The sequence below is a fragment of the Vitis vinifera genome, chromosome 5 (assembly GCF_030704535.1).
Source record: "Vitis vinifera cultivar Pinot Noir 40024 chromosome 5, ASM3070453v1".
Classification (NCBI taxonomy): domain Eukaryota; kingdom Viridiplantae; phylum Streptophyta; class Magnoliopsida; order Vitales; family Vitaceae; genus Vitis; species Vitis vinifera.
In genome coordinates, this window is record NC_081809.1 from 20,082,902 (window position 1) to 20,154,990 (window position 72,089).

The following is a 72,089-nucleotide window of genomic DNA, read 5'->3' on the forward strand; positions in this document are numbered from 1 at the left end:
ATTTGTTCATTATCTTGCTATTTATTCATTTATTTATTTATTTTAATTTATTTTCATTGTTATTAATCACTTTTATGTATTTGGTTATTATTTATTTATTTATTTATTTTTATTATTATTGATCACCTATTTTTTTATTTACTTATTTATTTACTATTACTTATTTATTTGTTCATTATCTTGCTATTTATTCATTTATTTATTATTATCATCTGATCATTCTTCGAGAAAAATCGTTATTCATTTATCCGATTTAATAATTTGAAGTTTTATAGGAAAATCGACCAATGGAGTTTGAGCACACATTGAAAAGGCGGAAAGAAAGGCCGGAATCAGGAGAGAGAGAAACGAGAAAGGAAATTGATCGGCTTGCTTTCTCTTTGAAAGTAAGTTCTTCACTATAAAACCTATGTTCTCTCTTGTTTTCTTTTTCTTTCTCGTCTACTATTACCATGATTTATATGATGATTGAGTGCGACTTTCAGAGGCCATATGTTTGCTGTTGATTTTGGACCATTATTGGATTTGTCATAGTTTGTGTTTCTTCTATTGTTTTTTGTTTATATTAGAGAATGATCCGACTCTGTTAGTTTCATTGTAATATCTAGAAGTTCTTATTCTTTCTCCCATATCCAAGCCCGTTGAAAGTGCATATATGATACATGGCTTGAATGATTGCCTATCTATGTGTTTCCCTTTTCCCTACCGTCTCTCTACCTTATTTTATCACTTCATGATATGTGCGTCGGGTTACATGAACTTATTGTTTGTGATGGTTGGCATCTGAACCATTCTCTTTTGACTAATCGATGTCACCGGAGAAGTCTCTGGAAGGCAATTATTGCTTTTGATATTACAAGTGATCTGGTGGTGTTTACGGGTTTTGTTGAGGGTGTTTAGGTTCAAAGCGAAACTGTTTATCCGAGATCCTGCATGAAAGAATCCACCCTATCTCAGTTATCTATAAGATAAACAAGTGTTCTTATTAGTAACAGGTGGAAGAATGAGCATACATAATTATCCTGTTTCATGGAATAAAAACGCTCCATTCAACCGTGATCTATAAGAATTCCCGAGAAGTCTCTTATGTATTAAAATGGATCCAAGAGGTTGGTCAGATAAAGAATGTCGAGATGAGGTGGACATTTAATATGAGATTGGGACGATACCGAACTGTAGGAAGTGATAGAGTGAAACAATTTGCGTCAATGCCAAGAATCCTTTTCCCTTGCCTGGAATTAAGTAACCATCGATGTAATGAGACCATATTGCAAACTATTAAGTCACAAACTATAGGATGAGACCCATTAAATCCGGTTTAGAGATGATGTACTAGAAGAGATGGAGTTCTTCGCCGTTACTAAACTACAGTTGTCATAGTAGGAAGGTAGCTTTTACAATTATGTTTGAAGTGGTTGTAATCAAAGAAAGTTTATGAGGTGCATTTTTTAATGTATTTGCTGTCGTGTTGATTGGTTTTATATCCCTAGGGTTGGAATCTACTTGCATGAAAGATAGTGGCATTTCCTTAGCATTAGATTCGTACACATATAGTTCGATCTGCACCTTGCAGGCTGCGGGTTAACAAGCTTGAGTCCAAGCGCTAGTCAAACACAAAACCATGATATAGGATCCAGATGATAGTTAATGGAAAGTACGGTGTCCTTGCTTATCGAGAGGGTTTGGAATCATGAACTTATTAAACACCTAGGCGTAGTCTTCATGGGGTGATTCACACAGGGAGCATGGAAGCAAAAAACATTTTGGGTAGAGCATCTATGTTGGAGATTGATTGACGAACCAAAACAATTCTGAATTCGTTGTGATGAAAGTGAAAAGAATGTGATTTGGATTTAGAAGATACTGGGATTTTCACATACTGACACTTATTAGCATAAACAAGAATTTGAGGGCTGAGATGGTCCCTCGATGATGTGGAGAAGTGCTTTAGAATCTGAACATGGTTCATGCCTTATTTGTCTTATTGTCCTCATCATTTCTGGAAAGACATTAACAACAAGCATGTGAGCTAACCCCTATTTTCAATGAACTCGAAGATCATTTGGGTTTGTGTTTGTTGTCACATGAGGTTGATAAATGAAAGACACATGATCTCTAAACTGATTGGCTCACTGCTTGGTTGCATGATATGAAGGGGGAATGTGTCATCTGTGAAAAATTTACCTTTACCATTTGCTCGAGTATACGTGCTGCCAATCTCCACAAAATGGATAGTCTCTATGGCTCTTCAAATGACACGTGCTCCCTATTTCCAGCTCCCTTTTGGCTGCATATACTTGACATTTTCTTAGTGGAACCATCATCCTCTTTGCTGTCTAGGATAGGGTGTACTTCATGGGACCCACTAAAATTTCTCTTCAATTCTTTGATAAATTCCAACTACTCATCATGAGTTTGGTGTTGATTTTGTAAATTTGAATTTGACACCTTGTGGGAGACTTTTTCCTAATGCAGCAACACAGTTATTTTGGGAGAATAATTCTAGTGGTGCAAACAAAAACTTGATGGAACCCTCTGCATAAGAAAATGTTTCAAAACCTTTTTTTCTTGTTGTCAGTTTTCACTCAACCACTGACCCTTTAGTTTTAAAATTCTTTTCAACAACTTTATAATATTTTTAAAAAATTTCCAAAACTTGTATGACTTTCCTCACTTCTTAAACTTGGATTTAAAGTTTCATTTGAGTTAGAAAACCATTTTGGAATAGAAGATATAAACGAGCCTTTAGGGGGGCTCTGTTTTCACCCAATTCTGGACATCTGAGATCTTTTTGCAAAAATAAAATACCAGAAGACTTTTTAAATTTGATTCAATATTTTTTCTCAATTCTAGGCTTCTTGAAATTGATATTAGACATATAAAATGTTCAAAAATATGCCTTTTTGAGGAAGATATGATTTTTCAAAGTCATACCTACTATGCATGACGGAATCTGGACATTTGATTAGTTGGAGCATTTTAAAAATATTTTTGAGTATTATTTGACCCTGAATTTTTCTTGTGATATAGACACCTTGAAAGATGTATGTGATTTTTTCTACGAGTTTATGTGATGTCTTATTATTTAAAAAAAAATCATTTATGCATGTCACTTTTTCTTGTCTAATATGGACTTTGTAGAACCTTTAGGTGTCTTTGTTGCAATCTGTCCTTTGAATGAGTGTTTGGCTTTCGGTATGTTGATCTAGATGTGTAAGAGTTGTTTTCTGAAATTTTTCATAATTAAATTCCACTCTAAACCATTTTTTTTAGAAATTGTTTTGTGGTGCTTCCTTTTCTAATTGCATGATGATGGTTTTATACTTGAAATTGTTATTATTTTTGGAGTCATTTGATTTATCTTAACTCAATTTTGGCTTTGGTACTGTATATTAGACATAATAAAGATTTTATCTAATATATACTTTTTCTAACCACTTTAGCCTTTTTTGAGGAATCTTATAAATTATGCATGATATCCAGGTACGCTCTCTATCACTTATTTTTCGGAATTCCATGAACATGCATGTTGTTATGAGTCTTATTTATGCTTGATGTAGTCCTTAGGTGCTTAGATGTATGCTTGATTTGCTTGGATAAAACATATGTTGTGTGCTATATTTCTATACTAACTTTGATGTTTTATGATAGCACTTAAGAAGTAGTTCAAGTACACACTTTGACTCTCCTTTATGATCATGATTTGACTTTCTAGCTTGACATGTTAATTCTAAAATCACCTTAGTCTACCTAGGTACCTTCAATCAATTAATTAATTGCCACATTACCCTCGACTTAGCTAGTAGAGACTTTTGTAGGGCTTAGAGGGTTGCTACCTTTTAGAGGTACCTTCCCAATAGGTAACCTAATCCCCGGACCTAGACTTGGGTTTTTCAAAGACTTGCATTTCCAAAATTATGGAGTCACTTTTTTAGAGTTTTCTTTCTTGTTTTATTTTCCCTTTCAAAATAAAAATAAAATAAGTGGTGACTCAAACCTTTTCAAAATTAATTTTTCATCAAATAAAAGCGAGTCTCGTTGATTGAGTGGGGACGCATGTGAAAAATGCGGGTTGACAACAACCTTCATCAAGGTTCATTGTAGAAGAAATCTATGATGAAAAAGATACAGACATTATTAATTCAAGCAATAGTGACAATTTACGATCACAAATAAAGCTCAAGATTGCCAAAGACTAAACTCAACTTCACTTCTTATAAGTACTCTTGTAACATTAGTTTGTTGGTATAATAATTTCATTAGTAAAGGTATAAATAAAGCTAACAAGACATTCTTGTTTTTGTTTATACATTCTTCTTATTTTATTGATATAAAACATTTTATAGGTACAAGTTATCTAGAAAGATGTTTATGCTTGGTTTCTTTTGAAGGAAAGTAGTTTCTAAAATGGATGTAGGTATGTGATCTATCTTCTGGTTATAGAATCTTCCATATCAGGGAGGCTTACATCTTGTACACATCTTTTTGTGCTCCAAATTGTGATTTCCAAGACATAGGGTGAAGATGAAATAATAAATTGCTCTTAGACGGATTTAGATTATAGAGATTACTTTCTATGAAAGTATGTAAACTAAGAGTTGTTTCTTTATAAGTTCCAAAAAATAAGTCACCTACCTTTATCTTATTATATATATTAATATTTTGTTGTTGCTTATGCTATATGTTCTTTTTAAAGTATGTAAAATACCTTTAGTGGATATAACTTGAAAAAGATTTGAGTATGGAATATGCATGATGTGCCCACTATTAAGTTATGCATCCAACTATTGTGTCCCACAAAGAGTTTAATTGTAAGTAATGTCATGACATTTTCCTATGTTTATATTGGATGATCTATGATTTTATTTTTAATATGAAATCAATATCCTCTTGGTTGTTGTTCATGTTCTTCTTCTTCTTTTGTTTTTTTTTTCCTTTTCATTGGAAAAGTTTGTTTTAAACTTTTATCTTTTTGTTTTGCAATAATCACTAATCTCGACATTTTCATAACCCTAATAATTGCTTTAAGACTTAGTGGGATGATGATCTCCTCTCTATTCTTATGTTGGATAATTTATTCACTAAAAAAAAAAAAACTATGAGTTATATACAACTGAACGTTTTATCACATCATCCCAACAATGCTTCTCGTAATACAAAACCAACTAGCCTTACAAGGATATCAATTTGAAATTTTGTTACTCGTTGAATTGATTATTATTAATGCAATGTGGTTTACCAGATTTTAAGGGTTTTGTATGCATTTTCCATCCCAATATAGTTACTAGATACAACATGCAAAGTATTACCTTTAGTTGTTACGGTATTGAGAAGAGTTGGCTCTAACACACCAATCAACTTCAAGTGTAGTACTGGGTTACCAGGGGTAATTATGGAGGAAACAATACTTACATATATTTTTTCATGTATGCAGAAAAATCATTCTAAAAACTCCTATAATTTTTCTAGATTGCATTGTTGCACTAGTATAGCTTTTATTTAATTTGACCCACTTTAGTTCTTACAATTGCAGTCATTTGGATATCAAGAATTTATTGTACCCTTGATTTGATTTACTTATGAGCAAGATGAAAACATCGGTAATTACGGATATATCAGTACTTCGATTTTACGGATATATCGGCGGATATTTTGAAAAAAAATATCGATAAACCTAAAATAGATTAAAATTTAAAAAAATATAAGAAAAATTTCATAAAAATGTAATTAGAAGTATAATGATATTTTTAAGGTGTTTTATTAAATAATTTGATATATGTATAATATGATTTATCATATTTGATAATAATATCGTATGCATCGATAAAAATATGAATTTTATAAGTGTACATTTATTATTAAATTACATCTAATATTATGATATTTGATTATAATATGTCTAATTTTAAAATATATATTATTATTAAAATTATGATCCATTTAATTCAATTGTATTAAACAATATAAAATAAATTATGATATATGTATAATTTTTTAATGTTTAATTAATTATTAATGATAATAAAAATATTATGAAGAAAATTATATAATTTTTATATTTTTGGTAATCAATTAAAAGAAAATTTTGCATTTAATTATGAAAGAATTATAATTAATTTGCTCTTTAAAATATTTTTTTAATATTTTCTTTATATAATGAGTTTAACTATATATATGTTTAGTGCATATTATATAAAAATGGACTTTTTTTCAGGCACGGTAGCGCATTGACTATAGCGCATTTGACCGTCGTTGACTCGCGTTGACTATGTGATATATCGGGAAAAATCGACGGTTTATCTCCAAAATCGTCGAGATATCGCCGATTTTTGGGGATTTCTCCCGAAATTTTGTCGGATCAATATATTGCCGATATATCGCCAACATATCGTGATATTTTCTTCCTTGCTTATGACTTGATAAGCATTGGGCTATGGCTCATCCATATTACAAGTAGGATTGGTCATTTTAGTGAATGTGATGAACCAAATCCACTACTTTAACTTGTTTTCATGTTGCTAATTAGATGCATGCAGACCTTCTCTTTTACTTATTGATTCATAAAATGTTGGATTTTATTATAGTTTTAGATGTTATAATAAGCATGGAGATATGAATCATCATTTTCTTTAACAAGCCATACAAAATTACAATAAGAATTTTTTTTTTTCAACAAAAAAAAAAAAAAAAAAAATTGTAGCAGAACCCACAACATGAGGCATAAAGCAACCAGTTCTTCCACTGTAAGAACATGCATGGAATTAATTTATTAGCCCCTTAAATGTTAATTTATTTTCTAAATATAAAATAATTTTTAAAAAAAACATATATGTAGTTAATGCTTAATGTGCATCACACGTAGGCACTTACTAGTATATATAAAAGAGTGAAGTGGCTGTGGACTTTTTTGTTTTGCTAAAATGCCTTGATTATCTCACTTATATACATCTTATTTTATTTAATTAATTTGGATAATGTTTCTCCCTTTTCAAGAACACCATCAAAATTGATTTAGATAATGTCTCTATAAAAAAAATCATAATTTAATTAAAATAATAATATTTCATAGCTAATCAATTTAATAAATTCTTCATGTAGTTATATATTTATTATTAATAATTTTATTAAGAAAAGAAGCTATGTGCATTATTAATAGGGAGAATTGTGTTTTGGGCCCAGCTAGGCCCAAAAATTAACAAATGGTCCATCTATGTAACAAAATTAAGCCTAACACCCAGTCAAAGTCTCAAAATTGATAAGAAGGCTATACAATTTATAATATGCCAAAAATGCCCTTTGGCTGGCTAATGAAAAAAAAAAAACAAAATCCACGTTGGATAGGCGTTTTCACATTCTTGAGTGTTTGCCTCGTTCCCGCCCAAAGAATGCCCTAATCCTCTCTTCATCTGGAGTTTGCCGACCATCCGATTAAAAACAAAATCGACGTTGGATTTCCAGTTCGTTTTCCCCAAAATTGAGAGGCGTTTTCACATTCCTGAGTGTTCCCTCGTTTCCGCCCAAAGAATGCCCTAATCCTATCTTCATCTGGAGTTTCCCGGCCATCCGATTTTAGGTGTAGAGGGTGGAGTTTTTCACCTCTGTCAATCCATTGTTGTCGACGATCACCACCGGATTTGGGTTCCGTGGCGAATTAGTTTAGAGTTGAGGTTAGTAGGTTCAACAATTTCAGTTTATGCTTCATTTCGGCTATCCCGACCATTTCATTTCAGCCCAAATACATTGCCCAAATTTATCTTGCGATTTCAGTGTGCCATTAATCCCCACCGTGGGTGTCGTCCCGTGCTGAGCATTGAGGAGGGAGCTTCTCTGACCATCAGGTAAAGTAGTATTTTTTTTTAAGCTTAAAGCTTAAACCCCGTAACTGGCTCTAAGACATGGCGTGGGTTATGGTGTTTTTAAGACATGGCTCACAGTTTGAAATAGTGAGGATCCGCATGGGCTAATTGCATATGCATGTCGTGGTATGAAAAAAGTTATTGTTTAGATAATTATGTTTGTGTTCGATTTACATGATTGATAGCCTTGACATGGAAAAATCACTTCTTTTTATTAAACTGTGATGTCACCATGATTCACTTGTTTGTCCATGAATATGAGAACCCTCGATTGCCATTCATGATAATTGTGATGGTGAAGACGACATAAAAATATATTTTGATTTTCCATGCATTTTACTTGGTTCACTTATTTTTGTTTGGTTTAGCATTGCATATTGAATTGAAAAGTTAGTTTGATAGGTGCAATTTTATTCTAATATATCATAAGTAAATGCAAATAGATTCTCTTTTGCAAACATATTTTTTGTCCTTTCGTTCAAATTATATCATTGAGCATTATATTTACTTCCTCGTGCGGCAGTCTAGTTGAGTTCGCTAGTTCGCCTGTTACCTATTTTCGAAAAAAACCCAAGTTCTTTGAACCCTCTAGTATGAGATATTGTGGGATACCTAGTATGTGTAGATAGATTATCATTTCGAACTTCATGAAATCTGTAGCTAACATGAATATAAATGCGAAATAAAGAAACAGATCAGTTCAAAGGCAGTTTAATGAGTCTTAATTCTATTTTTGAAATCCAATATTAAGGGTGTCAATACATAAGAAACCAATTAAGGGATTTCTCGTTGAAATCCAGAATGGTTTCCAACAATCATTGTAGTGGCCAAATACCTCTTTCCATGTTTACTATTCACAATTGCTAAATATCAAATGCAGCAAACTCAATATTATTTTCAGCATACAATTGAAGCAAATTGAAATTAAGTTAAATTTGAAGTTGTCTATTGAGTATGAGCCAAAACACTAATGACATTGGCATGATCTGTCCATTTATAAGTCTGAAAAGTAATTGTGATGTTCCTATTGGGATCTAGAGGGTCATAGCAATCTGCAAAAAACAGAGGAAGAGTCGACCAACCAGTGAAAAATAGAATAAGTGAAGTAACATTTGGAAAAGTATATGCATAAATGATGCGTGATAATCTGGACATGGCGACTAGTAATAGTCTGAACTTGAAAGCAAAAGGCCAAATGAGAGAAAATATGAAGGCCATTTTCTATAATATGCATAATTGTTTGATCTATAATATGATATTTGTGCCATGTTTGTATAGGTTAATGGACGCAACTAATAGGATATATTGTTACATTTTTGTGGGTGGCAAACTTGTCCAAAAAAATGATGGGCAATGGGAATACTTGGGTGGAAGAAGCAAAGGTATTCACATATATAAAGGAATGGCATTTGAAGATTTCACCAAAAAAATCATCGAGAAATTTGACATTTCCCTTGACGTGATGAAGATGCACTACACGTTGAAGTTCAATCCCAGAGTCATCCAAGATTTAGAAGATGAGGATGATTTGGATAACGTGGTTTCCCATAGTGATGACTTTGCAAATGTATACCTAGTAGACTTACCCTCTGTGGAAGCCATTGAAGCAAATATCCCGAATTCACAGTTGGCATTTCGGTAATGGACTTTAACATCAATGTTTATTAAAAAAATTGTGAATATCAATTTTACGCATCACGTAGTCTAATTATGTTAATATATGTCAATGCAGAGATCCACCTATCACGTTCCCGTCCTCTAATGCATCATGCGATCCAATTCGTAACACTATGATGCTATCAAGAGGTTTTGCATCGCGTTCTGCAGATACTGAGTACATCCGTTTGGAATCGATTCGTTTTCGTGAGGCAATATTAGGGTCGGGACATACATTTAAAAATGCCGAGGAGTTTCGCAATGCAATTTACCAGATGTCATTAGGTGGAAGGTTTGAATACAAGTACAAGAAAAATTCCCCTACGCATATGTCTGTCAAGTGTTCGGTTGATGGTTGTCCTTGGAAGATAACAGCTCACGCTGTCGAGGGAAATGTCATCTTGCGAGTTCATACTTACCAGTGAATCATAATCATATAGCTCAGGATGAGTGTTCATCTAAGGTGAAGGTTTCTTCAAAGAGAGGTGCGGTTGTTGTTGAAGATGTGTTTAGAACCACTCCAGACTATCTTCCTCGTCAAATCTGTAAGGATTTTGAACGTGATCATGGGGTTCAATTGACATATAACCAAGCATGGCACCTTAAAGAGAAGGCAAAAGAGCGCATATATGGAGTACCACGCGACTCTTACACGTTTCTCCCTTGGTTATGCCATAGGCTAAGAGAAATAAACCCGGGCACAATTGCGGAGTACACTTCCCAAGAAGGTCACTTCATGCAATTGTTCATTGCCCATGCATTTTCAATTCAAGGGTTCATCATGGGGTGTCGACCTGTATTGGCTATTGATTCGTGCCACCTAAGCGGTCCATATAAGGAAGCTCTTTTGTCTGCCATTGCATATGATGCAGATGATGGAATGTTCCCTCTGGCCCTTGGTGTGGTAAGTTCAGAAAATTATGAGGACTGGTATTGGTTTTTGGATAAATTAAAGGGGGTATTAGATGGTAAAGAAGTTGTTATTATATCAGATAGACATCAGGGAATCTTGCGTAGTGTTTCCGAGTTGTTTGGGACAGGAAATCATGCGTATTGTTATCAACATGTGAAGGAAAACTTTTCTAGCTTCTACAATAAGCAAACCATTCGAGGAAAGAAAGGAAAAGAAGATGCTTTGCTACTTTTGGACAGCATTGCGTATGCTAGGTTGGAAATAGACTACAATGAGGCATTTGAAAAACTTGTGCGCTTCAATGAGAACCTAGCAAAATGGGTTGCGAAAAACAATCCCGAACATTGGGCAATGTCAAAGTTTCTTAAAAAGCGCTGGGACAAAATGACAACTAACATTGCAGAGGCGTTCAATGCGTGGTTAAGAGAAGAGCGTCACCAAACAATTTATACTTTATTGTTAATGCACATGGATAAACTTGTAGCCATGTTGGACAGCCATATGCGTGATACACAAAAGTGGAAGAGCGTGGTTGGACCGAAAACTGAAGAGAAGTTAATGTCAAATATCATGAGGTCTGGTCCGATTAGTGTGCTACCCTATTTGGGAGGGACGTTTAAGGTGTTTACTGGAGAGGTTTATTTGGTTGTCGATATGAATCAACGGACGTGTACTTGCATGACATGGCAAATGTCCGGGTTGCCATGTGCACACGTATGTGCTGTCATCCGCACACTGAGACATGACGTGTATGACTATATTGACCCATGTTTTCATGTCTCCATGCAAGATTTGATTTACTCGGGTCAGTTTCAACCATTACCAACACACAATATGCCGAAACTTTGTGACGATGGAGGATATGTTATAGATTGCGCGGGCAACTCCTTTCCTGCTTGCCAACCCCCTCATGTGAGACGCCCTCCAGGAAGACCCCGACGATTGCGCATTGAATCACAGTTTTGTCATAAGAGAGCAATTCATTGCTCTCGATGCAATGGAATAGGTCATAACCGGTCTAAATGTAATAATCCATTGCCGTGACATTTGCATTTTATTTGGTTGTACAATTTCCTCATTTTGTATCATTCCATACATGCTGTTGTATGGTGTATGGTATGGGGTTGTTGACTCTCGTTGTTATGTATTGCCCTATTTATAGGCACGATGCACTATTTTGGAATTTTTCTTATTTAGAGTTGCTTTCAATAACCAACTTAATTGAAAGTGCACTTTGAATGTGGTTTCTTTTTAGTTGTTATTTAATTCCATCTCAATTAGATATACTTGTTACACACGTTGTCCATATGGTTATTATCTAGTAATTTATCTGGTTTCTGGTTGGATAATCGATCGTACACGTGTTTGTTTCCAAACTCTACGCGTTTTCGTAAAATGTCATATTGTTATGTATTTCATTTATTTTTCCCTTACAACTATGATTACGGAACACCCTTACCAAATTAATCAAAAAGATTAATTGTCCAAATAGTCAATTGAGCTTTCCCTTTATTATTAGTTTCTCCAGGTCATCATTAACTGATATAACATGCATTTCCAGGTGCCCGTTCTTCCAAGGTTGAATCTTACAACAATCATTTCATTCTTTTATGGCCACTACGGAGGTGATGCATTCTTTCTTCTTTTTAAATATTGATAAGTTATTTCGGATACTTCATATTTTTCCCAACTTACGACCTATAGTTGTTTTTGATGTTAAAGATTGAATAACATAAACATCCAATCGTAAATTATGATCCCACATGAATATGTTTGTTTGTTCATTCAATTTTATTGCTTTATTCACAACGCTTACGTATTCCTATTGATGTTAATTTTTTCATATATAAAATTCATGTGTAAACTACTACTGACCTCCAGAGAGATTATGAGCATACACAGACTGAGGTTGAAATACCTGCACAGCAGTCCGAGGGCTGCCAGTTGCGGCCGACGGTATCAGGGGGGATGACGTTTGAGGCAATGCACACAGCCGGAACATCTTCGCAGCCATCATTCACTGATCCACCTCATGCGCAAACATCACCTCATAAAGCTCCATACGGACCTAGTCAGGCTTGGATTGATTTAGGTGCTCAGATCAGCTCACTGGGCGCTCGGATTGAGGAGCTAGCAATTGTCAAGGATATGCGATTCCACTCTATGGAGGATCGCATGGATCATTATCAGACAGGCTTCACCGAGCAATTCCAGTCTATGCAGCAGAGATTTCAGAGTATTGAGGATCGCATGGATCAGCAGCAGGCTACCTTTGCGCATATCCTCCAGAGGCTTGATCGCCAGGACAGTCAGCATGAGGACATGATGGCTTACATCCGATCCGTGTTTCCACCACCACCTCCTAAGTCGTGATAACAGCGATAGCTATTTAGGATTAGCATAAGTACATGCAAATCATTGCCATCTTTGTGTCTGTTGTCTATGTTTACTCTATATTTCACTTGACTATATATATATATGTCTATGTTTATGTATATATATGTCTATGTTTCCTCTATATTTCAGCTGACTATATATATATATGATTTCTTTTGTCTTATGTGAATTATACGTTTACTTTTAATGATTATCATTTTAATGGGCCCAAGTGCAATTTTTTTAACTATTTGTTTCCAAAATCAAAACATTAAGTATGTCAAAAAATTATGTGGATGCTAAAAATTTTTGTATGATATAGTACAACCTCCATCTTTCGCCTGATCCATCTGATCGGCTGTTACAGGCGAGGGTGTGTGCGACAGGGCGTCCAGATAGGTCACCGGTCGACCAGTTACACTGTCCCGGTCGCGTACCGGTCGTGTACCGGTCGTGTACCGGTCGAGGTGGCCGACTCATTATCTCTCACGTAGTTCCTTGCCTCTTGGGGAGTCAACAGTGTATGACTGTGGTTTTGCATTAAATGGGGTTAAATTATGAACTAGAAATCATGCATATTGAAATGACATCGCTTTGTAAGTTTTCAATTTTATTTGCCTTCAATCCATGTCCGAAGGGCCTGAGACAGGGCCGGTGAAGGGGATAATGGAAGGCACCATTCGAAAGTTATCACTGCCCTCACATAAAGGCTAGGGCTAGGGGTTACTTCAATTATGCAACCATATATGGAAGGGGTCCTTCCAATTATATCCAGTTATATAATGCATTCGGATAAAATTTCAAGATTCTAAATACAATAACTAATAGATCAACATGTCCATTATGTCAAGACTTAAGTAATGGTAATAATTCAAAAAACATTATGCACACATACAACACTTACATAAATCAAGGCATTTAGAAGATACTATGTCACTCGAAAGTAAGGAGGATGAATATAGGAAGGATGGAGGTTTGAAAGAATATTGAAATAATAAATGAGCAAAGAATTTTTCGAAAATCGTTTGAAAACCCTTAAGTTAGGTAGCCTTGTACACCCTTGTACAGTTAGCACATTGGCCTTGTACACTTAGTGTAAATGCCTTGTATAGTTGGAGAAATCCATAATAGGGACGACCAAACAAGTGCATATGGGTGGGAAAACAATGCTTCCACTCTCATGGATAAGGGAAAAGGATGAAAAAGGTAATCCTCGTTTTGCTTCATATGCATCATTAGTAGGGAAGCTAATAAAATTATTTAACATGGTAGCCATCACATAAAATGCGTGCAATGAGGCACCATTCAAGTAATATGTGTGAGGAATGTCCCTGAATATTGGAAAAAGTAAATGAGTAAGTTCTTCAAAATCAACAAGTAACGAAATTCTTCAGCAAACTTGGAGAACGACATGAAATGAGAATGAGCCATTATTTGTCCAACAACCAATATAAACAGAGGGAAAACAAAATTTAAAAACAAGAAACATGTGCTGATAAACTGCAAAATAACCAAAATTTAAGTTCAATACATTGGAATTTTAATTGGAATGAAATGCATAATTACATGTCCCGAAACGTATATGATACTATTTGATGAAAATAGTTACAATGTAAAAACTTAAAAGAAGGTTGGTATCTTATTATCCAACTCTTAACATAGATTGGCTTCCTATAAAATAAACTATCTTGATCATCTAGACTTCTCTGTTTTTTCTATTCTCATCTTTCATCTGATGTTAAGCCTCTTATTTTGAAGTATTTTTATTAATCGTGACAAAGCTCCCACTTCAAGAATCTACCCACCTGCACACATAAAGGGAAAAACAATTAGTTCAAGGATAAAAGATCATTTATTTGCTTCATCTAAAAACGAACATGAAAAGATGCAATTTGACACGGTCATGTACTCGTTTAAGTTCTCCTATTATCCGTCACTCAATACTGTGCACATAATTTTCCATTGATGCAGAGTCATAAATCTGTCTTACAAACAAAAGAAGTCAACATACTAATAATTTAAGAATATTGGAAGGATGTAAATTAAGAGAAAATAAACCTCTAAAGCCATAAAATGTGAATTAACTATTTGATTTTGCATGAAGCTGTTGAATTAGAAACCTCAAAGAAATTTGTCCTCACATCAACATCAAATGAGAGTTTTTCATAAAGGCAACAAACTGGCTTATTGAAATTATGTGTTGTTACCCAAGATAACAAGGCGAATAGAAGGAGACGGAAATTGTTTGTCATAACACTTACCAACAATAAGTAAACACCACCATCAATGAATTTTTTCAAAAAAAATTGAAATCCTTCAATATAGGTAAGGTTGTACACACTTGTACAGTTAGCACATTTGGGTTGTACAGTTAGTGTAAATGGCTTGTACAGTTATGCAATCCACCGAAGGGACGACCGAACAAGTGCATATGGGTGGGGAAACAATGTTTCCATTCTCGTGGATGAGGGAAAAGGTGGAAAACCTTAACCCTCGTTTCGGTTCCTACGCATAAGTAATGTGGGGGAGCTAAAACAATGAACTAACATGGTAGATATCAAATAATATACGTGGAAGGAGTGTGTTGTCAACCGATATGTGTTAGGAATGTGCACGACGAGTGGAAAATGTTGATGACTAAGTTCTTCAAAATCACTTGAATTACCTTAAGGTACACACCCTTGTACACCCTTGTACATTTAGTACGTTGGCCTTGTACACTTGGTGTAAAGGCCTTGTACACTTGGAGCAATTGCACATAAATGCAACTAAAGGAGCGCATATGGGCGGGTTAACCACATTCCAAAGATATGGGTGAGTGAAAAGGGTGAAAATGAAACTCAATTTAGGTTCCGATGCAACATAAGTGGGCTACCACAAGGCATTTGAATGTGTACGAAGGGAAATGAGGAATGAATGTGAGGGATGTCCCCCTAGTAAAAAGAAGAAGGAAATGAATTGTGAGAACAGAAACTTTTACAGATAAGAAGACAAACCGTGTCCAAAGTTTCAAAACCCTTCTTGGAGCTTGCCATTACCAAAGGATGTAAAGATGTAAAAGGTGAGAATATATCCTCTTCTGTTTCTTTGGGGGAGTTCCTATAAGCGGTTTCAAACTTATGCAGAGTGCTGAATGCTCTCTGCAAATCCCCCAATGCTGCATCGGCATATATTTTTGCAAGATAAGATTCTAGTTGAGGTGCCTTCTTTTGACGCAATGATCTCGTAGGATCGCCCATGATGCATCTACAAGAGTAGAACTGTAAGTCCTACCAGCAGTTCCAAGTGTTGATACAACAAGCCCCTCATCCACAGAGAGTAGAACATGACCCCTTGCATTCTCACCCCGAGCAATCCATCTGGCCATGAATTACAGGGCATAAAAAGCTAACTTGCTATTATCCTATTGCATCGCAATATCTGCAATGAAGATGCACATGTTCCAGGAGGGAGAAAGAGCTTTATTTTGATCCATTGTCTGGTACACACTCCAGAGAAGCGAGGTAAGAAACAGAAACATAACCAGAAAGTGTTCCTCCTAACACAGATGATCTAGAAAAAAATTCTAATTAGTCATGTACCTTGCACCTCTCTATAATAGACACCAAAGCATCCAGCCTGCCTTTGTTAACACAACTTCTCACACACTCAGCAAAAACCCTCATTGACAACATATAACCAGATTTCAAAGTCAAATCAACATATCTCAAGGTAGCATCAATCTGGTCTGTCAAAAACAGCATACCAACAACCAATTCATATGACTCATCATCAACCATAGATTCTTTTCTTGTCTGCAGCATCCTGATATAAATAAAGTAAAGATCCATCCATAAAAAATACTTGTAGAGCGGGCTCCCTGAGGCGGGGTTGGGAGGAAGTGGAGTGGGAGATGGCGGGGGAAGGCTGGGCTCGGCGAGTTGGGCTTCCAGGGAGAGGAATGTGAAGGTGGAAATGGAAGCTTTAAAGGGATTGTTGTGGTGGTTTAGGGTTTTGAGGAGGGTTTTATGGGCTCTGGAGAGGATCGCCATTTGGGACGCCATTGATAAGCTCCGCTCAGTTCAGAGGTTTCATCGAGAGTACTGACAGAAGGGAAGGTGACATGACATTTTAAATTTAACACAATTCTCCCTTTTAATTTACAGCAATCTGACTTGGAAATTAGAAGGGTATATAGGTCACTCAAAATCTCATAGCCTTTCTATTAATTTTGTTACATAGATGGACCATTTGTTAATTTTTGGGCCCAGCTGGGCCCAAAACACAATTCTCCCTTATTAATATCACACAATCATTATTTTCAAAATAGTGAGCTCATGATTGCCCATGCAACTGTAGATGGCGACACGAGTGTCCATGTACATGTGATTGGAAGTAATTCATCCTTTTAAAGTCACTGTCTTTGTGTCTTTAAAAGCACCCTTTACAGGGTAACTGGTTTGGCCAGGAATCTACCCCGATCCTGGGGCAAACCTCGGATGATATTGGGAATCTACCCGATGGCAAAATTCTGTCATTTGAAAAAATGGTGGAATGTGTCTCGCTTCATTTCTCCTTTCACTCATAAGTTGACATGGAAAGAAAAGGGTGCTTCACTAAATTTATAATAAGACTTAAATTCCAAATAAGCTAAAATTCTCCTCTTTTTTTTAACTGTGAATCCCAGAGGCGATAGTTCAAGGCATTTTCTGGAATTAAAAATTATTGTATATAGGAAAGTCTTGATGAAGTCAGCTCCGACCACAAAGTTTGGGCTTTTCTCATGACAGTTCATTTGAATGATCTTCATAACTTACATCCTCTTTGGACTTGGATTTGGATTTGGATTTGGATTTGAAATACAGAAATGAAGCAAAAACAATTCAAAATAACACAGTAACCAAGTACTAGAGATAGTGGTGTGCAGAATTGAAGCAAGTGCTTTAAGATGATCAACGCCTTCCGGATGCCACAGACTCAGCAGAGAAGAGGTACTTCACTCGTGAGAGAACTGAATCATGAGCAGGATCGTAAGGATGGTCCTTGGATGGAATCTCCAGAATTGCTGGTACCGGCTTGTTGTAGCTATCTACTAGGAACCTTATCATGTTCGCAACCTGAAATTCAGATGCCATGATGATTACACATAATTAGACTCTTCATACCAAATATCAAAGGCCACCCTCATGAAATTTCATTTTTTATTTTGTCAAGATGAAATGGTATTGCTCTAGAATAACCAGATTAGCACACACATTATGCTCATGTACATAACACCCAAATTTGATTTTATACAACAGAAGCCTGTAAGAGGGAGAAGAAACTAAGAGTGGGATTGTGGGGCTTGATTCTCTGTGGTTACTTTTATATCTATATATATATATATATATATATATTTTATTTTAACTTAACAGTAATGGAGGGTTATGTGCAGCATTTGCCATGTAAAAACACAATATCGGAGGGAAACTAGGCTCCTTTAACTATTAATGAATTCAAAATACTTCAATAATTTTGAGATCATCACTATTTTTATTGGGGTAAAAGTCATTTCCCCATGTGATTAATCCCCTTGATTGGAAGATGACACAGGAAAGTAGTGCAATTCATATTTACAAAATAACATCAATATACTGCTACATTCCCTGTGAAAGTTTCATATTGATTAAGTGCAAGGATCCCCTTCTTTTTCCCTTTTATTCCTCAAGAAGATTTTCCAAAATCTAATCATCCGAAGGTCCAAAACGTTTCCCAAGGACATTTTCCTTACTCTAACTTCAAAAATCAATTCCTTGTTCAATTTTCAGGATGCCTTCAGCAAGCATAGCATCAAATACTAAACAGAACTTGGTTCTAGGGTCTCTGCCTAAACCAGTAAATTAAACCCCGTGTATTAGTGTGGATTGGAGGATCAGTTGTTTGGTGAGTTACTAATGCTAGAGCTTGAGCTATTTTCCCTTTTGCCCCATCAGGAATCCTCCAGTTCCATAAGAGAACATAAAGTGTTGGTGGATCAACATGTTAAGGTTTACCTGCATGCTTAACAGTAAAGGGGCCGAAAAAAAATTATTAAATGTCATAGTGAAAGAAACACTTACATATTGGCTTATTAAAATGATAGCAATGTCTTCCTTTGTGGTGAATTCCTTGAATGCATCTTCAATTTGTTTTACAGTTGTTTCTAAGAAAGAACAAAATGACCTCATTAGCCAATGAAATGACCATTGATAAACTTCATTAGATACTGAAATAAATAAGGGTACACAAGTTGCCCAATTCACATAAAAGAATTTAATCTGATTTAAAGTAGAGACTGGCACTAATTAAGGATACACAACCAGATATTCGAATTTTAAGGAACTACAACAATCCCAATTTTTTTTACTCATGCCAACCTTATCAGTCCAAGTGACAAAGGAGATATTATTTTCTGATACACTTATTGCAAGAACCATTAAGTGATAAACTGAACTCTTCTTTGAGTGACAGCCTTATTACTGCTGTGACAGCCTCATTGCTGCTGTGACGCAAGTGCCCTGTCTTAGAACTAAGTCAAAATGGCACATGAATGAAATAAAAAAGGGACGAGAAAAATTATTTTATCCAGCATTATCAATTAAAAAATTACTTAGCATCAAATCAACTTCTTGATCTAGAGTGTCCTTCTATTGACCATTTGATTACATTTTGACATAAGGTGGTTGGATCTAATCCTCATAATTAAATCCAAAAATATAACAATCAAATAAGGAGCAAAATAACTGTAATCAGAATTAACATCAAATGATTTCAAGATCCAGAACATTTTAATTTACCAATGGAGTATAGCCTATCTAAACAACCAAGATTCAAAATTTAGCGCAAAATTTGAGGATCTGAAGCGGAGGAGATAGGAAACAGCCATGCTCACCATACAAAAGCTTCAGCAACACTTTTGACAAAAAAAGTGATGAAATTTTCAATCTGCATATTTCTATACTATTTATGGGGTTGCCAAATAAGTGTATGCACACATTTTACTCAGATAATAAGCTTGTAGCGATATCATATGTAAAGGTCCACCTATGACAATGTACTGTTATTATGAATAAGCTTGGGACTCAACATCAAGAACTAACAATTCAAATCACTTACAGGTGATTTTCTGGTAATCCTATTAAAATGCTTTCAAACTTATAACAATTGTATGTTGAAGTGATTGCTTGTCTGTCAGTTTTGACTATATGTTAGCATCTTGTCATATGGATTGGCATGCATTAGACATACTCATTGTTAGATAACAGTTGATGGAGCCTTTATGATCTGTAGAAAGTGCAAATCCAAAGTAAATAAATTTTGTCCCTGCTAAGGTGCATTCATAATTCTGTCTTCTTAAGGAGATAACAACATAATGTGCCAGTCTAAACCAATGTACATTTGGTAATGCTGTTTAAGATTAGAGTTTTGAAGGGAAATTCAATCTAATAGCCATAGACTATAATAAGACCCTCATAGCTTCAGCATGCAGCCAAGTGCAGAGTTTTATTATTATGGAAGTTTAACTGAAAATAATGTGGAGAAGGTTTGTGAGCCAAACACCAATATTCTCTCCGTTCCCTTGTGCAGTTTCCTTAGAACTTTTAAAACACAAATGTTGATATATTAACATTTCAGGAGTGTGAAGCGTGCATCTTAGGGAGAAAGCATGCCTCAGGGACTAAAGTGTGGGTTTCCTGAATGTAGTTCATACATAAGGCTGAAATCCAAAGGGATTTTGATATATTAATATTTCAGGAGCATGAAGCATCCATCTTAGAGAGAAAGCATGCCTCAGGGAATGAAGTGTGGGTTTCCTGAATGTAGTTCACATGTAAGAAAGAAATTCAAAGGGACTTGAGCCTCAATATTGCAGCTTGAGGCATTTTTTTACTGTCGAAGTCATCACTCAAGGCATAAGTTTCGTTTACTTTCTTGACTATCCCAAAACAAAAATAAATAACTCTAATAGCCATTCCCCACAGACCATTCTACCTTACTTTATGCTATACTAGAGGTAGGACACACAATATAGGGGTGCATTACCACATGGGTGTAGAGTTTTTGGAGAAATGCAAAGAGCAAGAGAGGTTTAAGGTGTCAAATTAATCTTCTGTTTTAACAATTGTTTCATGATTATTGGCTGAAGGGAATGGAAGTTCTAAGTAGTCATTGGTGGGAGAGAAAGTTCAGGACAGCTGTCCAAATCTTTAATAGTAATTTTTAAGATGTTAGAAATTAAAAAAAAAAAAAAATAGAGACTAAAGAAGCCATTCCCATCATTGATATAGATGAGAGTGAAATATACTAGAACATGATTATACGGAACATTGTTTTTACAGAAGAAATGAAAATGGTGAAATAAAATAACTAAATGAGTTCAACTTAAGGAGACAAAAATATGGGTATTAAAGGCCTTTGAGTTGCATGGTTAAAAGATTGACCTAGGAGTGCCATAAAGTAGGAACTTATTTATGGAGGAATTTTAGGGATAGTAAATAGTAATGGCAGAGGCCAACAATTCTTTAACATGGAAGGTGAAAGGGAATTCACCATTGCCAATTCTAGTACATGAAAAGGTCTCATGCTAAGGATACTGTGAGGTGAATTCACCAGAAAAGTACAACAATATCTCTTGTAAATGGTTTAATCAGTTACAATATCATCAACAATTCAATAGTTGGCAGAGGTTAGATTTTGTAAATGGTATAACAATGGATACAAAAATAGCAAATCAGCATATGGAGAGCTAATTTGATTTATATCTTTATGTTAACCTAAAAATTCAATCAACTAAAGGATAAGCAACCTATAATACTCTAGGATCAACTAAACTCGTAAACGTACTTGAGTCAACAATGAGATAATTTGTCTTTCTCCGCAAGTCAACATTACCCACTCCAGCCAGCAAAAACCCAGTTATAGTGTCCTGCATATGAACAATCATCCATCAGATAAATAAAAAACCTAGTGAAAACCATGTGGCTTTGTGACAATTTATCAAGAAATAAATAATTATGATGCACAGTTTATGAAATATACAGTTAAATTACTTTAGCTGAGCAATTACTGAACTTTCCTGGAAATATAATCTCTACAGATCAAGTGGTAAACTGAACTAAGGTAGGCATGTAGGAATCAACTGGAAATATCCTAGGAAAAGGCTATTAATGGAGTACTAACCAACATGACATGAGCAGGTTAACAGCTCAAACACAAACTAATGTGCCCAAAGAGAAATAAAAATGTAGTGGACAATCATTACCATGTTACCACAAAGACCACGGGGTTCATTTTCCCAGGCAACCAAAACAAGTCCAGATCTTTTTTTCCCCCCTTTTTAATTAGAAATAAATAATCCATTAATAAGAATTTTTAAGCACAAATGAATGATGCAAAATCCTTCTAAAAGTATAAAGGATAATGAAAAAAGAAGAGGGAAATGCCTAACAAGATCAGTAAGATAGCTATATAGATCAAGGATTAAGCAAAAACATGAACAAAGTAGAGGAACAATGAACAATTCAATGGAATAAAAAAAATTCCCCACAGAAAAAACCATTTACTTAGCTCCATGTTTTGCTAATCTATCTACAACATCATCAGCTCAATTGGGCACCAAGAAAAGGAACATCCCAACCTTCTAGCTAGATCTAGGATTTGGCGTAGCCACATGATGTACTTCCAAGGGCCTTTTTCTGACCTAAACACATAAAACATCAAGATAGCAGAATCCCCTTCCACCCATAAATTGGATAGATCCAAAGTCTTGATGCTTCCAGAAAGCACAGGATATTATCTTTCAGGTTTGGAAGCTCAACCCAGGAAGAATATGCTTTTATTGAATGGGAATCACCACTAAAAATATGGATAAGATTGAAATTTGATGATGTGGCTGAATGTGACCCTAAACAAGCTGTCATTGGAGGAGAGCTTCAAGCAGGGGGTCATTTTCAGGTTTTGCAGCAGCAAATGAAAATCAATGCACAGCAGAGGTTTTTGCCTAACATATCTACCAATGCTAGCAAGCAACATGTGATTCAAAAGGGTTTGGGTTGAAACGGATCCTCAAGATAGTATATGTTTGATTCATATCTAATTGGTATATTGTACTAGTGTTCCCCCTGGCCTCAAGCCAAACCATTCATGATCTTGTATAGAAATGTATTTTTTTTTTTTTGATAGACACAAATATGCAAAATACTATTGGCTCAACTGCCACTCATGGTTTTGGAACACAGGTAAAGGAAGAAAGTAGTTGGAAGATGTTTTTTCGAAGGAGGTACAAGCCAACCCAGATATAAGAAATGATTTTAAATGCCATGAGTTACCCCTTCAATAACAGCATGATGACCATGATAGCCAACTTGTACTTGTTATATATCCAGCTGTATGAATTTATTGATTTCAGACTTCTTCAAGAGGAAAAAATGCAAAGTAGAAAACAGAAACCTCAATTCAAAAGTGTTAAGAGACACAAACCCAGCTTAAAACTGAACAATCATACATATATGTCAACATAAAAAAAACACTAGTTCAAGTGTCTAAAACATAAGAATTGGGTATAGTTCCATTAATAAAGCCATGGAGAAACTACATTAATCCATACCTCATCAGCAATCATAGCAATGAGTGCCGAGCTTTTAGTGGGGATTTGAGCTCTGCCAGCCATTGCTTTTGAAAATTCAACTGCAACAGCAATTTAAATAAATAACAGAGAATGCAACTAACCCACTAATAAAAAAAATTAAAATACTACAAAGAGCTTGTAAACCTTTTGCTGCCCAAAGTACTCCAACTATATCACTAACTTCCCCTTGTGTCCCACATCTTTACTATTTGATAGCAAAAATCATACTAAAATCACCTTAAAGATCATAATAAATTTTTATTATTTATTGGTTATAGATGATAAAATTAAATTCATTTCACTTATTTTGCACTTTAAAGTTCTTTCTTTTCTTCTTTCAATAAGGAGTTTTTAGATTTTTTTTTTCGTAGTTGTTCCTTTTTTCCTACGTAGGCTTCCATTTACAATGGGATTCATTGGCAGCATGGTGGGTACCATTTATCTTTCCATGGTAAAATTAGTCAACAATAATTGAAGCCAAAATCTTTTCTACGTATGATTTTACAGGATAATATTTCCAAATAGTTAATTTTATAAAAATTCTAGCTTCAACCTAAAATCCTAGATTTCAAAGTTTTCAGCAATAACATTGACAAGTTAAAAACATTCAAAGAGAAACCCTAAATCTTTGTTTGGATTCCAATAAAATAGAGAAATAAAAGAACACAAATTTTGTCATCTCTCATCTTCTGCTTCCGAAAAATTAAAAATCAGGTCATCTAAGCCAATTTTAAGTAGAAAAAGAAGAAAAATAAAAGAAAACCACTTTTTGATACCTGTATTCTTTCACTCCGTTTGCTGTCAAAAATCCAAAATTCAGATCAACTAAGCCAAAGAATCACACGATTTTAAGGTAAAGTGTCAATTTCTGTATTCTCCACTACCATGATGGTGAAAATTTTAAGATTCAAAATTTTCTTTCGTTTCTCATTATTTTCTCAGCATCCAAACGATTGTATCTAACCTAGAATTCGATTGATTGAATTGGGAATATAGATTGGAGCAGTACCTTGAACTCAGAGATGGATCGAAACGCAGGTATGGAGAAGAAATTATTGAATGCCGTAGAGATCGGACCTTCTTGTGCTGCAAACAGGCCTAAAAGTAGCGTACAGCGTGAGTTAGGCGTCAGTAGGGCGGTAATTCTATGGGCCTGGGCCTGGTCCAGTGGCGGCCCAATTTTTGAACTGGTGGACTGTAAGTGGGCTGATTTCTACTATGTGTAAAGGTAAGTTGTAACAGAGCTTTCGATGACATCCCAGCCCAAATTCAAACCCCCTCTAAATCCTCGGCTGCTTTCCTCTTCATTTCCCTGGAGAAACCCCACCACCCTCGAATTCTCGAACCCAAATCTTCTGAGAAAACATAGGGAAAAGGAACATGAATTTCCTCAAGCCCAAACACCTGGACACGCCTTCAGCATCAAAGCCACCACAACTCAATCTCCAGCAAGCTCTCACCGACATTCAAAATCACTGCTCCGCTTTTCTCAGCCACTTCCCCAATCTCCCATTCGACCCTAAAACCCACTTCGAGTCTACCATCTCCAACCTCCAAAACCACGCCAAACGCGCCCTACGATGCCCCGGAAAGGCTCCAGTTTGGGCTCGTATTCGCGGGGATGGAGGGGGCATGCCCGCAAGTGCAATTGAGGAGCGGTTGGCGGGAGTGCCCGTGTACGCCCTCAGCAACTCTTCGGATGAATTCGTGTTGGTTTCGGGTGTGAGGACTGGGAAGTCCCTTGGGTTGTTTTGTCTCAAGAAGGAGGATGCTGAGACGCTTCTCGAGCAGATGAAATTGATGGACCCCGGAATGCGGCAAGGCTCCAAAGTGGTCGCTGTTGCTCTGAACAAGGTTTGTAATAAGCTCTGTTTCTTGGTTTCTGGCGCTCTGGCTGTGGCTTTGTGTATTTGATTGATTATTTGATGGGTTTTGCAGGTTTTTCAGCTAAAGCTTGATGGGGTTGCATTTAGGTTGATGCCGGACTCAACCCAAGTCAAGAATGCACTTAGAGTGAGTAATTTGCCAAAATAATTTTTTTGTTGCTTCCCAGTTCATTGGATGTGGAGTGGATTAAGCACCCAATATTTAATCCTATGCAAATCAAATAAAATTTTAAACCAATACACCCTTGAGTCTTTTAAAGGTTTTGGAGAAAATTTTCCAGGGAAAATATGTTCCCAAGTTGAAATTTTCTGTTGGTTGTGAAGGGTTTTTATTTAATTAATGATACTTGGTAAAATTTGATCCAAGTGTCATGCTGTAATGTCTAATCTACTAAGCTTATTGAAGGCTTTTATTCATACTGCTTTTCATTAGCTATGTGAATTATTATTATTATTATTATTATTATTTTTTATTTTTTTATTTTTTGTCCATCAAGCTTGTTTTAGAGTCATATCTTTGGCAGCTCTAATTCCCTTTGGTCATTCCTTTTCTGGCTTAGATCATATCCTTTTGGTACTTTCCACATGAATTGGATTACTTCTCTGTGCTGTTACATTTGTTTATCTTTGTTGCATATGTCTAAACCATCTTAAACAGTTTGCTTGACATGTAGTTCAACTGGTTAGCTTCTTGCCAATAGCCTCATTTCTTATTCTATCTATTCCGGATTCATGTTTATGCAGAGTGATGATTGATTGTATATTTTATGTTGGCAAAGTACCTACCCCAACCATTGCCTTTGTCAGGATTGGGAGTGGCTGTGTTGAAAGATGCTTTAAATATGATATTGGCAAAATTCTTCATTGTGGAATATTCGTGCAGATAAATTGAGAAGAAAAAAAGTCATTTTGCCATAAAAATTTTCTCTAATCTTTTTTGTTGAATCAGAGTTGGAAATGGTGTAAACTTGTTGTCTCAAGAACTTTGTTTCCAAATCTAAACCATATATATTTTTTTATGCCTTCAAATATTATACATCCGGAACAAATATTGTTTTCTAACTCTCTTTGGTTCAAATGTGGAAACGATTAGGATCTTTGAACAAACCCTTTACTGTTTTAATTCCTATGTCTCATAAATATGAGGGGGCCAATGTGGTTCATATGAGTTGATTCAGATTAATACTGTTTCTGTTTCTGTAAAGATGTTACATTAGCCAAGATTGCTATGTTTGAGACTTGTGTATAACTAATGCCATCACTTCTTGGATTATGTGATCTATCATCCAGTATTTAGAACCATGGTCACAAAAGTGTAACAAAAATTATAGAAAAACTTGTTCAATTGAAAATTAAAAACTATGTTCATCAGTGGTCATTATCATTTAACAAACAACATTTTATAAACTAGGGTAGTGGATAGGCAAGGATTTGTCTTCAATGTTTAAACTTCTAATATCTGGCACCTTAAGATATTTAAACCCATTTGTTTGCGCTCCATGTAACTGACCGTTGGAAAAACCACCCTATTCTTTGATGCAAAACAGTTACAAATAGCTGCAGTTTGATTCAATTTGTTGAACTAGTTGCTGACTTCCTAAAAACAAGTTTCAATTTCCTTCCTACTAAGAAATGAGGAGTTTTATTAACATAATTTTTTTTTTTTGATAAGTGAGGGGTTTTGTTAACATAATAAAGATGAATGATAATTATTTCAAGGTGTAATAAAAGCAGCGCGATCAAAACCAGCATAATCATTTTATTAAAAAGGCGCACAGAACATGTGAGGTGATGGACTTAATAGTTATAAGATCTTGCATGCATGGAAGTTTGGGAGTTTATTCTAATTGGGACTTTTGATTCACAAATGAGGGATCTTTGAATTTTGATGAGTAGTATAAAATGTAATTGATATCAAATAATTAATGATGGAATCAATTTTTTCTTTGATGAGATAAAAACCCCAAAAACATACTGGAGGATTACTATGCATTATGAACAAACCATAAATTAAAGTGGTGTGCTTCGGGTACTGATTCATTGTAGTGGGATTCTGGCTTCTGGCACTTGGCCTTTTCTTTGTTTGGGATGTTTGGGTCCTTCCTTGAATTGGCTAAAGATGCGTTGCTTAGTAGGCGTAGTGGTGCTATGTGGAATCTTGTGCTCATATATTCCCATGATTACTTCTGCAAAAGTACTTTGTCTATATGGGCTTCTTCCATATATCCATTCCTTGGAATTCCAGGCAAGTTTCTAACCCTTTTGCTTGTGGGGTTAGTCCTCAGGTTTGCAGCTGAAAAGAGTGTTTTTGTTTTTGTTTGTTGTTATCGTTAGTTTTTTCAACTTGTTTAATTTGTATATGATAGCCACAATTTTATACTGAAGTTTAGGTGTTAGTCTTGTTGAATATTGATCTTTTGGGATCTCTACTAAGATTTGAACCTGGAACCTCCAAATTTCACACTAACCCATTACCACGCTAGCTAGTGATGTAATAGACAGATTTCAGCTGCCAATATAACATTAACATTTTCGGTTTTAGGAGGAATTAGTATTTTTATTGACTCATGGTGTTGAATGGCATAAATGTCTCTTTCATTTATATTCTTGGAATTAGATCCTCTTTTTTTTTTTTTTTTTACTGTGAGACCCATAATCTTCTTTGGTCTTCTCAGTTGTTCTTTTTCTTTTTGGTTTCTTGCATTTGAAGAAGCTCATACTAGAACCTCTAAAGCAATTTTAGCATCGAGACATGTAAAGGCATTGCCTTTTGGATACTTCATTTTGCCACATCATTTTTAACTCATCTAAAAGTGTTGTCTGAAATGTCACTAGCCCTTATTTTTTACATGCATTTTATTTGACTTTGATTTAGTATGACTGTTGACCCTGTTATCGAGTTTTTAATTGTAACATGATTTAAATGTATATAGGGAGGTAAGCGCCTCTCTACTTGAGGTTTTTACCTATAGTATGATTTAAATGTACATATAAAGAGTTAAGGATCCCTCATTTAAGGTTTTTACTTGTAGCATGATTTAAATCCATTTAAGGAGGCAACCTGATTTTAATACTTTTGGAAGATGAAGTATTGACCTTACCAACCTGTAGTTGCTCAGTTGGTATCAAGTGCTGTGCTTGCATTTTTTTTTTTTTTAATCAGAGCTGTGCTTGCTTATTTGCCAACAAAGGCTTCTCTTGGTAGTGGCTTAAGAAGACACCTTGGGATAGATCCATTCTCTTTAGCATAAGGCGTGGGATATGGACCTTTGCTTGCTAATGTAAACTGAATCTATTCCCTAGAAGACTTCAATTTATTTATTATTTTTGTCATCAACTGCAAAAAGGTTGAGACTCCAAAATCCAACTGGGTTAAGATTCGATCATGCTAAAGAATGAGGGTGGTTGTAGAATTATGCAATCCTCTATGAACTCTCTTTAACTTGAGGAGTAGTTATTGTCAGCTGGGTGAGAATGATGTCGATGGTCACTGCAAAGATTGACTAAATTTGATACTCTTTGATATTGCACTAAAGAACAGCCTTTAGGTAGCTTGTCTTGTCTATGCCTATATTATACCTGATGATTCCTTCTTCTTTGTGAAGGAATGGGTATTTAAAAGGAGAAAGAAGAAACCATGAAAAAGGGAAAATACTTGTATATTTTTCTTTATTGTATAATTTTTATTTTTAATTATTAGGAAAAGGGCTGGCAAGTTTTAATTAGTGCAATATGTGCGATATCTGACTTTTGTTACCGTTGACTTTCGTATTTTAAGACTTGTAATGCTATATCTTTAGTAGTTTCAGTTTGTGGGTCTTAATATATCTGGGCTGTAAAAAGGACTAGCTGCAATGTGATGTAAATTTGGATGTTGAATGATATTTATTCACTAAGAGAACTTTCCCTTGTCCCCATTTGTATTATGTTATATTTTGCAATATAATGTAATAACTTGGTTTTTGAATAATATTTACTAGCATAACTTTCCCTTGTTTCCCACCTTTTTGTATGAATTATTTTAGTTTGAACATAAATATATAGTGCTTATGACCTGTCTGTTGTTGAAGGTTGATTCCCACCTATATATATATATATACACACACATATGATGACTTTTTAATTTTAATTCTAATTTTTTTTATGCCCATATCTTCTTTTAAATGTTCCTTTTCATGCAGGAGTGCATTCAATTGGGAGAAATTAGAAAATACATGAAAAGGAAATAATTTTCTTTATATTATCTGGTATGAGTCAATTTCATTTTTCAAAACAAATAAATAGGCATATCTATTTCTGGTAACACTTTACTAAAGCAAGACTAATTTGGATTTAGTGATAACTATATGACTTAATTTGACATGACCTAATTTTTTTGAGTTTGCTCTGTCTATTTTTTCGGATTGGAATGAAGGTATATTGCAAGTTTCTTAGAAGATTTGAACAGCTTATTGAATGGTGAAAATTGTAATATGATACTTCTCTTTATGTTATTTCTATGATTGTTCTCTTCTGTGAAGCATAGTTACGTTTCATACTCTGGACATTTGCGGATCTTGTGTAACTTATTGTGCTTGTGATCTTTTATTTTGTTCATCCAACATTTTTTTTGAAGAATGATTTTTATGCCTCTTATTTTAGGTGATGGAAAAGGCTGGTTTTTCTGATGATGGCTTCTCCGGGGTTCCAGTTTTCCAGGTTCTCGTATTAGCATTGGTCATTCTAAATAATTTTCTTTCAGTATCTGTGTTACCTTGTCAACATCTTGACTTTAGATGAGACCATGATTTATAAGGAACAAAAACCCAAATGGATTTTGGAATATGATTGACATTATCTTGCTTTGTGCAAAACGGCTAATTTAGTGATGATGAAGATCTGGTGCATTCTTTGTATGACAAAAAATGGCAATTGTGTAACAATTTACTACCTTACGTTGACCCCGCTGTGCTTGTCACTACTAGATGCATGTTTGAAGCTAGCTCATAGATTTACTTCCAGTAATACCCTTGACCTGATATTTATTTTTTGATTTCATAATACACAATTAATGGACATAATTGTAATTTCTATAATATATATATATTTTTTTTTTCCTTTCAAAAATCTTTAAGCTTCAGCATTAATTTACTGTATCAACCCTGTAACCCCAGAATCACTATCACCACTCACAAATACTACTGTTGCTTTGGTTGTAGCATTCTACACTAGTCCCCTCTACTCTACCATCATCAGGTCACACTGCCACCATCTCCATATTGTCATCATTGCTAGTGGCCACTCTGTCACCACCACTGTGGTCCTGAAAACCTCAATAACCACCTCCTTTTTCATGACCACGATTTCTGTGTTGTACATATGCACTGCCTCTGCTATATCACTAGTGATGAAGAAAATGAGAGTACCACTAGAATTTCTGACATTTCTCCTATAAATGCATGTAGTAAAGGTTTGTGTATGTGTCATTTTGGTGTCAAGTCCTCTTTGTTGGTTACTTTTAATGGCTAATCATATGCAATATATATTTAGTAATTGGTAGGTAGCATGTGCAATGAATGTGGCACTGTGTGATCAATCACCAATATATACACACAGGATAATATTTTTATCTGTGCACAAACATATGAGTCAATAGCTGTGCATGTGTTGATAGAAATTCTGATATGATAAGATTATAGATGATAGGTGAATTAAGAGTTACACTTAGCTTTCTTGCTTCATCATTAAGTGATGATAAAGTGAAAATTTTCTTGAATCTAACAAAGTAACCATAAGTAGTGGCAAGAACAAAGAAAATGATGTTCAGTCATCACCTTGCATTCTGGATTTGGTGCTAGTGAAAGTAAAGAGGATGTAAAGAAACCCTCGGTTGCTTTCTTCTTAGTCCAAATGCTCTTATGTGTTTTCCTGATCTTAAAACCTCTGGAAAAGTAAATCAATTGTTAATTAATGCAACACTAAATGTAATAAAAATATTTAAGGAGCTAAATAACCAACTCCTTGTATGAAAGGTAAACCATTACTAAAATGCTTCAAACAAGATTAATGTAACTCAAAAGTATACTACCTTACTTTTTGTGGGCAAAAATCACAAAAAAGGATGGAAGACAACCCCCTTATGTATCTTTTGGACAGTTTGAAAGGAAAGAAATAAAATTACTTTTGAAAATGAGGAGCTATTGAACCAAACGCTGAAAAAGTCCTTTCTTTGTAATTTGTAATCGTGGTATAGATAACAGTCCTTTGTCTTCAATCAACTTCTTTGATTGGTTGGGTTCTAGCCGAGGGCGGGGTGTTGTTTTTTGTAGCCCCTCTTTGCTTTTGGTTCTGCCTTTAGACGACTAGTGTATACTTCCTGTATGCTTTGGACGCTCTTTTGGTGCCCCCATTTTTATATACACTTCTATTTTACCTATCAAAAAAAATATATCAAACATTCAAGGTAACTAATAGACAACTCCGAGTGTGAAAAACAGGGACCTGCACTCATTTCTTTTGTTTCTTCTATGAAAGAATTGTAGCCATTTCATAAAACTAAGACTTAGAAACATGAGAGCATAAATGGGGGAGTTGAGATATTAAGATTTGGCCACAAAAAAAATGAGGATGTTAAGAATTGAATAAATTGTTTTTGTTAATTAACTAGTAGTCTTTTGACCATTGTCCAAATCAGAGTCTTGTGCTCTTCCAGATTAAGATGATGAAATTTATTTATCATTGGGAAAAAAAAAAAGCTGAGAACAATGTTACTTTAGGTTGTTTTGATTCTCATACTGTTCTATAACAATTGTCTGATACAAAATCCTTGAAAGGAGAAAAATATTTTGTTGTTTAATACAAATTTTCATGTATGTCAAAAAGCATAATTGTTCCTAATGCCTACTGGGAAATTTTACTATATTCTATTTATTTATTTTTTTGTTTTTTGGGTTTTTGTTTGTTTGTTTGTGTGTTTTTCTCATTTTGTTGCTTTGCTATTTCACTGTGGAATACTTTTCTTTAAATTTTAATAGGCTTGTGTATCTGGAATACCCTTTGAGTTTTACTGTGTAACATCCGTTGCTAACTTGTCTTTTAGTTTACTCATATTATAATACTAGCAGCTATAGAAATATTTGAAACCATGGTTCTAGTCAAAATATGTAATCTACAATTTTATTCAATTTTTAAATATACACTTGTGCCATAGCAGCTTCTTGTGTTGAAGGTTCTTGGAACATAATTGTGAAAGAAAAAGTTTTGGAGGAATCCTCCTTGAAGTGGAAACATTACTTCCTTGCTGGAAAGCCTTCCATTTCGCTCGCATTATTATTTGAAATTTGTGCTTCTTGAAGGATTTGAACCTTGTGTATGAGGTTTTCTTGCAGGAGGGTTGAATATTATGATTTGTTACTAATGAATGAATGCATACTTTCTCTCCCAGTTCTTGTGGAAACTTTTAAGTCCTCTATTTCTTCCAGTGTTTAGTTTAGACTCATTGTTTATATTTGGAAAATATTAACTTTGTGCCACACATTTATAGCATGTGTTGCATTTTGGGATTGTTCCTTCATGAGTTGATTGCTTGTTAAGGCAATTCAATTATGAAACAGATGTTGAAGGAAATGACACCATGTCATGTGAGGATCTCCCATTAGGTGATATCTTGGATTGCACTCAAATTAATAATATAGGTACTATTGGCCGGTCAATGCTTGACCAGGCACTGCAAAGCCATGATTTTGGTTCTATCTGCTGTCACTCCTTGGAAGTAGCCTTCTCTTGTGATTATGCTTTCTTCATTGATCCCTGGATCTGACAATATATGCTATCTCCTCTGTTACCCCATGAATTTTATGCTGATGTTTTGAACTGTTCACACCTCATGTTTCAGTCAAGGAGCTTGATACTGCAGAGCCAAGACAAGAAATATCGGCCAGTTTTTTTCAGAAAAGTTAGTGGAGGAGATGCCAACTTGAAATTTATTCTGATCAAATATTTGGTATTGCATGTACACTTGCTCATTTCTCATCATTGGGATTTTGTAGGAAGACCTAGAGAATTCATTACTAAGTGCTTCCAACCAGCAGAACCGGTTAAACCCTGCCTTCAGACAGGGGGATATTCAGGTATTGTTTTGGATGCCACTTTGCTGGTGGATCTTCTGTTTTTGACACCCCTTTTTGGTTTCCATCTTGTAGGTTGCTGTCTTTGAGGAAATAATAAAGGGGATGCAGGTAAGGAGTATCTCTATGTAATGTTTTCTGGTAGTGAACATTTGGAATTGTACAGCTGTTTGTTGTTTTTCTCGGTCTTCCTTGCAAAGCAGCAGAGTATTAATTTAAAATGAGAAACCAAAGTAACATGAAAAAATAAAAATATTGCAGGAGAATGCTAGTAGGCAGTGGGATGATGTTGTTTTCATTCCACCTGGCTTTGATGCATCAATCAGTTCTCCCCAGCAACAGGCTACTGCAAATGGTTAGGTGGTGAGACATGTTTGAGTTAATCTCCTGATATAATGTCACTGCTAGTCCTTTCTCCTTGTGTCATAACTGATACATGAAAAGTGGTTGCCAATGGAGATGAATTTCAGATGGTGCTGCCTATCAGTTATGGCAATATACTTTCAGTTATACCAGGTCAGAAAAATGAAACATTTGTAAGGTTCTTCTGTACCACCTTTTTTTGTTGTTTCTGCTGCTGTTGCAACTTCTGGTGGCCAATATGTCCTGGTAGTTAAATCTTTCCTTTCTTGAGCTCGTTGAATTGATCTGTTGTAACTTGGCCAAAAGCGGTAGATGGTGGTATGCGAAGGGTAGGTTGATGGAAGCAGTTTGGGGCTTGTGGGTTTTTCCGAGTCTGGCTCCAGCTCGATTAACATAGTTTTAACTCGTACTAGTACCAGGACTGCTGCTGAGCCTTTCTAGTTCAGAAAACCACAGCTGCTACTCACCTAAAATTGTAGAATCTTTCTTCCATGCTCATATATATTTAGGCCCTGTTGTTTGAGTGAAGTTATTCCTCTTTGTATTCAGTTGTTCGAACTCATTTCCTAGATTTGCTACCTTCCTCAGGTTAAGTTGTTTCCATCTCCATCAACCTTGAGAGGTAGCTCAGTTGGTTCGACCTTGGGTTTCCTCCCTAATGGTCACCAGTTTGAGTCCCTTCAGGGCCATTGGAGGTTTACCCGGTCGTTAACTTCAGGATCCTTTGAGATTAGTCGAGGTGCTCGTAAGTTGGCCTGGACATCCACGATTATTAAAAAAAAAAAAAAAAGTCGTTTCCATCTCTCCAAGAAATCATATCCAAATTTGATATACTATGTAGGGGTGGAATTTTGATGGGTTGGTTGGGCCCAACCTGAACCCAACCCAATGCTTAGGAGGGTTTGGACAAGTTTTTTTAGTACTTAGGTTGGGTTTGGATTGAGGTTTCTCAACTCAAACTTAATTCGGGTTGGGCTTAGGTCAAGGGTTTGGGCAACCGGAATCTAACTTGAACCTGACTTAATATTTAATAATATTTATAAATATTTAAATTTTAACATAAATGTATAAAAGATTGTGTTTAAAGGGCCATTATACATGGGGTTAACCTGAATTCGACCGATACAATTCTAACAATCATCCAACTTAAGTTTCACTTGAAGTGAATTCAAGTTTGTAAAAATGGAAATGGGTCGAGCTTGAGTTGAATATTTTGGGTTAGAGATTTTTAATTATTTTTTAAAATAATTAATTTCCTTTCTATACTAAAGTATAATTTTTGTCCCATTCCCACCATATGAATTTGGAATCAAACAATTCTCTATGGAGGGATGGTCTCCCATGGAAGGAATCCACTTTGTAAGTTTCATTTTATTAGTTCAATCACTAACCCATACTTAAGGTGTGTTTGAGTATAAAAATAAAGTATGCTACTTTACATAATGCTCTATTATTCTCCACTTAATAATAGATCCAAAAAGTTAAAAAAATTAAAATAAAATAAAATAAAAATTCTCTCATTACTTTGGGTTCCATCCCTTGCCTTTCATTATAAGATTCTTGAGATGATGAAGAATGGCAATGGAGAGCAAATAGCTGCTATGATATGTCTTCAGCTTTATGTGTACTATTATTTTATCATTTGCTCAAAAAAGAAAGACTTGTTATCATGGTTCCACCATCATACACCCCTATCTTCTCCACATCTACAGTTTGGGTTAAAAATGACTTTTGTGGCATTAAAGTATGCATTAGGACCATGTTTGAAATAAGTGTCCATAATGATTTTTGTGCTAAATACTTTTAATATTGTTTTCAAAAAATTTGTGAGAAGTCTTATTTTAAAATTTATTTTGAATGTCCATTTAGAGATAGTATTTTAAAAATGTAATATTTATTTATTTTATTTGAAAATATGGTTTTACATTAATTTTAAAAAATAAAATATAAAAAGAGTCTACTTTGAATAATAGTTTCATAGAATATTGAATTGTTTATAATGAGAATGATTTTTTAAAAAACACTTGAAAATAACTCATCGGATTAATTTTAAGAGTGTGTTTGTTAAGTGTTTTTAGTGAAAGTAGTTTTAGGAGAATTACCTATTAAGACTCCATCGACAGTGATTTTAAAAATATTTTAGTGTAAAAAGTGTTTTTGAAAAAAAAATGTTTGATAAAATTTAAGAATTATTTTTAAAATATGAAAAATCACTTATAATATTGGAAAATCACTTGAAGTGTTTTTTGGAGAAATGCTTGCAGCGTATTTAGTAGTGATTCTAAATAAGTTTTTAATATTTTTAATATTTGAATGATAAAAATTTTCAAGTGATAAAAATGATAGAAATGTTTTTTAAAATCACTGTCAAACGAACTCTTGATAGAGGATTCTTCTAAAAAATGTTTATAGAGAAAACACTTTGAATAACACATTCTTTAAGTGTTTCTTCAAAAATGATTTTTATTTTTGGAAAACACACTTTGAATCATTCCTAAACATGCTTTACGTAATTTTTCAATATCATAAATGATTTTTCAAATTTTTAAAAGTGTTTTTTAAAATTTATCAAATATCTAAAAACGCATCTTAAAATTATTACCAAAAGATCCCAAACATTTAAATAATTAGAAGTGTTCTTTAAAATCATCGTAAAATGAATTTTTAATCCAACATTATCTATATCATCACAAAATATGTAACCACATGTGTTACTATTTTTCAAAGTTGTATATCGAAGTATTTCTGATATATCGAAAATATATTTCAATCAATCTCAATTGAGTTGTTAAATTAGTTATCATCAATAATATGAATATATTTGAATATCTTTAACCTCAACTCCCACAATTATACAGTGATCATCAAGAAGGGTCATTGCACTTGCTCAATCCAAATCTACCTTTTTATTTCATTAATTTATCAATTAACTTTTAAAAAATTTGCTAGATAATCAATCAGAATATTAAAAGAAAAAAATTGTAAATAAATGAAGGAAGAAGATTGTAAGTAGGTGGAAGAGAAGCTCAAATTCCAAGAAGCTTTGGCATGTCCATGCTCAATGTGGACCAAAGCCATACCTTAGAAGATGGTACTGGATGGTACATCCCTCATAATGAACTTGCATTGAACCTTCCCTATCCTGTCAGAATAAGCTGCCACCCCCCCCTCCCCTCCTGGACTCATTCAATTATGGACATGCTGCCAGTTTCATTTTAATAATAACAATAAAATATATCTATTTTTCAATTGGAGATTTTTTTTTTTTTTCCATCGTTAGCATATATATATTCAATTACATTCTAAACCAATTTAATAAAAATAATTTTGTTATATTTAACCATTTTGAGATATGGTTAGTTGTATTTAACTTGATTTCACTCCTTTCTAACATCATTGGTTGAGATTTACTTCTTTTTATTTGTCTAATATTTAAAAATAAGAATAATATATCTTCACATAGTTAAATAGAATAAAATGAAAAACACATCATTCATGAATTATGCTCATAAAAATTAATATGAATATTGTTTTCTTAATCAATGCATTAATATATAAATAATTATATCCTAAATTTAGATTTAATTAATTCTTTTACGTAAATATACCCTAACATACTTTCTATACAGATCATCATCGCTTATTTTATTTTGTCAATTTAGTTGATGAGGCTGTTGAAAAATAAACACTCAAAACTCATATATTGTTTTCCATTATTCGTCTTTTAATATTCATTTTAATTTCATTTCCATCAACATTGTTGTTTAACTCCCATTAAAACTTACTTTATCCAATGTTTTCAAAATGTCACTAAATCGAAAAATTTACCGGTTTACAATTCAATAGTCGGATTAGTGGTCAAACCGCAGTCAAACTAATGATGTCATAAATATAATTTATATATTATATAAATTTAAATATATAATAAAAAATATTAATAATATTTTATATTTGATATATCAAATTACATAATAGAGATAAATATAAATACATTAAATTTTATTAAATAGAACATATATAATACTTAAGTTTAAAGATATATTTAAGATGAAAAGAAAATTATAATATTTAATTTATTTATAAGTTTATATATTTTATTATTTTAAGATTTTAAAAATTATTATCTTAACTATTTTATATTATTTTCATATTTATAGTTGAATAGTTATTATAAAAATGAATATGAATGTAAAAAATTGCATTTATTTGATGGTTTGATATGATAAAATTTGATAAATATATTTTTATTTGACAATAATATTACAAAGATAATGTATAGCCAAGTAGTTAAACTTTTGGTTTTACGCTTGGGAGGGTCGTGCTCCATTTTCTTCCCTTTAATTCCACATCCCACATAAGAAGATTATGGATTGTTTGTGGGGTATAAATATCTAATCAATTATACATGCCTAGGGATGACAATTTTCTGGGCTAATTGGGTAACCCGCCCCGCCCCTATTGGGATAGGCGTGAAATATAATAAACGGGTATAGGTCGGGTATGAGAATATTTTAAAAACTTGAATCGGGTTTGGGATGGGTATGAATTTTGTTTCAACCCGCCTCACCCCGCCCCGAATATAAATTTATAAAATTACCCTTCAACTACTAGTAAAATGTCAAAAAATCCCTGTATATCTATATTTCATTATTTCCCATTTGCCTTAATTCTGACGGTCGCTCCTTCTTTTTCTTCCTCTAATACAATGGTCTTTCATTCTTATCAGTTGTCCTAATTTCAACAGTCGCTTCTTCTTCTTCCTCTGATGCACAGCTTGAAACCCTATCTTTAGGATCAATACTACTTTTTCTTCCTTCCTCACACCAACTAAAATAATCTGAAATCAATTTCATCTTGTTCGTGGTTTAGTCTGAGAGCACAAAACTCCTCTTTCGCGATGTCAAACTAGTCATAGACTTCGATCTCTTTGCCCTAAATATGTGCAACACAATAATCTAGAGCATCACCTTAAAGTCTTTGTCCGAGAGCACAACATAAAAGGAATGCAAAAGCCTTTGAAGTAGTGGATTTGATAAAGTCTTTGTTCAAAGATTGGCTTGAAGATGGATTCAGATCCATGGCTGATATTACCCATTTTCCCGTTTGGTTCAGTTTTCATTCCATTCTCTTGTAAATAGTTCAGATGATTTTTTTATTTTTTGATTTTTTGATTTTTTTATTTTTGTGTTTTGCATTAATTTTGAATCACTTAAGCTAACTATGGGCTTAAAATTATTGATTGTTGTGGTGTTAATTTCAACTTTGATATTATTTTTTCATATTTGGGTATATTATCATAATTAGTGAAAGGAAAGTGCATTTGGGTATGAGATCTACTCATCACCAATTAGGGTTAGGGCTCAATGGACATTTGGGATGGGGCGAGGATGGGGCTATTAATTCTTTTGTTAACGGGGATGGGAACCAATCAACTTGCCTCAACACAGGTTTGTGCCGGGGATGGGAAATAACTATATAATCGGGTGCGGGAATGGGATGGGAATGACCCGTCCCAAACCCGCCTCGTTGCCATTCCTACACATGCCCACGAGTTGAAACAAAGCTTAGCGTGCAAGCCTTGAAAGAAGAGTTGGGCTAATTAGGCCTAGTTGTTAGTGGAGGCCGATTCATAGTTTTGGACCAAAATAATTATTGAACGATTCACTAGGAACTAACCCGATTCAATGGTTCTAAAAACATTAACTATTTCTACTTACCCCTTTTGGAGACCACAATTTAATACCTTATTTTTTGTTTGTGATCTCTTAGGATGCATTAATGGTTCCTTTGCTCGTCCTTTACTTCTTATAACCTCAAATGGCTCATCAATTGCCAATCTAGGCTATACACTTTGGTTGTACCAAGATTAACTACTCCATGCAATCCTTACATCATAGTTTGAATTTATTGTTATACTTGTTTCCTTTACCAAAACATCTTATGAAGTTTGATTGAATAAGCTCCATATATACTGGTTGCTCTCACTCATGCATAATGTAGTTGAAGAAAAAACTTGCCCTTATTACATCTCTAAGTCAATTTTCAACTATATGTAACTTATCAAAGGTACTTGATGAACTCACTATCACAGGGGCTTCAATGGGATATGGTGATCTTGTACTTTTTTTTTGTCTTAAATGCCTTAGTCTAAATTATAAGGAAATTATAGTTGTTGTTCGTGCCCTTGAAACCCTATTTTATTTGAAGAACTTCATGACAAACTTGTGGATTAAGAAGACTTCCCTAAACGAGAAAAGTCAAAGTCTAAACCTCCTCCAATTACACCAACTTTGCTCATCAATATCAATGAACCAAAAATGGAAATAATTCCTCTAGACAAAACATTATAATCATCAAGGAAAAACTTTTAGAAATACCAATCGAGGCCTCTCTTATGATCAAAATAGTCATCACAACAACTATTGTCCAAAATTCTTTCATCAATATGATAATTATCAAGTTATGTACTAAATATGTGAAAAAAATGGGCAAACTACATGATAATGTTGCTAGTTGCATCTTGGCCATGTTCTTATGGCTCCTCACCTATACACAATTGGATAGTAGATTCGGAAGCCTTACATCATGTTACTATAGATTTCGTTAATTTGAATCTCTATGAAGATTATGCAAATCCCAATGATATTATCATCAGAAATGACTTAGGTTTCAAAATTGCTAATTTTTTTCCCTAAGCCTTTTAACTCCACAACCAATGTTCCTACCATACCAAAAAAAAAAACTAATTTTTGTATCAAACTTTTGTAAATCTAATCATACTTCAATGAAATTTTTACTTCTTATTTTGTTGTGAAGGATCTAAGTATAGGGACATAGCTTCTTCAAGGCTAGAATAAGCTTTTAATGATGTTTATGAGTAACAAAAAATCATGAGATTTCATAGTGATCCCCTCTTACTTTGGTTAGAGGCATAATTCTCTCTTGTCATTGTCATAATGATTGTGGTCACCTACCTTCGTGAATTCTCAACCATGAAGCGATCACATTCAAGCGTTTGCATATAGCATCCAAACTATCTTCCACTTTCTTTTGTAATTCATGCCATTATAATAAAAGTCATCATTTATCATTTAATTTTTCTATTCTTCAAAGTCATAATCATTAAGATCTTATCTATAATGATGTATAAGGCATTGCACCTTTTTCTTCAATGGATGAATTTTTTTATTATGTTTATCTTTATCAAACATTTTACAAAATTCACATGAATCTATCCAGTATGATACTAGTTTACCACATTTACCTTTTTCAATAAATTTAAATTTGTAGTTGAATTTTTTTTTTCAAAACCCCAATTATCTTTATTTATTAATGGAAAGTGTGAATATCAATAAATAAAACCCTAATTTGAAGCTTATAAGAGTCAACATTTCAAAACTCCACTCATACTCCAAAACATAATGTTTAGCTAAGAGACTTCATTGACACTAATTAGAGCCACAAATAGTGCTCTAACGGCATAAATATAGAGTGAATTATGTTATGAAAAAGACTTAACTCATCCCACTTAACTTGAATTGTTGTCATAAGTCTAATGTAAATCTTGAGACAAATTTTAGGTTTAAGAGATGAAAATGATGTAAGTTACAAAAACCACTTTCATCCATGGTAGTTAAGGAGTTTAATTTACGTCAAATGAGCTCCAAGGGTTGTTGATGAGAGGTGCAAGTTGTAAAGATTGCTTTCATCCATAACATGAGAGATGAGAAATGAAAATTAAGAAAAGAGATAGAGGTCAAGCAAACATAAAAAAGAAGATTAGGGGCTATAGCTTAAAGTTCAATATGAGAATTGAAATTCAAAATCTAATAACAAAATATATCTTCAATTTGAGGTGATTCTAAAGCACTTTTTGAGATTATTTTTAGACAAGTTATATATTGTTTCAAAGCTCATAAAGTCAAAAGTTCAACACTTTAAATGATATATAAATAGAAAATGAAATGAAGAAGTTATGACCATTTAAAGACAAACATAATTGATGAGGCATTTCAAATTCAAAATGGTGATTTCGAAACTCAATTTATGATTTTAAAATCCATTTCAAAATTACCTTAATTTCGAAATTACACACTGCCACTTTAAGAATTCATTTCCTCTACCTCGAGAATTGCAGTTTCAGCATTCCATTAGTCCTAAGTAAGTTTCATATGATTGAAAATCAAGATTTTATTTAATTCAGTTATTTTTAGGAAATTATTTGGGAAATAAGTAGCCAATAGGAGCATGCCACATTTTAGTTTCTACTTTTGCTATATAAATATCAATCTTAGATTTTGAAAAAAAAAAACTTTTAGAACTTTTTGACGTTTCTTGAGAGAGAGGAAGACATTGAAGGTTTTCTTGGTTTGTTTTCATTCTCTTTTAATTATTGAATAAATCATTATTTTAAATTTCTTTGAAATCAAAATAATTCTTTCTTATTCTCTTATAGATTGTGTATGTGAGAACATAACCATGATAAGCTAAAAAACCATCTTAAAGTGTGAAATATGAAAACCTATGATTATATTTAAAGGAAAATAACAAAGGGAAGCAAACTAATAATAAATTGAATGAAATGTTAGAGCACTGATATCAAGATCAAAATACCCTTTAAGTTAATTTGACTTAGAAGATGATACAATTGCATATTTCTTAATATTAGAGATTCTTGGTATTTTTGTCATTATTATCTACTCTAAAGCAAACCTACATAGTGGTAAAAGCCTAAAAATGTTAGACCTAAATCCATATTTCATATTCATTCATCTATTAGGCAATACAAAAAGGAATAAAGTATTAAAAGTTAAGATATGGATCAAGTGTGAGGAATGGAACTCGAGTTGATTTCATTAGACCATGCATTTTGATTACCCTAAGATTGATTAAATTATATACCCTTGTTTCATTTGATGGTCCATACCCGAAGCTGAATTGTGGAACACTCAAATCTTGTTCATTTGAAATTAGAAATCAATAATCTTTCTACAATTAAATTTAGTCGCTCTTCTTCTTCACAAAGTCTCCTTACCCTTTTCTTTTAGTCTTTTGCATTTTAAACAACATTTTATCTCATTGACTAATTACAATCCCACTTCTTAATCACAAATCTTCTTTTGAATTTTTGCTTCAAATGTCCCCAAGTTATCTCAAATTGAAGGTATTTAGATGTCTTTGATATCCATGGCTTCAATCATATAATCAACACATGTTAGAATCATGTTTTCATTCTTATTTCTTTCTAAGGTACTCAAGTCATAGAGTGTTTGCACAAGTTATGACTTATCTAATAAAACACATATTCGCTCTCAAAATGTTCAATATGTTGAACATGATTTTTCTTTTAAATTTGAACCTTGTACTTCTTTATTGATTCTTCAATGACATTAAATTAGCTTAGTTGCACATCACCATTGGTTGTATAAACTCCATCTTAGTTCTTTATCTCAATTTCTAATCCAAATTTTATTTCATAATTGCCAATGCTAAATGTAGTCTCTCATGAGTTTAATTAAACACTTGGAAACATCACATGCCTCTTATTCTCAAACTAAAGTCAATTCTACATCCTCTTCTTTAGGTGTTATTTCACCTTCCTTAGCCAAATCAATCTATTCATGTGTGCTAATCACCTCCATGCCAAGCATCTACTTGAACACATCCTATGGTCACTATGTCACAAAATAATATCTTCAAGCCTAAAAAATTTCATCTTATAATGAAACATATTATACAAGAATCCCTTGAACCAAATTGTATCTCTTAAGCTATCAAAGACCATAAATGACATTTAGTAATGTTTAAGGAACTTAACGCCCTTACGAAATGGAACACATGAATCACTTTCATTTAACACTAGTTAAAATGTTGTTAGATGCAAATGGGTTTTTCAAATCAAGAGAAACCTTGATAGTTACTTGTACAAAGATTATTTGGTTGCAAAAGAATTCCTTCAATGAATTGAGACGGATTATCATGAGCCTTTTAGTCCAGTAGTTAAAACCATTACATTATGTCATCCATTTATTGCCTTAACCCGAGAATGGCCAGCCTATTTACCTTTGCCAACTTAATGTGAATAATGTCTTCCTTTATGGTTCACTAACTAAACAAAGTTCATGTCTAAACCTCCTAGTTTTGTTGATGATTCACATCCTTATCATGTATATCATTTTTATAGAGCTATTCGTGGCCTTAAGTTGGAACTTCATGTTGGATACAAGAAAACAAAACTTTTCTTCTAACCTTTTTATTTGTTAATTCTAAATTAGATTCATCTCTTTTCATATATTATTGCATTATTATCACTATTTATTTCCTTGATTATGTTAATGATCTTCTTATTAATACAAATAACACTATGTTCACCATTCAATTTCTTACTACCTTCTCTAATTGTTTCTATATCAAGGACTTGGGCCATCTTCATTACTTCTAGGGATTGAAGTCACTCCCAATTTGAATGTTCTTTAAACAAAAACAAATGCATAAAAAATCAATTGCAAAGATTAAATATGATAAGTGTCGATGCAGTATTCACACTTCTTTCAACAACGACACTATTGGTTCTTCGTAATGACTTTTCCTTTACTAATGAACTTAGTTTCAAAGTGTTGTTGAAGCATTATAATATTTATCTCTTTGCAAGTTAAATATTATTTATTCTGTTAATAAGCTTTCTCAATTCATGCATTGTCCAAGTGAAACACACTAGGTTGCAATGAAATGCTTATTATGGTATAAAAGCATCATCCATCAAACATTGATTAAGCTAGTTTTAGAGATGACAAAACTTCCACCACTGCTTATATTGTTTATTTGGATAGAAGTTTTATCTTACAATGTTCTTAAAAGCAAAAGATAGTTGCACAAGCATCAATTGAGGCTTAATATCGTGTAGTGGTGTTTGCTACTATAAAGCTTTGTTGGCTACAATTTCTCCTTAATAAACTCATGACATTTTTGTCTAATGTGTCTACCATTCATTGTGTCAATATCTATGCCACTTACTTTTGTGGCAAACTTATGTTTCATTCTTGCATGAAACCAATCTCTATTAACTATCACTTTGTTTGAGATAAAATTGAAAATGACTTACCATCTACCTAGTATGTATCTACCAAATACCAACTGGTAGACGCACTAACCAAATCCATGTCTTGATAGTAGTTTACACTTTTTAGTCCAAGATTGAAGTCTTTAATAGGAGCTTCATCTTTTGTTGCATGATAAACAAAATCAAATTATCATAGGTTAATCTCAATGAATTATGCTTATAAAGAATAACATGAGTATATTATTTCTAAACAATGAATTGATGTATTCTTGATTATTTGTTCGAGATAAAGTTGAAAATGACTTGCCATTTGCCTTATATGTATCTACCAAAGACCAACTAGCATATGTACTAACTAAATCCATGTCTTGATAGTAGTTTACACTTCTTAGTCCAAGATCGAAGTCTTTAATAGGGGCTTCATCTTTTGTTGCATCATAAACAAAATCAAATCATCATAGGTCTACTTCAATGAATTATGCTTATAAAGAATAACATGAGTATATTGTTTCTAAACAATGAATTGATGTATTCTTGATTATCATATATATATATATATATGTATGTGTTTATGTATATTATTCTCATCAAAATATTTATCAATGTCCTCTTAACTTTTCATAAATTGATAATAAACAATATCTTACAAAAGGTACGAGTGATTGAATATTTCAAATTAATAAAATGTTGGAATTGTTCTCTAGCTTGATACACAAGTTTTAATTTAGAACCATCACGAGTCATGCTTTCTTCAATCATAACAATGTGTTTTTTTTTACTAAATCGAACTTACACCAATAGATACAAAAACCCATTTATGCCCCTTTTTCATATAAAATGTCAAGAAATAGAGTCTTTTTTGACAAATATATTTAAAATAATATATATATATATATATATATATATATATATATATATATATATATATATATATATATATATATATCTTTGATAGCAAAATTTAAAATATTTAATAATAAAAATATTTAATTTAAATAAACAATTTTGTAGAAAAACTTTAAGATCTAATATCAATTCCATATTTAGAAACACATTCAATTTGATATATTTATCATTTTTCTTACCAATAGTCAAAGTTCGGTGAAAAGCCAAAGCATGAAAAAGTGTTGAAAAACTTTAGTTGAGATTAAGAAAGATAATGAATAAATATCAATGTCCAACCTCGAACTTATCAAAAACAGTTAAATGGTCACAAAAAGTTTTTTAAAAAAATTATCTTCTTTTGTGACCGTTTCAAGGTTTTCTCTCACTTTTATAGACACTTGCATGTTAGGATATTTATCTTCTTCTTTTTATTTTTATTTTTATTTTTATTTTTTTTTCTTTTTATCCTTTTTTTTTTTTCAAAGCAGTGGGCCTTTGGTCATTAATTATTTTGTTTCTTTCATTTATTTATATGTCCTTTTCTTTTTCGGTTTTTTTTGGAAGTGGGATTTAATTATTTTTTTAGATTTATTTGCATGTCATGTTGTAAGTGTAATTTCTTATTTTTAAAAATTACTGAGGTTATGTTTGGTTATCAAAAAAATTGAGAGAAAATGTAACGAAAAGAAAATAAAAAGAAAGAAAAAGTAAAAATAAAATAAAATAATAGATTAAAAGTCAATAAATTATTTTTATTTACTACTTAAAATTCATTTTATTTATTTTAATTCATTGATATAAATATTAATAGCATATTTAGCAACTGTTTTCAAGAATAGTTTTTTGTTCTTAAAAAAAAAAATATTTTTGATAATTATAAACTATTTTATGTTCTTAAGAACATAAAATATGATATTTTCATAGAATATCTTTTAATTATTTTTATTATTTTTATTTCTTTTTTAAGGATTGTTTTAAAAAATAATTATACAAACATGTCAAACGATTAAAAATAAAACACCGGATATAAAAATTATTTTTAATACATATTAAAAAATATTAAAAACATGTTAAAAATATCTCAGGTTTTCAAACAGACTTTTATTCTATAAAACATTAGAGAACAGTTTTCAAAAACTGTTTTTAATGATTGTTTACAAAAATAGTTATTAAATAGAGTCTAAATAATTTTAAAAATGAATAAATTTTTAATTAATTTTAATTATATTTAATTTTCTTTGACATTTTTTATAAGACAACTAAATTTTCTTTATATATATATATATATATATATATATATATATATATATATATATATATATATATATTTAGCATTTTTCGAGACCAAACATAACTTAAAAAAAAACATAGGAAAGGAAATGAAAACAAATGATTCCTCCCTTCAAATCATTAGTCGGATTTATTTGTAAATTCAGAAAAGAAAATAAATGTTTAGAACTTAAATTTTCTAAAATCTATATATAAAAAAAATCATCTTAAATGAAAAAAAAGTTTATCATTCATTCATTCCTCCTTGATGTCATGACCTCGATATGTAAAGCATGTTTTTCATATGAAAAGGTTTATCACTTCCCCCTGCCAATCCCAAAAGATAAAAAGAAGATAAAGGAGACACCAAAAAAAAAAAAAGAGGGAAAAGAATGAATGCTTTCACCATCTTTGCTTTGGGTCCATTGCATGCCTCTAATGATTATATTCCGTGGCTTTTGGAATGGGTTTTTTTTTTTTTTTCAACCCAAGACAAAAAGAGATGCTTTTTATCTGTCCTTTTACCTCCTTTTCTTTTTCTTGCAATTCAAATAATTTATTTATTTATTTATTTTTATGTTGAACATTTCTTATGATTGTAGGAATAGTTTGAAAAAAGAAATTAAAATAAATGCTTTAGAGAGGTATTCAAACATAAAATTTTTATGCTTACTTATTTTTATACAATTGTAATTTTTAGCAAAGCATTGCTTAAAAAAATTAATTAATATAAAAAATTTAAATTTTAATATATTTTCTACTGGTTTCTATAATTTCTTCTAGGAATTGGTCTCATGTTAAGAGTTTAGCTTAAATTGATTCTATATATGTTATTGGTTTATTATTTCACAGCCTAAATTTTTAGTTTATAATTTTTAAAGCTTAAATTTTAGAGTGGATTAATATCTAAGCATCACAAAGAAAAAAAGAGAAACTTATGATATGTTTCTCTTATGTTTGGCAAAATAAATAAAAAATAAAAAATTTAAAATTAATAAATTTTTTATATCTTTTAAATTTCTTTAATTTATTTTTCATATATAAAGATTAAAATTTTAAATATACATAAATTTTAATTAATTTTAAATAATTGTTTTATTTTTTAATATGAAAAAAATCATTTTCATTTTTTTTTAGTACTTTATATATATATGATAATTAGGTTTCATGAGTTGGTGGGTTCCTACTCTAATGATGGGAATGATCTCATAATGAAATGAAGTTTGAGAGCACCCATCTACAATGAGTGGTGGAATAGATTCATAGTTTTAGCATTATGTAGTTCTACTTTCTCTTTTATAGGTGAATACAAAAGTATATAAAGAAAAGAAATAACATGTGATATATAAGCATTGAAAAAGAGTGACAAAATTAAAAGGGAAAAGGAAATAAGGTGAATGAATGAAAGGAGTGTGATGTGAAATGAAATAAATCAAAGTGTGAAGAATCCAAATTAGAAGGCATCTTAACAAACAAGCTTTAAATAATAAAGCACCCTATAATTAATTATACCAAGTGGCCCCTTTCCTACCACCAATGCTCTTGTTTTTTTGATGTTACATTGCAACCACTACCCTCACCATTTTTGTCTCCATCTCAACATTTTCAATCTCATTAATTTCATTTCTTGGGTCATACAAATGTTGATTTTACTTTCTAATGGTAGCCAACTAAATGAAAATGAAACAATGATTAGTTTTTTTTTACCAAATTCTCATTAATTCTTTCACAATCATATCCATATAACATGAAAAGTGAGTTCAATAGTGTTTCCACTTAAGGTGTTTTTAAGAGAATTACCGATCAAGTCTTTCTTCATAAAACACTATAAGTGATGCCCTAGTATCAATGCTCTTGTTTTTTGATGTTACATTGCAACTACTACCCTCACCGTTTTTGTCTCCATCTCAACATTTTCAATCTCATTAATTTCATTTCTAGGATCATATACAAATGTTGGCTTTACTTTCTAAGGGGTAGCCAACTAAATGAAAATGAAACAATGATTAGTGTTTTATTTATTTATTTATTTATCAAATTCTCATTAATTCTTTCACAATCATATTCATACAATATGAAAAGTGAGTTTGATAGTGTTTCCACTTAAAGTGTTTTTAATTGAATTTTTTTAAAAGTGTTTTTAAGAGAATTATCAATCAAGTCTTTCTTCAGAAAATAATATAAGTGATTTTTTAATACTATAAATAATTTTTTAAATTTTTAAATATTTTCTAAATTTTATCAAACACCTAATATTTTTTTTACAAAACACTTTTTAGGCTAAAAACGTTTCTTAAAATCACTGCTAAATAAACTCAAAATAGAATATTTTGATGTTAATCTTTTTACCCCTTAACTCAATTTTATTAGAAAAAAAATACTTTTTTTTAATTTACAGTGGAAATTAAAACAAAAGCCATTTTATTTTCTATTTATTATTATGTTCAAATTACTTAATAGAACTATAAATAAATATGTATATCAAAGATTAAATCTTATGAAAATCAAAATTTACTCTATTTCTCTCATCTAAATAATGTTATTATACAAATCTTCTTTGATACTTATGCTTATATATGTTATTATTTAAATACTTTATAGATCCAAACCCATCCTTCAATTAATATGAAGAGTTGCAATGTCCTCGTTAAATGGAGTTGGTGATTGGAATCAAAGTTGGAAGCATTCAAATTCAAAACCCTAACATAGAGATTGGTCAAACAAGCACTTAGGCCCACACCCTATTTTTCCTTTTTCTATGTACATGGCATCTTGTTTAAAGTATCCCTTTTCCACCGCCACCCATCAAACTATTTGCTCAATTTAAATTTTCTTTTCATGAAAATATGCAAAAAAAAAAAAAAAATGATACTAAGGGGAACCCAAATCAAAATTTGACAAATCTTGGGAAAATCATTTGTCCCAAACTAAAGATTTTTTAGAGTATCTTGGCCCTTAGGTTTAAACTTAATCTAAAAATATAATTTACTTTATAATTAAAAAAATATTTGGTAAAACAACTTATGTTTACAGTCATTGATAACTTAATTTATATTAATCTCAAATTTTTATAAACATATTTTTAGACTTAAATAAAAATAAATTAATTATTTTAATTTAATATTTAAAATTATTTTTAATTTTAAATTATAATATTAAGTCATTTTAATAAATATATTTAATTTATTTAATAACTAAATTAAGTTATTAAGTCACTTTAAATTAATTTACTAAATACCTTTTAAATTTAAAATTAATTTATAAATTCAATTAAAATGTTAGGTTTTGCATGAAGTCTTCACAAGCAAAAGAGACGACTCAATTCCAAAGCCTAATGGGTCTTTGCTTTAGAATCCAAAGCCTAGTAAAACAACGTCAATTCCATTCAAAGATTTTGAATCTTCTAATCTATGAATTTGTTTGAATAAATCTTTGAAAAATCTTAATAGAAATTTGAAAAACTCAATGCATAAAATAAATATTTATATTTTAATGAAATGTTAGGAAATAGTAAATAAAGAAAATAAGGAAGAAGGAAACACAAATTTAACATGATAAATACAAGAAATAGCAAATATAATAGAAACTACTTATAGTATCTTCATTCCTCATATGAAAAAATAAGAAAAAAATTAATTAACTTTTAAATTTGCTTATATTTTTGCCTTTTTTTTTTTTCATTCTCTTTTCTCAAAATTCCAACTTTAAATACTAATTAAAAACTAATTTTGTGCTCATATCAAGTCAAATAAAAAAAGAGAAATATGGCAAAACCATGAAATAGGGAAATTCAATTCAAAAACATGATGAGGGGGTTATAGTGAGAAACAAATCCCAAAGCAATTGTCCATTGGAATTGACATTTCATGCATTTGAACCACATAAACGTTGGCGTGTCTCTTAAGCCTTTAATTCATGTGACACTGACTTGGAAATAGTTGGAATTCATCCTTGTTCCTTACCACCATATATTTCCAAAGCCATAATTCTTTTGAATTTTTTTCATTTCAAATTTGATATTAAAAACGTACATAAAGAGAGAGAAGAAAGCAATGAGGGGCGGTGAGGAATACCCACAAACAAAAGTTGTTATATATCCACCAGCTGTAGGCATCATGGGTTGAGGACCCCCCAACTCACATACAATCATAATAATTTCTTTAAACCCTTTCCTCCACAAGTAATCACCCAATCCCTGCCCTCCCCTTCCACCTCGAATACCACCAAGCCCTGCCACCTTCCACTTTGCTCAGCTGTCTCCAGTTGTTGCCTCACTCACGCGTCCCCCCCATCACCCACCCTCTCACTCAAGTCTTAACCCCTATATATATATGCCATTTCCTCCCTTTCCTAAAACCCCACATCCAATTCTACAAAACCCTCTCTTCTCTTCTCTTCTCACAAAATGGGGTCTTCTTCAAATGGGTATTCAGTGTTTTTGTTGCTTTTTGCAGTGGTGGTGGCTACTGCCTCCGCTAGTAACTTCTATCAAGACTTTGACCTTACATGGGGTGATAATCGTGCTAAGATCTTCAATGGAGGACAGCTGCTGTCTCTCTCCCTAGACCAGGCATCTGGCTCTGGGTTTCAGTCCAAGAAGGAGTATCTGTTTGGGAGGATTGACATGCAGCTCAAGCTTGTCGCTGGCAACTCTGCTGGCACCGTCACTGCCTACTACGTATGTCTTCATCATTCTCAAACTTCATCCCTTCAAATACGGGTGATAATGATTTTTGCATAGAACCAAAACAAAAAAAGGTGGAAGTTGCTTGAATTAATTAATATGTGTGCATGCATTTAGTGTATGAAGAAAAATTTCAAAACTTGAACATTATTTCTTTTACTTCTTTTCTTTCTTTTCTTTTTCTTTTTCTTTTTGGGAATTCAAGAGTAGTTTTGTCCCCTTACGGGTACATAGTAATCATAAAATGTTCTTTTCAAAAATTATTTTGTCGGTTTCCAATTATTAAAGGGTGAAAGATACTGTTTTGGTCAGAAAACAAGTTCTTCTATTCATCAACTCACTCTGAAGCTCTTTCTTTCTCAAGAAAATAACTTGATGTATAATGAAGTTAGAAATTGAGGCTATAATATTTGTGATGCAGTTATCTTCTCAAGGGTCAACCCATGATGAGATTGACTTCGAGTTCCTGGGAAACCTGAGTGGAGATCCTTACATCCTTCATACCAATGTATTCACTCAAGGGAAGGGCAACAGGGAGCAGCAATTCTACCTCTGGTTCGACCCCACCCGTAACTTCCACACCTATTCCATCATCTGGACCGCCCGGCACATCATGTACGTGTAAACCTAAACCCACCTTCCAACTCTACTTCCATTTTTCTATAAACTAAAACTGAACTGGGTGTTGGTTTTTTCTTCAGTTTCTTGGTGGACAACGTTCCCATAAGGCTATTCAAGAATGCAGAATCAATGGGAGTTCCCTTCCCAAAGAACCAGCCCATGAGGATATACTCAAGCCTCTGGAACGCGGATGACTGGGCCACAAGAGGAGGGTTGGTGAAAACTGACTGGTCCAAGGCACCCTTCACAGCATACTACCGGAACTTCAGAGCCAACTCCTCGACCCCCACAAGTTCATTCCCTGACAGTACCTTCCAGACCCAAGAACTCGATTCCTACAGCAGAAGAAGGCTGAGATGGGTTCAGAAGAACTTCATGATTTACAACTACTGCACTGATCTCAAACGCTTTCCTCAAGGTGTCCCTGCTGAGTGTAAGCGCTCAAGGTTTAATCTCTAGAACAGTATGGGTGGAGTTTATACAAGGGTGAGGCGTGAATATTATTCTTTTGTTGTTTCCTCTCCATCATGGGCTTGGTGCTTATAAGTCATAAGTTACGGTACAAATAAATTATTCTTTGCTTTGTATGTAAGGGTTAATTATTGTCATATATCAACCTGTTTTTGTATTTCAAATAATAATATAATAAATTATATGGTGTTGTATTTTTGAAATTTTGGAGAGGACCCAGTCCAAATCAAGCAATGTCTCCAATTGAATATAGGAAGTGCATAGTCCTTGCTCTCTGTTAACGTTTTGTCTGCCATGATATTTTATTTTTGGCTTCAAGTGAAATGTTGAAAAGGAAGGTAAAGTCATGATTTTACATGGTAAAGTGTAATCACAAAATGTTGAAAAATAATCCTGACTTAAAATTTTCATCTCAGTTCATTAATGCCATGGCAATCATATATGCTACAAGTAACATGGATTTTACCAAATTTTAAAATCATCAACCTTTAATTAATCATTGATATCAGTATTAATGATCTAAGCCAACTCGACTTGATCACAACCAAACATTTCGATTGGTTTAGACAATCATTTTTATTAATACTCGGATTGACTTTGAGTTGGATTTTTTCAACTCAAACTCAATTTGAGTTAGGCATAGATTAAGGTTCAAACAACTTGATCCTAGCTTGGACTTATTTCAATGTTTTTATAATATTTATAATGCATATTATCCTATATAATAATATTCATTTTCTTTTTATATTTTTAAGAAAAAATTATAAAATTATATTACATTATATATTTTTCTAAAATTAAAACACAAAGAAATAAAACACAAAGATATTCTTAAGCATTGTCCTTTCCCATGATGGTATACCATATCTTTGTGTCTATGGGTGTCTGTGGATGAAGTAAGTTTGTTCCCTGCATGTGAAGTTACAATTAAGTTTCCAATCAAAAGCAATAAAAAAGCACATAGTAATCCACCAAAAGTAAGATTCAAACGTCAAAAGTTAAAAGTGTTACAACAAAAGTCATTTTTACTATTCACTATTCACATTATGGGTGGTTACTATTCACAACTAAAGTCAAAAGTCCACAATTACCTATCGTTTCCTTTGTACTGTTTAAGATTCTTGTCTTAAACTATTTAAAGAGGTTCGTTCCTCATTTGTAAGCATCTTGAAATTTTCCTTAAGTCTTAAGCTCTTCTTTCTTTCTTCTTTCTCTCTCAAGAAATGCAAGCCTTCCAGATGAAAGCTTTCTTTAAAGCTTTCCTCACTTCATCCATTTTCTCATCCCTCCATTGTAATTTATCTCTCCTATAAAATAATGTATGTTTTCAAGCTTATGTAATATATAAGTCTTAAGTTCATTTGCTTTAAATTTCTTTTTTAAATATCTTTGTGTTTATTCCATTCTCTCATCCCTCCATTGTAAGTTATCTCTCCTATAAGATAATGTATGTTTTCAAGCTTATGTAATATATAAGTTTGAAGTTCCTTTTCTTTAAATTTCTTTGTTAAATATCTTTGTATTTTATTTCCCATTTTTCGTATCTTGTTTTGAGTTTTTGCATAATTTATTTTTTCATTGCATATTACCTTGTCCTAGGTGTTTATGGTATCAAAGCCACGGGAAGGAAAGTTGGGTTTGTTTTGAGTTTTTAATCTATCCTAGGTTGGTAGCAGTCTGCCTGAGGCGATCCCATACCGGGTTGAGCCCATTGTTAGTCGGTGTTAGGCGTTTTTAGGGTTGGAAAAGGGTATTAGGTGATTACTCCTTTAGGTTTGTCAATTTGCTATTAGGCTCTAGATTAAGACCTTAAAATGAGTTCGATTTTTAGAACCATGTGTAGGAAACCCACAGATTCTCAAGAAGTCATAGTAAATAGTGAAGAGATCAATTATCCTAATACTCAAAATGAACTAGATGATTGGAAGTTACTCAAGGTATCTAATCAAGAAATTTATAAGAAATGAACCTTGAAGTTTTTTACAGACTACACCATTAAGACACTTGAACAAACCATAAGCTTAGAGCAGGAAGATCAAGTGATAAGACTCTAGAATAGTAAATCCATAGAGAGACATAAGAAAGACTACAACTTCATACACTTTGTTATGATTCAAGTTGCAGCTAAGCCTTTGACAAGAATAGATCTAAACACCTCAATTGTCATGTGTTTAAGGGATAATAGACATCTTGATTACTGAGATTCTATTATTGGAGCAATCCAAATAGGATTGAATGATGGTCCTGTTTACTTCCAGCATTACCTTAACTTCACAGTTATATTAAGAGTTGTAGATATCCTAGATTTGGTTGTCCTCCATGTTAAAACCCATGGATTTAAGTTTAAGGAAGGAAACAATCTTGTTTCCATCATCATAAGATTTGCCTATAAGAGTATGACCACATGCATTGGATTCAGAGCATTGTGCACCAGTCCTAAGGGTGAAACTATATTCTTCCACTCAGATGTCCTAAACAAGTCAAACTTCATAATCCCCAAAAAGATCATGTGGAATGAGGTTGAGTTTCCAAATCCATGGCATTTCACCAATGTCGTTCCAACCATAGAACAAAGATCTGAGATGATTGAACAAATTGTTCAATACCCAAATGGAGGTGGAGATTTGGTTTTCTCCAACTCATTCAAACATTCTAGTAATCCTAGAATTTCAGATTATGAGTCTTCCAAAGCATCAAGTTCATCTATCCCAATAAGGACCACTAGGGTAGAAGAAGCATCCACTTCAGCAAATCCTAATAACATTAAGCTAAAAGGTGTCAGGAGTCACACCAACCTTGTAAACCCTTTTACACAGAGGAAAATGAGTTTACCTAAGGATCACAACAAGATGAATCACCGGATATGTCTCCCACATATTTGCAAATGATTAACACCATAAGTGAAGAGTTTGAAATTAATAAGAATCTCTTAAGACAAGACTTCAATTTAGAAGCCAACGAGGAAAAGAGAGTTTGGTTCTTTAGCAAAGTCCCAAAAAACCTTAGAATCCTCTACCAAGAAGAATTTTACACATACTTAAGAAATGAACAAAAAAATGTTACGTATTGGATCTGGTTTGAACTCTTCAAACAAAAGGAATATCCAAAGTACACAAGTAAGCGTATTAACAACACATCTACAAAAACTAAGATATGGAAAACTAGTGATGACATTGTCATAGAATCCATTCTTGGTAATTCTTGATCATTAGTTATCATTGTCTTCCCTATTGTTATTTGCCCCAAAATAAAGTTATAAGGAGTAGGAAGAGTTAAAAAGTCAAATCTTAAACTAGTAATCAATTTCATTCATTTGAAGATTTTAGGAATCTTTTTTTAAAATGAAAAATTAGGTTTTAGATACATTTTTTAGTTATAAAACTCAAGTTGATCACGATGGGCCAAAGATCCCAAAACCCTAAGATCACTTTACTTAAGAAACCATTGTTTTCTCTATTTCTATACCTTAAGTTGGATTGTGGAAAGCCCCAAACTTGAATCAATTGAATTAAAAATCAATATTTATTTATTTTATTAATTTAATTCTTTTACTTAGTTTCACTTCATTCACATATTATTTTTCACTTTAGGATTTAAACAAAAATAATTCATTTATTCTAGTATTGACAATTTCCATAAGTTAGTCCCTAAAGACGATACCCGGGGTACTACAAAAGTTGTAGTGATTCTTTCTTTAGTTTTTCTTGACCAGAGTTGCTACGTAAAAAGGCTAATTATTTTGGTACAATAGAAAAGTTTGGTCACCATCCTAAGACTATAAATGTCATAAACCAAGAACAAGAATTAATTCTAGATGTTTTAAGAAAAGTAGAAGATGAAACTGTTAAGCAATAACTTTTTGAAGTTTTTAAGAAATATGTCCATAAGCCAGAAATTAAGAAGATTGTAAGTCCTTATAACCTAAATGAAATTTTAACAAGATTTAATCAAAATTCCCCCAAAAACATAACCATTAAGGATCTTCAGGAAGAAATAAGCCAGTAAATGAAGGAAATTCAGGATTTAAGATAATTCACAAGCTTAGGTTTTACAAACCTCCAAGACCATATCAACAAGATTTTTGTTAACCAAGGAAACCTTGAAGAGGTTCTAGAATCTTCACAAGTGAATGAAAAAGTGGCAAATTTATACTTGAATAGTGTTAGCAGGGTTATTTTCCAAAAGTGAGAAGTTTTCCTAACTATAGTAATGAATGATAAGTTTGTCCTTGATACAGTTGCTTTGATTGATTCAGGAGCAGCTTCGAATTGCCAACAAGAAGGTTTAGTACCAACCCAGTTTTATGAGAAAACTAAGCAAGCACTTTCAGGAACCAATGGTAAAAGACTTACATTGGTTACAAAAGTAACCAAGACATTTGTATTAAGCAAACCTTCATTCTAGTTAGAGACTTGAAGGAAAAGGTTCTCTTAGGAGTACCCTTTTTAAACTCTATCTACCCTATTAGAGTAGATAACCAAAGTATAAGAGCAACACTCTTAGATAAGGAAATTCTCTTTGAGTTCACTAATCCACCTAATGAATGGAATATAAATACTTTAAGAGATCAAGTGATTAAGGTTAAAGAAAATCAAGTTAATATTTTAAGACAAGAAATTAATCTTGTAAGAATTGAAGAACAATTAAAAGTTAAGAAACTCAAGATGCAGTAGAAAGATTTAAGAATAAGATTGTTGGAGAAGTTTGCTCTAACATTCCTAATGCGTTTTGGCATAGGAAGCATAATGAGGTGAAGTTACCTTATGACCTAGATTTTAGTGAGAAAAATATTCCCACTAAAGCCTGACCTATCCAGATGAATAAGGATTTAGTAAGCTATCGTGAAAAGGAAATCCAAGATCTTGATAAGAAGTTGACAAAAAAAAGTCCCGGTGTTTGTTTTTTTGTTAAATAGAAAAAACCAAAATATTTGATTTTTTCTATTAAGCTAAAAGTAATTTGTTGATATCATCCAACATAACTAAAGTGAACTTGTTATCGATAGGTTCGGTTTAGTTATATTGGATGATGTCAACAAGTTACTTTTGGCTTAATAGAAAAAACCAAATATTTTGGCTTTTTCTATTCAGCCAAAAAACAAACACTACCTAAGTCCCCTTGGAGTTGTTTAGTCTTCTATGTTCAGAAACAAATTGAATTAGAAATAAGAACACCTAGGCTAGTAATCAATTACAAGCATCTTAATGATGCATTAAGATGGATTAGGTATCATATTCCAAATAAGAAAGACCTCCTTCAAAGGTTAGTTAAGTCTAAGGTTTTTTCTAAGTTTGATATGAAATTGGGATTTTGGCAAATCTAGATTATAGAAAAAGATAGGTATAAGACATCCTTTGTGGTACCATTTGGATATCATGAATGGAACGTAATGCCCTTTGGTCTTAAGAATGCCCATTCGAAATTCCAGAGCATAATGAATGAAATCTTTAATTAGTTTTCTGATTTCATCATTGTCTACATTGACGATGTTTTGGTTTACTTTACATTCATAGAATAACATTGGAAACATCTCAATAAGTTTGTCCAGACCATTAAAGAAAATGGTTTAAGCTTGTCAGCCACTAAGATTAATCTGTTTCAGACTAAGATAAGATTCCTAGGCCATCATATTTACTAAGGAACCATTACTCCTATTCAAAGATCAATCCAAATTGCTGATAAGTTTCCTAATGAGATTAAGAATAAGAAACAATTACAGGGTTTCTTAAAAAGCCTTAATTATGTGTTAGAATTCCTTAAGGGCATAAGGCCAGTTATGTGCCCCATTAAGACAAAGACTTAAGAAGAATCTAGTTCCATGGAATGAGGAACACACTAAGATTGTCAAAATTGTTAAGTCTAGAATCAAGACTCTATCATGTCTAGCCTTAGCCGATCCTGAAACCTTTAAGATTGTTGAAATTGATGCTTCAGATATAGGTTATGGTGGAATCCTTAAGCAGAAATATGGTAACCAAAAGAGATTAGTTAAGTTTACTTCATGAACCTGGAATAATGCCCAACTCAATTACATCACCATAAAAATAAAAATAAATAAAAAATAAATAAAAAGTTTTTAAACATTGTTTTATGTATTTCAAAATTTCAAGATGATCTTTTAAACTAAGAATTTTTATTAAGAGTTGATGGAAAATCCACAAAATTAGTTTTACAAAAAGATGTTAAAAATATAGCTTCTAAGCATATTTTTGCAAGATGGCAAACGATGTTAAGTAATTTTGATTTTCAAATCGAATATATTAAAAGAGAAAATAACTCAATCCCTGATTTCTTAACTCATGAATTTTTGCAGGATTCACGAAATCATGACCCCAAAAAAAGAAAAACAACCTCTTAAGCCTATTAAGAAATCCCAAGATTCTAAGAAACCCATTAAGTCCTTCTAGAAAAATTCATGTTGTTATACTATGAGCATTTTGAGGTTGCAGGTTCTTGTAGCATTTCAAAAGATTTACTATATTAAAAAACCCTTAAGATTATCTCATCCCTTAGTAGGGATAAAGGAGCAAGTTCAAGTTTTCTACCTTTTGTGGAGGATTCCTTCCCCACAAATCCATCTATTAATGATACTAGCCCTTTATCTGTTTATCTCAAAAGTCTTTGTGATTTGTAGGAAAAATGTAAAACTTTGGAAAGAAAACTAGAAATGGTTTACTTTCTCAAAGTCTAGCAAGTGAATCAAGCCCATTTTTCCCCAATGGAAAATGGTGAGAATAAGCAATCCACCTCACTGGTGGATGAAGTAAAATTGAGTGAGAATGAGTGGAAGAATTTTAAGATAAAAATGTATTTTCATAAGAAAAAGATGTTGTATTCTCTTAAGCAAGATGTCTGCCTATTGATCCAAGAAAAAGCTAAACACATGGCGGAAGACAAACAAATTTTTATTTCTTCTTATCTTCAATACCTTCGTCTTTATCTCTCAACCATCCCTAGCCTGCATATCCCATGTTTAAATTTTGTCAAAGACATGGAATTTGACAATTCTAAGTTCTATAGAATTATTGAAGACCCCCTTCCTTTACCAACAAGGTATTAAACAACTGTTCTGCAAATGTAACAGGAATTTTAAGATTAGTCGTGTTTGCTTAAACTTATAGTATTACAAGCCAATCTATCTTCCATACAAACATGATAAATTGATCATAACTCCAGAGTTACTCTTGGATTATGGATTGGTTCATCAAATTGTCTATTTAAATCCTAATCATACAACAAATTTTGGAAGAAAGTTGGTTTTAAGTTTGCTACAAGGATTTAAGATGAATAAGAAGTTTGTTGATGCAATCATCATTAGCAAAGCTCCATAATGGATTTCTGATGGAAGCCTATTACCTGTACAACATAATATCTCTCTCTATTATCATAATAGAAGGCCAACTTTGCTATCCTGCCTTCTTGATTATACTAATCTTTGTGTTGAGCATATTAAAAATCAGATTAAGTACTAGAAAGGTAGAATTATCAACTGTGATTTTGAGGCTTTCCCAAGGGTATGGGTTACTTGATCGTTGCAGACTCCTTTCATCAAATCTTCTGCAACAAGAAAATTGATCATCTCCCGATCAAATCCATCACTGAGGATGTCAAGTTACTTGACGAACATCAAAGGTATTATTTTCTCCCTTGATTTTCATTAAGACATAGTCGTTTAAGCATGTTGTTTGCATTAGGATTCTCCACCGAAAATATATAAATTTACGTTACGCTCCCCTTGTTCCACTCCGCTCCACTCCAGCATTTGCCCATTTTTCTCCATATATGTCTTTCCCTCAATATGAGCCACATACTACAACATGTTGATCTTGAAATTTTGTCTTATTCACTATTTAAGTTTCATATAAATGGATTTTGAATTGTACAACCCAACCAACCTGAACTCAACTCAATCGACTTGAGTCTAACTTAAACAACTCGAACTAAACCTAAACTTAGACAAATGAGGTTAAGTTAGACTTAGATTGAGTATGTTGGATTAGAGATTGGGTTAGGTTAAACTCAAGTTGATTGTTTCTTAATTCAGATTAGGCTTGGGTTAGCTAATCATCAACCCAATCAACCCGTCCAAGTTGCAATTGTAAATATAACAAAGTTTTTTTTTTAATTATTTCAATTAATATAGTTCCATGGTTTTAATAAGAAATTATAATTTGATTTAGCTAAAATTCCTGATAAATTCATAACTTTCAAGTCAATCTTAAACCCATGTACAAACTAACATGATTAGTAACTCTTAAAATTAGATTATAAATATTAGTATTCAAATTACCTTAAAACCCTGTCTGGAAAAGTTTTTTATTACTCTCATATTTCACAATTTAAATCTTATTTGGATGATGTTTAACATAAAAACAAATAATTACTACTATAATTAATATTTAAGATTATATTTTAAAATTGCTTTTATTAAACATAAAAAAAAAATCCATAAATTTTAATTACATAAAAATTTACTAGTCTTTGAAAATACCATGGATCCTTAATTAATATCAATTAAGTTAACCCACAAATTTATTACTAATTAACTTGAAATTATTTTTAGATTAATTGTATCTTAAAGAGAAATTTCTAAAAATTCTCACATTTTTCACCAACTTTACTTCCATATTCAAATCTTCATGGGTAAAGTTATAGGTGTAGGATTTATCAATTTTCCCATAATCAAATTACTTAGGTGGTGTTTGTTTTTTGGTTGAATGGAAAAAATCAAAATTTTAACTTTTTCTATTCATTGAAAGGTAATTTGTTGATATCAACCAATATAACTAAATTAAACCTATTGATAACAAGTTTATTTTAATCATATTGGTTAATATCAATAGGATAATAGAAAAAATCAAAATATTTGACTTTTTATATTCAGCCAAAAAACAAACATTACCTTAGTTACAAACATATTTATCAAATTGACATTATTTAACTTGGTCCACAAGTTTATCACATAACATAAAAGAAACCTAAACCTAGCTTGGTATACAAGCTAATTCCAATTCCCTAATCCGAATAGCCTGAGAATATTGCATTCCTAACGTACAATATTAAACAACATAGACATATACCTCCAAAAAGAAAGAAACATTGAGGTTGCTTTCCTCTCCCTTTTTCCTCTTGCCCCTCTTTAAGTCAAAGATTAGAGGGTGCTAAATTCCGCAAGAGACAAAGTGCATGAAAATCAATTGATGGAATATTTATATATCCCCATGCAATGCTATCTACATGCATGCACCCTTCTCCAACCACACAATTACTACAAATTCTTTGTGCTTTCTCTTATGAAAATTGATGAGATGGTACCATGTGTATAGAGAAATGAGATGATATTACAATGCTTTTTTACTCAATTGATCCCGAAGAGAAATAGACAGCTATAATAATAAGTTTTTTGTTTAGATAGTTCCCCTCTTTAAATTTGATTGAGAATGTGTTCATCCTTAGTACCTAACACCAATATTGCCCTTACTTGACGTGCTTCTAACTTCACTCAAATTAAAATTAATAGAACTAAAACTTTGGATTACCTTCTGAAATGCTTAAAATCTGAATTGATTGTTTTACCAATGAATTCTCTACTTTAAGTCGTAATTGAAACTACAAAAATTTGAAAACACCTTGTTTTCACAGCATAAATATTTTAACCTTCTTTTTTATGAAGAAAAAAATTATATAGAAATCAAAAGAGAAAACTTTCTTGCAGAAATATGTTTTTTCGACTTTGCTTAAAGTGAGTGAAAGAGAGAGGTTTTTTTTTTTTTAATGATTATATAGTGACAAAAATGAAGTTTTAACTCCGACAAAGACATTCAAAGAATCTTATGTATTCAACCGTATAGGAAATTATAATATTAATAAATTAAACAATTTAATTAAATTTTTAGAGCTTTGCTTTTGTTTTGAGTCATTGTAACTCTACGTTATATCACTTTAGTCTTCAGATTTGTTGTGATGATACAAATATATATATATATATATTGACTAATAGAAATCTAAATATTTAAAAAAAAAAAAAAAAAACCCCTTTGCTTTATTCATAGGAAAGGTAAAATAAGTATTTCAAATTGGACGAAAAATTATCTTCGCTCTATTTTTTGATAAAATATAAATTCAAATTCCAACCGCTCTTTCGAAATGAATGCTTCATCTAAGGTGAGTTGAGGACAGTAGGGTATTGTATAGATGTTGAATTTGACATGGTAGTAAACTCGTATTCTGGGTGATGCTCATTAGATATAAAACTTTCTTCCTCCATTGATCCTTATGTGACACGTAATTATTAGTATATGCTCCAATGCGAAATTAGATATCAAAAATCATTATGGTCTCTATCTTCAATGGCATGCCACGTAATCAAATCTTCCATGCATATTCAATTCTCTGAAGAATGATCCTTCTTTTTTCTCCATTTTTTTTTTTGTATTTCCGGTCATTTTTCAATTTCGTTCTTGTCAGCCTTTAGTTATAAAAAAAAAAAAAAGTTTTGATTTTTTATTTTTTATTTTATTTTCTTTTAATTTTTTTAAAGTTTGGCAGGTTGGTCATGTGATATACATTTGATTAATTATGCTCACAATTGAGTTATTTGGTACAATTTTTAATTTTATTGTGCATATCACAGTCGACCCCAACTTACTACAATAATTGGGTTGTGTTGACCCAACTCGACCTTTTGACATTTAGGATCACGAGCCAAAATGGGTGACCCAGCCCATTGGATTGGACACCTCTATAGGTAGGTTCAAGTAAAAGGTCCAAGTCTAGTATAAAATCCATTTTTTTACTAAATTATTTTAATATACCGATTAAGTAATTTAAAATTTAATTATATTTTATTTTATTTAAAATTTACCTACTCACTACTCACTTCCTTTGATTGTAAATTAATCACACACCTTCACACACAACTTCTCCTTTTAACTCTTTTCATTTCCCTCACCTGCCTCTGGCCCATTGCCTTCTCATCCTCAACCAAAAATACAGAGATTTTCATGGGAGCACCCACCAACTGTATTATTCTTCTTCAGATGCCAGTGACTAGATTCATTTTCCCAGATGGCACCCTCTGAATGGCAGAAGCATCTATTTACTGGTGGCCCCAAAACCAATGACACTCTTCAGATTTTTAATTGCCCATATCTCAATGGTTGTCATCCACCACCACCACCACCACCACCTTCCTCCAATCATATCCAAAGACTGCCCTACCTCAAGTCATTGTTATAGCTTTCCTCCAAAAAAAACCCCGAACTTCCCAATACACAATACACAAACAAAAGGGAAAGCTCCAGCTTTGATTGTGCTAAGCTGGCACCAGCTTCATCATCATATGCCCTCCTCTCCTTTATCCCTTGTGTCTATCCTCCTTTCCTAAGTCCTATGTATATATATAGCCTCTCTTTCTCCCCTTGAAGCTCACCATCCACTCATTCACCAATACTACATTGCACACACACACTCTCCATCTTTCTTTTTGTGTGTGAAACATGGGGTTTTCTTCATATGAGTATTCAGTTTTGGTGTTGGTTTTGGCAATGATGGTGGCTACTGCCTCTGCTAGTAACTTCTATCAAGACTTTGACATAACATGGGGCGATCATCGCGCTAAGATGTTCAATGGAGGGCAGCTTCTCTCTCTGTCCCTCGACAAGGTCTCTGGCTCTGGCTTCCAGTCCAAGCGAGAGTATCTATTTGGGAGGATTGATATGCAACTCAAGCTTGTTGCTGGCAACTCTGCTGGCACTGTCACTGCCTACTATGTATGTTTGATAACTCCTAAAGCTTAAACTGTTTTTTCCTGCCTAAAATTTACTTTAAGGGTGGTGAGGGTGTTGCATATATATCATCTTTATGAGTATGCATTGGGTATGAAGTTTTTTTGCCAACCTTCATGTAGGACTAACAATCAGCTGCTGTTGTTTGTGTTGCAGTTGTCGTCTCAGGGACCGACACACGATGAGATCGACTTCGAGTTCTTAGGAAACCTTAGTGGGGATCCATATATCCTGCATACTAATATGTTCACTCAAGGGAAAGGGAACAGGGAGCAACAGTTCTATCTCTGGTTCGACCCCACTAGAAATTTCCACACCTATTCTGTCATCTGGAACCCCCAGCAGATCATGTAAGAGAGCACACTCAACTAACCATCCTCAATATATAAGCTTTAGAATGAAAAACAAGTGGAAACTAAGCAAAAAGGCAGGGTAACTAAGAAATCCAATGAATAATGAGCAGAAAACACAAAGGAAAGGATTGAGAAATGCCAAGAAAAATCAGGGGAAATAAAAATTTAGACTAGCAATCCCCAGGCTCCTACCTGCACATTTCTTCATGTTTCCGTCATAATTTCACTCCATTTGGGTTTCCTATATGTTTTTTGTTTCAGGGGAGACCACTTCCCATCTCCATAAAGCATTTCCCCTAAAACCAATAAGCCAACTTCCATGTTTACTATGCTTTAACAATTACTGACACAGTAGCTGCTTCTCTTTTCAGTTTCTTGGTGGATAATACTCCCATAAGACTATTCAGAAATGCAGAATCAATGGGTGTTCCCTTCCCCAAGAACCAACCAATGAGAATTTACTCGAGCCTATGGAATGCGGATGACTGGGCCACAAGAGGAGGGTTGGTGAAAACTGATTGGTCCAAAGCCCCCTTTACAGCATACTACAGGAACTTCAGAGCCTACACCTCCACCTCCTCAAACTCATTCTCTAATAGTGCATGGCAGTTCCAAGAGCTTGATGCCAACAGCCGAAGACGACTGAGATGGGTTCAGAAAAATTTCATGATTTACAACTATTGCACCGACTACAAACGCTTCCCTCAAGGCCTTCCTCCTGAGTGTAAAAACTCAAAAGTTTAGTCTCTGGAAAACAGGATAAGGATCTCTACTAAAAGAAAGAGTTGAGCTTGTATTATATTTCATGGTAGAGATCATTTAGTACTTCTGTTGTGCATATTCCACTTGTTTGGGTGCTTAAGAGGTTAAATAAAACATATTGTTGACAATTGTTTGTTGTTTGAATCATGGGTTTAATGTAACAAAAGTATACTTCAGCCACTCTTCAAACAGTTGGCAATTGATGGTTAGAATTTGTATCACCAGGCAGTTATTGTTTGAGGGCATCTCATTCGAGTGGTGAGAGGGGGGGTGAGGTTGAAATTGAAATTGCTATTTCCTGTTTGCACCTCAATAATTCAATATGAAGGATGTTCATACTCCATGTTGAGTGAAAGAGAGATCTAAAAGGACAAGAAATTCCAGAATAATTGAAGAGCCTGAAAATTCCTCAAAGTTGTATCCAATATTAAGACAACAAGTCTTCCTCCTTTGGAATGGTCTTCCAATTATTTGTCACTCTGTCTATAGAAAATCCTACAGATATCAACATATTTCCTAACTACATGTCAGTTGTAAAACTAAACCAAGTTTCATATCCATGCTGAAAATTTCCTCATCTACTAAACTCATTTCCCCTACTCACTGTGGATCCAAAGAATGATTAAACTCAGACCCTGCTTCAGTAGACTAATTGCTAGATAATGGCCTTCTGAACACAAACGAGAAGAAGTATAATAAGACACCACTCTTAAGATTGTTATGCTTAGACATTGCACATTTAAATCTTACTGATGAATCTAAAAATTTCTCTATGCTCATCTATCCTCACTATTTGGCAACTGTCATTTCCAGTTGCTGATAAAAGATTTTACAATCTTTAAAAAGGCTGAATCCTGTGGAACATAATTTTGCAATTCAAAGATGACTAAACAAAACCACAATCCTAAAGTTATATGAGACATGATTTCAAGAGTACATATTCCGAACACAAACCCTTTTATAAGAGCTCTTCTGATCAGTGCCATGAATACATCCGTATCACATTTGCTAAAGCTAAACTGGAATTATTCCAAACTAATAGCAGTTATAATTATTCTTCTAATCAGCACCACGAAAACAACAAAATTCACATTAAGGGAACCTACATCTAAACAGATCTCTCAAAAAATTAGCTGAAAAATAGGTGGAATCCATAACAATGCACAGAGAAGAATTTATTGATGTGAAATCATTTTAGGTATACATATTCCAAACTTAAAGCAATTAAGATGATTCTTCAAATCAAAGCCATAAAAGATGCTCGTATTCACACTAGTTGAAGCTAAAGTAGCATCTTACAGAGCTTCAAGACATGAAGCTAAAGAAGCTGAAATCCATAACAAATGGCTACATATTAAATGCAGACAGTGTTGTGTGTGGTGGCAAGCATAGCTTTCTGGATTCATGATTTTTCTTTTATACAACTATTGTTTGCCCTCTTCCACAGGTAAATTATATCTATCAACTTCTCAGCAACATTAAATGTCACTTACTGTTACACTTGGCAAAAACACGCGAGCAAATCCCCAATACTGTAGCCTCTGCAAGGCAAATTATCCTGGAACAAGAAAGACCTGCTACAACAACCAAGCATGCCTTGCACAACACATGCCTTAAATTAATATCACCATCTGAAGAATATATCAAAACTCTTTGTCCTCTATCTTCTTTCTCCTTCAAAATTATTTGCTTGACAAGCTTGTCTTTGTAACGACTTTTTCATTAACATAATTGGAGAACGATACCCTTGGCCGCTGCAAACACTGTTAGGAAAAAGAGTAACTAAGCTTAAGGAGTACTTTAGGTAAGCATATGGGCTGTGAGCATAAGTCAATTATGCTGCCCACACACAGTAAAACTAGCAGGTTGTTACAGAAGAAAATTGTAACAAATAATTAGTCCAACATTTGTTGAAGTAATAGCTTGTAGCCTGCCTCTTTATGATTACTGTGTTTTTACACTTAAATGATCATTCGTGCCATAGCAAAAGAAGGGCATGCTAGGGAGGTGAAAATAGGAGGACAAGGATTTCCAGTCCCAAATAGTAAGAACTTCTTTTTGATATAGTTGGAAAATGGTGTTTAAACAGTGGAATCAATTAAAAAAGGCAAAAAGAATAAGTTGGCACTCACTGTAATTCTGCAGTGAATGTTGAGGTCATAATTCATTTGTTTTAGTCGTTCTTTTGCTAGTTCTGCTGCATTGGAAGCTTTCTCACAAGCATCTTTTACCTGTAGTTAAACAGGAAAAAAGAGAAAAAGAACAAGAGAAAAATTAGATATAGCAATAGGCAAAGTTTCATAGAAACCAGAGAAAACTCCTCAAGCTTTTTGAGGACAAAAGATTGTTCCAGAATTTGCATATTCAAGCCAATAAGAAAAACATAGGTTGATGAATAACTCATGAATGACTAATGGTACAGCATACCTAGTCCTAAAGTATTGAAAAGCGATTTTTTTTTTGTGACTCCAAAAGAAATGAATGAATACTTGGACAAGCATGGATGCTAGAATGAAACACGTATGGTATACCTAGCACTGATGGCCACACAAAATAATGGTGAAAGTTTAGCAAGCAAAAAGCTAACATGGAAAAGTTATATTGTTCATTACATTGGGATTATGATGGTAGAAGATGGAAGTTAAAGAATTACAATGTGAGATTCCCAATCTTTTTAGGAAATACAGGTATTTGACTTGTATCAGAAAGCTCAGTAGATGCATCAACATTTATCAATTAAGAAGCAAAAACCATGAACATAAGTATGAGCTACTCTATCCAAAGATACAATGTGTTTGGTTCAAATTTGTATGACAGATTCAAGGGAGCAAAACATATTATAGAATACCTAGCCATATGACACAAGCTAGGAAAACCAAATAATAAGCATATTTGTAAACCAAGATTGCTTATATTCCAAGCTAGGTATATGTTGGCCATCCATCTCCAGTAAAAACCAGCCAATCATAAAACAAAAGTATCACTAATCATTAGCAAAAGTCTACAGGATTAAGTGGTTCTTGAGCAAGAAAGTTACTCCGCTGGGGCTTTTGACTAACTGGCTCAATTCATTTCATGTCATTTTTTAATTTTAAGATCCATTGCATGTGCAAACTCTCTACTATAGTTGGTTACAAATAAAATAACCAAAATTCTAAAATGATAAAATTCCATGAGATAGATGCATAGTGATGTACCAGACTCGTGATTCAACAAGAGTCAGAAATTTCTTTGTTAAAAATTAATTTGTTAATCTTGCAGACTGATACATGCCACCCTTTCTTAAGAGTTAACTACAACAACTATGTGCTCAGCCAAGCCACAGAAAAAATGTTTCCACATATGCATACAAATATGAAGATGATTTGAACAGAACAATGGACAATTTGTACATGTTAAATATAATTTCATTTATTTTCATTGATTTCAGAAGTGTCTTAACCAACAACTTTGCCCTTCAACAAAATCCAACACTTATTTTGAAAAATTAGATCTACTCTTAAAACACCAATGTCACTAGCATCTTCAGTAGCCAGCTTATGTTAATATTCAAATAGAATAAATTTATTCAAAGAAACTAAAAGGACGGAAGTTCAAATTAATAGAGAATTAAATTGCATACTGAAGAGGCTGGTGCATATTGAAACTAAGTTAGTTCCTATTTTGAAAATGGTGCAAAGCATCTTGGTGAAGTTGAACTGGAAACAATAGACCCCAAATATTGTTCCAACTAATAGGAGCTTTTTTCAAGGTAAGAACATGGACCCTGAAGGTTTCCAGGCCTTTAGTGGCTTTGAATGAGGTCTTTAAAACATAAAGAGATGCTGGATTGGGCACTAGGAAGACCAATGATTTAAACACAGCTATTCTTCTTTTTCCCCTCTTTTTGGCTAAATTGGCTTGGGAAGTTCTTAGTGATAGTCATGGCAGTTGGATGAACATTACAAGACAAAAACGTATTGGTAAGTTATCCAGATCATAATGAACTAAAAGAAATGGTGAACTTGTGTCAATTTTGGGTCCATAATCAGGTCTACCATTAACTGGGTAGATGAAGTCTACAAAATACATTGATTACTTTAATTGTCTTGGAATTTGGAGCCTCAACGAAAATAGAGCATGTTGGACTCAAACCAAGGATGAGGATTCAACATAGGTAGTTTGGGCTAAAGGCAGCAATAAGAATTATCAAAAGGCCAATCTTCTTAATTGAATTAGAAAAGTAAAGCTAATCTCTACTAATTTGATATTTGCATGGTGACTTTATTGACCGGATTGAAAATATCTATCCTGAAAATCAGACTACCTAAGTTGTTTTCTAAATAAATGGAACTAATAGCTACCCTTGGAGAATTTATTCAGTGAAGCCAGGTGATGCTTCTGTTATTATCATGGAGGTTCCCGCTCTTAGAGGACTTATGTTGGCAGCATAAAAAGGTTTTCAAACTTCTTGAAATGGAATAGTATTTCCATTTGGTGTTTCTACTAAACAAAGAATAAAAAAAGCAAGAAGAGTTGGGAAATTGGATCTTCAGTTCATGCAATATTTACCTGATTGACATGGACAAAAGCATCATTACTGGCTCCAACAGCAGATTCCTCCAACATCTTCCTTAAGTAAGATAGTTCCTTCATCAATTCCCCTGCTACTTCCTCAGCATCTTGCATTTGATTTCTAGAGAACTCAAATGCTCTTTCAGCATGGAGGCGAAACGAAGCACAGTTTAGACAACTGCAAAGTCCCCTGCAGCCTCGTGGATTTCTTTTAAGAATCCCCTTCTGGAGTCTAGCATCAGGAAATCCTGAAGGAGCAAATGCTTCAACTTGTAACGAGTTTTGCTCAAAATTAATTGTATCTGATGACTTCACATTTGTAATTAACTCCATTTCTGGAGTCACACAGTTCTCTTCTGTATCTACAGATGGTTGATGACAAACTTCTACAACTGTTTCTTCTCTTGACAAAGCTTCACAAGTGACAATACATGGTAGTGTATCTGGTTGATCCGTTCCCTGAATCACAGTCAAATTATCATTGAGAGGCTCCAACTTACTAGATTCATCTGATTTAACCCGTTCAATTTGCGACTCCCGTTCCTTCTGTGAATCAAATGCAATCTGGGGTTCACCAAGGTGTTCATCAGATATCAAATCCAGCTTTTTATCATTAATAGATCCTTCAGAGGGAGTCAATGTGGCTGTGTGCAGGGCACCAGAATCAACATTATTACCTTCTATCTGAAAACCGTTCACATTCAATTTGTTTTCACACATTTCTTCATTGTGAGAAGCCAGCAAAGATGGGTGTGGCTTTTCTTCTAAGCCCATCTCGGGTTTTGGGCATTGAACATTTTTGGAAGCACCTATAAGAATTGGTTATAATACATTAGAACTTAGCCTTTCAATATATTCCCTTCTATTGAGAAAAGAAGATGGTAAAACAAGATAGAAAAATTTACAGGAATTTTCTTTTGCAATATCCATCAGATAAGGAAGCAATCTTCTATAGCTGAATGAGCCTGGAGTTTTGAATAACTTGAGCCGAGAATATGGATTGAGAACCTACAACCCAGAATTCAAATCGCCAAAGTAATTAAATTGCACTAATCCCATGCCAACATCTAAAAAAAAAATCACATTATTGTGCCAATCCTGTCACATTTTCAGATTTTAGAAAAATAAAAACATAAGTCAAAATGAGTTATCTTCTTTACCGATCTACTTCTCGACATGGAGTCATTTTTGCGAATGTTCCCACACGGCTGCTTCAGCAAAATATTTTCAGTACTCTGGGACACACATTGAGCTCCATTACCCTCACCTTCATCCACCTCTGGCTTGCTGAAAATATCAGCATCCGGCGGCGTCATCTGAACATTTTTCTCGTCACAAAACCCGGCATTCTCCTTCATGGCAGCCGCCTTCGGATCATCTCTGCTGCTCTCTGTCGAGTCATCCAAATTCCGATCTGGACTGAGAGATTCTACTCCAATTTTCCCCTCGAGCGAGGCCGTTCCATCAGGATAACCACATCCATCCTTCAGGATTTGAGGCTTATCAGTGGCCAGATTACAACAAGAGAACACGCGATGCGCCCGGAGATCCTTGATAGCAATGTGGGAAATCTGGCCTTCATCGAGACGGCTTCGAGGCCCATATCTCCCTCTGGGCTTTCCTTGAGGCAATTCTGACCATTGAAATGTCGTTGTTGGTGTAGTGAGGAGCCTTTTACGGCCAGATCGATTGCCGCCGATGTGGACTTGAGATTTACTGCGAGTGAAGATGCCTGTAGAGGAAGGCTGTTTTCGTTTCTTAGAGCTTGAGTTGGCTGCCATGGCTGCTTCTGGTTTAGGGTTTTTGGAATGGAGAGGCTTTTTTGGAGATTTTTGTACAGAGAGATATGTTTTGGCGGGAAAGAGT

The 72,089-nt window shown here is 33.1% G+C and overlaps 5 protein-coding genes and 1 non-coding gene across 6 annotated transcripts in view; 3 read left to right on the forward strand and 3 right to left on the reverse strand.

The window, feature by feature from the left end:
* Positions 1 to 14,309: 14,309 nt before the first annotated feature.
* On the reverse strand, positions 14,310 to 16,600 carry LOC109122677 (uncharacterized). Its single transcript, XR_009465747.1, has 2 exons — positions 16,383 to 16,600; positions 14,310 to 16,279 (listed from the first exon to the last, which is right to left on the reverse strand). It is a non-coding gene; the product is annotated as an uncharacterized LOC109122677 (transcript).
* Positions 16,601 to 17,485: 885 nt separating this feature from the next.
* Positions 17,486 to 24,575, reverse strand: LOC100267411 (V-type proton ATPase subunit F-like). Its single transcript, XM_002268025.4, has 5 exons — positions 24,435 to 24,575; positions 23,405 to 23,484; positions 21,643 to 21,724; positions 18,879 to 18,961; positions 17,486 to 17,897 (listed from the first exon to the last, which is right to left on the reverse strand). The coding sequence occupies exons 2-5, from the start codon at positions 23,465 to 23,467 to the stop codon at positions 17,733 to 17,735; spliced, it is 393 nt and encodes a 130-aa protein (XP_002268061.1). The 5' UTR covers positions 23,468 to 23,484; positions 24,435 to 24,575; the 3' UTR covers positions 17,486 to 17,732.
* Positions 24,576 to 24,679: 104 nt separating this feature from the next.
* On the forward strand, positions 24,680 to 34,049 carry LOC100245330 (protein TIC 22-like, chloroplastic). The gene is made up of 7 exons (XM_002268228.5): positions 24,680 to 25,279; positions 25,364 to 25,438; positions 29,953 to 30,009; positions 33,185 to 33,244; positions 33,339 to 33,419; positions 33,492 to 33,527; positions 33,678 to 34,049. Exons 1-7 carry the CDS (start codon positions 24,806 to 24,808, stop codon positions 33,774 to 33,776), a joined length of 882 nt encoding a protein of 293 aa, XP_002268264.1. The 5' UTR covers positions 24,680 to 24,805; the 3' UTR covers positions 33,777 to 34,049.
* A 17,210-nt stretch (positions 34,050 to 51,259) lies between these two features.
* LOC100250461 (xyloglucan endotransglucosylase protein 1) lies at positions 51,260 to 52,971 on the forward strand. Its single transcript, XM_002267854.5, has 3 exons — positions 51,260 to 51,670; positions 52,098 to 52,291; positions 52,378 to 52,971. Exons 1-3 carry the CDS (start codon positions 51,398 to 51,400, stop codon positions 52,754 to 52,756), a joined length of 846 nt encoding a protein of 281 aa, XP_002267890.2. The 5' UTR covers positions 51,260 to 51,397; the 3' UTR covers positions 52,757 to 52,971.
* An 11,114-nt stretch (positions 52,972 to 64,085) lies between these two features.
* On the forward strand, positions 64,086 to 65,797 carry LOC100255642 (xyloglucan endotransglucosylase protein 1). The gene is made up of 3 exons (XM_002267802.5): positions 64,086 to 64,539; positions 64,711 to 64,904; positions 65,279 to 65,797. The coding sequence occupies exons 1-3, from the start codon at positions 64,267 to 64,269 to the stop codon at positions 65,649 to 65,651; spliced, it is 840 nt and encodes a 279-aa protein (XP_002267838.1). The 5' UTR covers positions 64,086 to 64,266; the 3' UTR covers positions 65,652 to 65,797.
* A 1,185-nt stretch (positions 65,798 to 66,982) lies between these two features.
* LOC100267629 (uncharacterized) overlaps positions 66,983 to 72,089 on the reverse strand; it is a 5,149-nt gene continuing 42 nt past the window's right edge. Inside the window, exons 1-5 of the mRNA XM_002267712.5 lie at positions 71,384 to 72,089; positions 71,129 to 71,231; positions 70,221 to 71,032; positions 67,802 to 67,900; positions 66,983 to 67,432 (exon numbers count right to left, since the gene is read on the reverse strand). The exon at positions 71,384 to 72,089 is cut by the window's right edge and continues 42 nt beyond it. Of these exons, the coding sequence (XP_002267748.3) occupies positions 67,352 to 67,432; positions 67,802 to 67,900; positions 70,221 to 71,032; positions 71,129 to 71,231; positions 71,384 to 72,004 (1,716 nt within the window). The 5' untranslated portion in view covers positions 72,005 to 72,089 and the 3' untranslated portion in view covers positions 66,983 to 67,351. The remainder of the gene's footprint in view (positions 67,433 to 67,801; positions 67,901 to 70,220; positions 71,033 to 71,128; positions 71,232 to 71,383) is intronic.

Coding starts and splice junctions, on each gene's coding strand:
- LOC100267411 (XM_002268025.4), bottom strand. CDS start 23,467: ATGGCTGGCAGAGCTCAAATCCCCACTAAAAGCTCGGCACTCATTGCT. Junction 18,962..21,642: donor TTATCTCATTGTTGACTCAA/GTACGTTTACGA, acceptor GTTCTTTCTTAG/AAACAACTGTAAAACAAATT. Junction 17,898..18,878: donor TCATTTTAATAAGCCAATAT/GTAAGTGTTTCT, acceptor TCTGAATTTCAG/GTTGCGAACATGATAAGGTT.
- LOC100245330 (XM_002268228.5), top strand. CDS start 24,806: ATGAATTTCCTCAAGCCCAAACACCTGGACACGCCTTCAGCATCAAAG. Junction 25,439..29,952: donor AAGTCAAGAATGCACTTAGA/GTGAGTAATTTG, acceptor CTCTTATTTTAG/GTGATGGAAAAGGCTGGTTT. Junction 30,010..33,184: donor CCGGGGTTCCAGTTTTCCAG/GTTCTCGTATTA, acceptor CTCATGTTTCAG/TCAAGGAGCTTGATACTGCA.
- LOC100250461 (XM_002267854.5), top strand. CDS start 51,398: ATGGGGTCTTCTTCAAATGGGTATTCAGTGTTTTTGTTGCTTTTTGCA. Junction 51,671..52,097: donor GCACCGTCACTGCCTACTAC/GTATGTCTTCAT, acceptor TTTGTGATGCAG/TTATCTTCTCAAGGGTCAAC. Junction 52,292..52,377: donor TGGACCGCCCGGCACATCAT/GTACGTGTAAAC, acceptor TTTTTTCTTCAG/TTTCTTGGTGGACAACGTTC.
- LOC100255642 (XM_002267802.5), top strand. CDS start 64,267: ATGGGGTTTTCTTCATATGAGTATTCAGTTTTGGTGTTGGTTTTGGCA. Junction 64,540..64,710: donor GCACTGTCACTGCCTACTAT/GTATGTTTGATA, acceptor TTTGTGTTGCAG/TTGTCGTCTCAGGGACCGAC. Junction 64,905..65,278: donor TGGAACCCCCAGCAGATCAT/GTAAGAGAGCAC, acceptor TTCTCTTTTCAG/TTTCTTGGTGGATAATACTC.